This window comes from Hyla sarda, chromosome 12, assembly GCF_029499605.1.
Source record: "Hyla sarda isolate aHylSar1 chromosome 12, aHylSar1.hap1, whole genome shotgun sequence".
Lineage (NCBI taxonomy): Eukaryota > Metazoa > Chordata > Amphibia > Anura > Hylidae > Hyla > Hyla sarda.
In genome coordinates this window covers 4,268,529-4,340,617 of record NC_079200.1, presented here as the reverse complement: position 1 = coordinate 4,340,617, position 72,089 = coordinate 4,268,529, and the positions used below count along the sequence as shown (strand labels likewise).

The window sequence follows — 72,089 nt, the reverse complement described above, 5'->3', positions numbered from 1 at the left end:
GTTACAATCACATGACAACTGGTCTTAACGGCATAACACATTTCAGGTATAATACATTATATAACATGCATATAAATAAATAGACAATCTAATAAGTGCAGGGGGGGGGGGGGGGCCCAGGGGATACTGTATGGAGGCTGCCTGAGGGGTAAAGGGTTGCATCCCCTGTACTGGGCCACCACATTGTGGTTGTTGTTGTTGTGGTTCTGGAGGTTGTTGTTGTGGTTGTGGAGGTTGTTGTTGTGGTTGTTGTTATTGTGGAGGTTGTTGTTGTGGTTGTTGTTGTTGTGGAGGTTGTTGTTGTGTTTGTTGTTGTTGTGTTTGTTGTTGTTGTGGTTGTTGTGGAGGTTGTTGTTGTGGTTGTTGTTGTTGTGGAGGTTGTTGTTGTTGTGGTTGTGGAGGTTGTTGTTGTGGTTGTTGTTGTTGTGGAGGTTGTTGTTGTGGTTGTTGTTGTTGTGGAGGTTGTTGTTGTTGTTGTTGTTGTGGAGGTTGTTGTTGTGGTTGTGGAGGTTGTTGTTGTTGTTGTGGTTGTGGAGGTTGTTGTTGTGGTTGTTGTTGTTGTGGTTGTGGAGGTTGTTGTTGTGGTTGTTGTTGTTGTGGAGGTTGTTGTTGCTGTGGAGGTTGTTGTTGTGGTTGTTGTTGTTGTGGAGGTTGTTGTTGTGGTTGTGGAGGTTGTTGTTGTGGTTGTTGTTGTTGTGGAGGTTGTTGTTGTGGTTGTTGTTGTTGTGGAGGTTGTTGTTGTTGTTGTGGAGGTTGTTGTTGTTGTGGTTGTGGAGGTTGTTGTTGTGGTTGTTGTTGTTGTGGTTGTGGAGGTTGTTGTTGTTGTGGTTGTGGAGGTTGTTGTTGTGGTTGTTGTTGTTGTGGAGGTTGTTGTTGTTGTGGTTGTTGTGGAGGTTGTTGTTGTGGAGGTTGTTGTTGTGGTTGTTGTGGAGGTTGTTGTTGTGGTTGTTGTTGTTGTGGAGGTTGTTGTTGTGGAGGTTGTTGTTGTGGTTGTTGTTGTGGAGGTTGTTGTTGTTGTGGTTGTTGTGGTGGTTGTTGTTGTTGCTGTTTTTTGCTCCACCAATTGTACTTTGTAATGACATCACTCATTTTACCGTGACATTTACAGTGAAACAAAAAATAATTATTATTTGTGGGGCAAAATAAATAAGACACCATTTTTTTAATTTTGGAGGCTTCAGCTTCTACACATTACGAGGTAAAAATGACACCTTATCTTTTTCTGTAGGTCTATACGGTTACAACGATACCCAATATTTGTAGGTTTTATTTTATTTTACTACTTAAAATCAGCTTAAAATCCTTCTCTTCTAGAAAAATGACACCTTATCTTTATTCTGTAGGTCCATACGGTTACAAGGATACCCAATTTTATTTTACTACTACTAAAAAATTATAAAACAAATTATTTTACTATGGTACTTTAAAAAATGTAACTACTTTTAATTATAACTACATGCACCAAAATTAGTATGTTTAAAATTGTCATCTTCTGATCTGTAGTTTTTATTGGTACCATGTTTTGATGGGACTTTTTGAATGCATTTTTATTAATATTTTTATGGTATATGAAGTGACCGAAAATGCACAATTTTAGACTTTGGTATTTTTTTACGTTTACGCCATCGACCATGCGGTTTAGCTAACCTAATATTTTAATAGTTTGGACATTTACGCATGCAGCGGTACCACATATGATTATTTTTATTTTTTATTACATTAATTATATTAATTTATTTAAAAATGGGAAAAGGGGGTGATTTAAACTTTTAATACGGAAGGGGTTAATTCACTTTTTTTTTTTTTTTTTTTTTTACACTTAATTTTTTTTTAGGCCCCACAGGGGGCTATACCATATAATCTTCTGATTGCAGACACTGTTCTGTGCCATAGCATAGCATTGATCAGTGTTATCGGCACTCTGCTGCTTCAGCCTACATAGAAGTGTTACGCCGAGCGCTCCGGGTCCCCGCTCCTCCCCGGAGCGCTCGCTTCACCTCCTCCGCTGCAGCGCCCCGGTCACGTCCTCTGACCCGGGGCGCTGCGATCCTGCTGCTAGCCGGGATGCGATTCGCGATGCGGGTAGCGCCCGCTCGCGATGCGCACCCCGGCTCTCCTACCTGACTCGCTCCCCGTCTGTTCTGTCCCGGCGCGCGCGGCCCCGCTCCCTAGGGCGCGCGCGCGCCGGGTCTCTGCGATTTAAAGGGCCACTGCGCCGCTGATTGGCGCAGTGGTTCCAATTAGAGTTATCACCTGTGCACTCCCTATATTACCTCACTTCCCTTGCACTCCCTTGCCGGATCTTGTTGCCTTAGTGCCAGTGAAAGCGTTCCTTGTGTGTCCCTTGCCAGTGTTTCCAGACCTTCTGCCGTTGCCCCTGACTACGATCCTTGCTGCCTGCCCCGACCTTCTGCTACGTCCGACCTTGCTTCTGCCTACTCCCTTGTACCGCGCCTATCTTCAGCAGCCAGAGAGGTGAGCCGTTGCTAGTGGATACGACCTGGTCACTACCGCCGCAGCAAGACCATCCCGCTTTGCGGCGGGCTCTGGTGAAAACCAGTAGTGGCTTAGAACCGGTCCACTAGCACGGTCCACGCCAATCCCTCTCTGGCACAGAGGGTCCACTACCTGCCAGCCGGCATCGTGACAGTAGATCCGGCCATGGATCCCGCTGAAGTTCCTCTGCCAGTTGTCGCTGACCTCACCACGGTGGTCGCCCAGCAGTCACAACAGATAGCGCAACAAGGCCAACAGCTGTCTCAACTGACCGTTATGCTTCAACAGTTGCTACCACAGCTTCAGCAGTCATCTCCTCCGCCAGCTCCTGCACCTCCTCCGCAGCGAGTGGCCGCTCCTGGGATACGCTTATCCTTGCCGGATAAGTTTGATGGGGACTCTAAGTTTTGCCGTGGCTTCCTTTCCCAATGTTCCCTGCATCTGGAGATGATGTCGGACCTGTTTCCCACTGAAAGGTCTAAGGTGGCTTTCGTAGTCAGTCTTCTGTCCGGAAAAGCCCTGTCATGGGCCACACCGCTCTGGGACCGCAATGACCTCGTCACTGCCTCAGTACACTCCTTCTTCTCGGAAATCCGAAGTGTCTTTGAGGAACCTGCCCGAGCCTCTTCTGCTGAGACTGCCCTGTTGAACCTGGTCCAGGGTAATTCTTCCGTTGGCGAGTATGCCGTACAATTCCGTACACTTGCTTCAGAATTGTCCTGGAATAATGAGGCCCTCTGCGCGACCTTCAAAAAAGGCCTATCCAGCAACATTAAAGATGTTCTGGCCGCACGAGAAATTCCTGCTAATCTACATGAACTTATTCACCTAGCCACTCGCATTGACATGCGTTTTTCTGAAAGGCGTCAGGAACTCCGCCAAGATATGGACTCTGTTCGCACGAGGTGTTTCGTCTCCTCGGCTCCTCTCTCCTCTGGTCCCCTGCAATCTGTTCCTGTGCCTCCCGCCGTGGAGGCTATGCAGGTCGACCGGTCTCGCCTGACACCTCAAGAGAGGACACGACGCCGTATGGAGAACCTCTGCCTGTACTGTGCTAGTACCGAACACTTCCTGAGGGATTGTCCTATCCGTCCTCCCCGCCTGGAAACACGTACGCCGACTCCGCACAAAGGTGAGACAGTCCTTGATGTCTACTCCGCTTCTCCACGTCTTACTGTGCCTGTGCGGATGTCTGCTTCTGCCTTCTCCTTCTCTACAGTGGCCTTCTTGGACTCTGGTTCTGCAGGAAATTTTATTTTGGCCTCTCTCGTCAACAGGTTCAACATCCCAGTGACCAGTCTCGCCAGACCCCTCTACATCAATTGTGTAAATAATGAAAGATTGGACTGTACCATACGTTTCCGCACGGAGCCCCTTCTTATGAGCATCGGATCTCATCATGAGAGGATTGAACTTTTGGTCCTCCCCAATTGCACCTCGGAGATTCTCCTTGGACTTCCCTGGCTTCAACTTCATTCCCCAACCCTGGATTGGTCCACTGGGGAGATCAAGAGTTGGGGGTCCTCTTGTTCCAAGAACTGTCTAAAACCGGTTCCCAGTAACCCTTGCCGTAACTCTGTGGTTCCTCCAGTAACCGGTCTCCCCAAGGCCTATATGGACTTCGCGGATGTTTTCTGCAAAAAACAAGCTGAGACTCTACCTCCTCACAGGCCTTATGATTGCCCTATCGACCTCCTCCCGGGTACTACTCCACCCCGGGGCAGAATTTATCCTCTCTCTGCCCCAGAGACTCTTGCCATGTCCGAATACGTCCAGGAGAATCTAAAAAGGGGCTTTATCCGTAAATCCTCCTCTCCTGCCGGAGCCGGATTCTTCTTTGTCTCCAAAAAAGATGGCTCCCTACGTCCTTGCATTGACTACCGCGGTCTTAATAAAATCACGGTTAAGAACCGCTACCCCTTACCCCTCATCTCTGAACTCTTTGATCGCCTCCAAGGTGCCCACATCTTCACTAAATTGGACTTAAGAGGCGCCTATAACCTCATCCGCATCAGAGAGGGGGACGAGTGGAAAACGGCATTTAACACCAGAGATGGACACTTTGAGTATCTGGTCATGCCCTTTGGACTGTGCAATGCCCCTGCCGTCTTCCAAGACTTTGTCAATGAAATTTTTCGTGATCTATTATACTCCTGTGTTGTGGTATATCTGGACGATATCCTAATTTTTTCTGCCAATCTAGAGGAACACCGCCGGCATGTCCGTATGGTTCTTCAGAGACTTCGTGACAACCAACTCTATGCCAAAATTGAGAAATGTCTGTTTGAATGCCAATCTCTTCCTTTTCTAGGATATTTGGTCTCTGGCCAGGGACTACAGATGGATCCAGACAAACTCTCTGCCGTCTTAAATTGGCCACGCCCCTCCGGACTCCGTGCTATCCAACGCTTTTTGGGGTTCGCCAATTATTACAGGCAATTTATTCCACATTTTTCTACCATTGTGGCTCCTATCGTGGCTTTAACCAAGAAAAATGCTGATCCCAAGTCCTGGCCTCCTCAAGCAGAAGACTCCTTTAAACAACTCAAGTCTGCCTTTTCTTCGGCTCCCGTGCTCTCCAGACCTGACCCTTCCAAACCCTTCCTATTGGAGGTTGATGCCTCCTCAGTAGGAGCGGGAGCTGTTCTTCTACAAAAAAATCCTTCCGGGCATGCTGTCACTTGTGGTTTTTTCTCTAGGACCTTCTCTCCAGCGGAGAGGAACTACTCCATCGGGGATCGAGAACTTCTAGCCATTAATTTAGCACTTGAGGAATGGAGGCATCTGCTGGAGGGATCAAGATTTCCTGTTATTATCTACACCGACCACAAGAACCTCTCCTACCTCCAGTCGGCCCAACGGCTGAATCCTCGCCAGGCCCGGTGGTCTCTGTTCTTTGCCCGATTTAATTTTGAGATTCACTTTCGTCCTGCCGATAAGAACATTAGAGCCGATGCTCTCTCTCGTTCCTCGGATGCCTCAGAAGTTGATCTCCCTCCGCAACACATCATTCCACCTGACTGCCTGATCTCCACTTCTCCTGCATCCATCAGACAGACTCCTCCAGGAAAGACCTTTGTTTCTCCACGCCAACGCCTCGGAATCCTCAAATGGGGTCACTCCTCCCATCTCGCAGGTCATGCGGGCATCAAGAAATCTGTGCAACTCATCTCCCGCTTCTATTGGTGGCCAACTCTGGAGACGGATGTTGGGGACTTTGTGCGAGCCTGCACTATCTGTGCCCGGGATAAGACTCCTCGCCAGAAGCCCGCTGGTTTTCTTCATCCTCTGCCTGTCCCCGAACAGCCTTGGTCTCTGATTGGTATGGATTTTATTACTGATTTACCCCCTTCCCGTGGCAACACCGTTATTTGGGTGGTCGTTGATCGATTCTCCAAAATGGCACATTTCATTCCTCTTCCTGGTCTTCCTTCTGCGCCTCAGTTGGCTAAACAATTTTTTGTACACATTTTTCGTCTTCACGGGTTGCCTACGCAGATTGTATCGGATAGAGGGGTCCAATTCGTGTCTAAATTCTGGAGAGCTCTCTGTAAACAACTCAAGATTAAATTAAATTTTTCCTCTGCATATCATCCCCAGTCCAATGGACAAGTAGAAAGAATTAACCAGATCCTGGGTGATTATTTGCGACATTTTGTTTCCTCCCGCCAGGATGACTGGGCAGATCTCCTTCCATGGGCCGAATTCTCGTATAACTTCAGGGTCTCTGAATCTTCCTCCAAATCCCCATTTTTCGTGGTGTACGGCCGTCACCCTCTTCCCCCCCTCCCTACCCCCTTGCCCTCTGGTCTGCCCGCTGTGGATGAAATTTCTCGTGACCTTTCCATTATATGGAGAGAGACCCAAAATTCTCTCTTACAGGCTTCTTCACGCATGAAGAGGTTCGCGGATAAGAAAAGAAGAGCTCCCCCCGTTTTTTCCCCTGGAGACAAGGTATGGCTCTCCGCTAAATATGTCCGCTTCCGTGTCCCTAGCTACAAGTTGGGACCACGCTATCTTGGTCCTTTCAAAATTCTGTGTCAAATTAATCCTGTCTCTTATAAACTTCTTCTTCCTCCTTCTCTTCGTATCCCTAATGCCTTTCACGTCTCTCTTCTCAAACCACTCATCCTCAACCGTTTTTCTCCCAAATCTGTTCCTCCCACTCCTGTTTCCGGCTCCTCGGACGTCTTCTCGGTCAAGGAGATTTTGGCTGCAAAAAAGGTCAGAGGAAAAAATTTTTTTTTAGTAGACTGGGAGGGTTGTGGTCCTGAAGAGAGATCCTGGGAACCTGAGGACAACATCCTTGACAAAAGTCTGCTCCTCAGGTTCTCAGGCTCCAAGAAGAGGGGGAGACCCAAGGGGGGGGGTACTGTTACGCCGAGCGCTCCGGGTCCCCGCTCCTCCCCGGAGCGCTCGCTTCACCTCCTCCGCTGCAGCGCCCCGGTCACGTCCTCTGACCCGGGGCGCTGCGATCCTGCTGCTAGCCGGGATGCGATTCGCGATGCGGGTAGCGCCCGCTCGCGATGCGCACCCCGGCTCTCCTACCTGACTCGCTCCCCGTCTGTTCTGTCCCGGCGCGCGCGGCCCCGCTCCCTAGGGCGCGCGCGCGCCGGGTCTCTGCGATTTAAAGGGCCACTGCGCCGCTGATTGGCGCAGTGGTTCCAATTAGAGTTATCACCTGTGCACTCCCTATATTACCTCACTTCCCTTGCACTCCCTTGCCGGATCTTGTTGCCTTAGTGCCAGTGAAAGCGTTCCTTGTGTGTCCCTTGCCAGTGTTTCCAGACCTTCTGCCGTTGCCCCTGACTACGATCCTTGCTGCCTGCCCCGACCTTCTGCTACGTCCGACCTTGCTTCTGCCTACTCCCTTGTACCGCGCCTATCTTCAGCAGCCAGAGAGGTGAGCCGTTGCTAGTGGATACGACCTGGTCACTACCGCCGCAGCAAGACCATCCCGCTTTGCGGCGGGCTCTGGTGAAAACCAGTAGTGGCTTAGAACCGGTCCACTAGCACGGTCCACGCCAATCCCTCTCTGGCACAGAGGGTCCACTACCTGCCAGCCGGCATCGTGACAAGAAGGTTTGGAGCAGGTGATCACCGATCCGACAGCGAGGAGCCAGGTAAGGACCCTCCTACTGTTCACTCAGCCGATTGGGACCCGCGATGTCCCTGCGGATGTTCTGATCAGCTCCACTGAGCTGCCGACACCTTTAACCCTGCAATTTACACAATGCAATCAACTTTGATAGCGTTGTCTAAAGGGTTAATGCCAGGCATTGGCCCGATCGGCGGTGCCCGGCATTAGCCATGGGTCCTGGCTGCCTGCAGCAACTGGGACCCACTGGGTTTAACCTGTTCTCTGTTCGTGAGAACAGTATAAACCCCGTTAACGGGACCAGGGCGTACAGGCATGCCATTGGTCCATAAGTCCCAAGACGCTAGGGCGTACATGTATGCCCTTGGTCCTCGTGGGGTTGAATATTTATGGAGTACAACTGCATATATGTGTATATATATATATATATATATATATATATATGCAAAAGAATTACAGCAGCACACTGCTAGCAAAAAGCTATATATGAAATACTGCTATGGTGAAAAATAGAGGTTTTTAGCTTTCCATTTGGCCAAATAGCATATACAGTGACCCCCTGACCTACGATGGCCCCAACATACGATAATTTCAACATGCGATGGCCTCTCAGAGGCAGAATTAAAATACAATGCTTTTGTATGTCGGGGCCATCGCATAAATGGCTATCCTCCAGCGCAGACTGCTTCAGCTGCCCCCGGATAGCCGTTTACAGTGCCCCGTGTGGTCGGCTGATGATCACTTACCTGTCCTCGGGGCTCCGGCGCATCCTCTTCGGGATCCCCTGCATCGTTGGCGCTCTCCATCATCGTCATCACGTCGCTGCGCACGCCGTCCCGTCATCCAATAGGAGCGGCATGCGTAGTGACGTGATGGCGGCAACGGAGAGCGAGGATGCCGGGGAAGCAGAGGCCTTGCTGAAGCGTCGGGGACACCTCGGGGACGCGGCGACAGCGATGGACGGCAACATCCACGGCAGTGGTGACGAGCGGTGACGGTCCGGAGCGGCGGGGACAGGTGAGTACAACTTCCTCTAACAGTGGTCTAACACTGGCTGTCCGGGCATGCTGGGTGTTGTAGTTTTGCAACATCTGGAGGTCCGCAGGTTGTAGACCACTGTCCTGTACTTTACATTGCACGGATCCCTCAACATACGATGGTTTCAACAAACGATGGTCCATTTGGAACGGATTCCCATCGTATGTTGAGGGACCACTGTACCATCCCACCGCGATAAGGTGACCTCATTGGACGGACCCTAGGACCCTACACTATGAACATGCCTCTCCTAGGCTGCACTGTGCCTCAATATTTGCACTGTGCCTCCACTGGCCAGCATTTGGAACATTTAGTTCTGAACGCTATGTGCGCGTCACACCCCCTCGTCACGTCACATCACGCCCCCTCCCATAGACTCGCATTGAGGGGGTGCGGTGTGGCATAACAAGGGGGCGTGAGTGACCCCCGCAGCACGCACACAGTGTTCGTACCTAAATGTTCCGAACGCTGGCCAGTGGAGTACCCCTTTAAGCAGTGCACTTAAAGGGGTACTCCACAGGAAAACATTTAATTTTAAATCAACTGGTGACAGAAAGTGAAACAGATTTGTAAATGACTTCTTTTTAAAAATCTTAACCTTTCCAGTACTTATCAGCTGCTGTATACTACAGAGGAAGTGCTTTTCTTTTTGAATTTCCTTTCTGTCTCACCACAGTGCTCTCTGCTGACACCTCTGTCCATTTTAGGAACTGTCCAGAGCAGGAGCACATCCCCATTGCAAACCTCTCCTGTTCCGGACAGTTCCTAAAATGGACAGAGGTGTCAGCAGAGAGCACTGTGGTCAGACAGAAAGGAAATTCAAAAAGAAAAGAACTTCCTCTGTAGTATACAGCAGCTGATAAGTACTGGAAGGATTAAGATTTTTAAATAGAAGTAATTTACAAATCTGTTTAATTTTCTGGCACCAGTTGATTTAAAAACATAAAAATAAAAAAGTTTTCCAGTGGAGTACCCCTTTAACAGTAAAAATGACGTGTTCTATATATATTCTGTGGGTCAATACGACTAAAATTATACTTACCTTTACACCATTTTCTATTACTGTCCCAATTTAAAAATATCTAAGTTTTTTAACAAAATATTGTTCTATTAAAATTGCCCAATTCTGACCACCTATCACGTTCTCTTTTTTCCCATATATGGGGGCTGTATCAAGGTCATTTTTTGCGCCATGATCTGATGTTTTTATCTGTATCATTTTTGCGTATACATGGCTTTTTGAACACTTTTTTTTTCTGGCATGTGATGTGACCAAATATCATCAATTTTGGACTTATTGGTATTTTTTTTTTACATTTACGCCGTTCTCCATACGGGATCTTTAAAATATTTAAATAGCTTGGACATTTCTGCACACAGTGATACCAAATATGTTTATTGTATTTTATTTTTTTACATATATATTTGTGTCAAATCTGTAAAGAGGGAATTTTAATTTTTTATTGGGGGAGGGGCTTATTCCTTTTTAATGGAAAAATTTTTCCTTTTTTTTCTTTCTTACACTTTCTCAATCTTTTAATTGCTTTTACTGTTCAGTGCTAGGCATAGGCGGAGCACTGATCAGTGTTATCAGTGATCTTCTTCCCTGGTGTGCTAGAAGGCAAATCAGAGGAGAAGATCGCAGCAGATGGCTGGGAGCAGGTAAGAGAAGCTCCGGCGGCCATCTTCATTAATCAGACCCCCACTATTGCACCGCTAGTGGTCTGATGAATTCCCCCCCCCCCCCCGAGCCCCACAGATACTTCCGATGCTGTGATTGGGATTGATCAGGGCATCTAAAGGGTTAATGGCAGGAATCAGTGTGATACCATCCGGAGCTTACCTTCTATGTAGCGGGCACTGTAGATATTATTGTTAATTGTAGATTATTTAAAAAAAAAAAAGAAAAGAAAATAGGTCCTGTACAGTATGTATGGGTGCAGCATATTCCTACCGATGCCGGTCAGATGGGGATTTCAGGGGATTTCCATGTCCGTTCAACACATGTATTGTCTGTTATTAATAACCTTATCTATAGTACGTACCGTGCAGAAAAGGTGTTGGGGAAGTTTCTTTGCCCCTTAAGTATTTGAGGTTGAGGCCGGGGTACAGCTACTGTAGAGTAAAAGGTGCTAATCCCTCTTTGGAACTTTAATTTTTACTTTAACCCCTTAAAGACACAGTCCATTTTGACCATGAGAACACATCTCATTGCTTTATAATAACACCTTCATTTTACCATAAAATCCACATGTCACGTAGGGACAGGGAAGGAGTGCACACTATTCTCGCCCACTTCTCTATCCCTGCCTACTTACGCACCTGCCCTAGGAACGGGTCCATAACCACGGTGATAGTCCCTCCCTAGACAAGTGAGGGACGTAATTGTCAAAATAATAAAATACAATAATACAGTCTCAGGTCAAGGAACAGTAGGAAACAGACGGACTAACAAAGCAAAACTAACACAGTCACACAAAGTCAATGTCCACTATCTGCGTCAAAAGCCAGGAGTTGTCAGAGTGCAAAATCGCTAATACCAGAGAGAAGTCGAGAAGACAAGCCAAAAGTCAAAGATGCCAGATTAACAAGAATAAACAGGGTAAATCGCTAGCTACTGGAGTTGGATTCTTTCACATTGAAAATGAGAGCAAACTGCCAGGTTAAATAGGCAACCCCGCAGGTGCTCTCATCAAAATGTCAGCTGACCAGCCAGACAGCTAAGCGTAACCCGGCAACCAATATAAACAAAGGACCTGTCAGAACCTTTCAACTCTAGGTTCTGACACCACAATTTTGCAACTTTTGGGGGCTTCCGTTTCTTCGCAGTGCACTTAAAGTAGTACTCCGGTGGAAAACATTTTTTTTTATCAATTGGTGCCAGAAAATTGAACAGATTTGTAAATGACTTCTATTTAAAATCTTAACCCTTTCAGGACTTATCAGCTGCTGAATGCTCCACAGGAAGTTGTGTAGTTCTTTCCAGTCTGAACACAGTGCTCTCTGCTGACACCTCTGTCCATTTTAGAAACTGTCCAGAGCAGGAGAGGTTTGCTATGGGGATTTGTGTGTATGCAATTATCTATATTTAATAATTCTACATTCTTTGATAAAGATATGACCATCTTTTTCATATGTTCCTTGTATACCAATAGAGGGCTCTGTGCTATACTTACCATTATGGTACACCTTATGCATGTCCAATAGATGGCGCTGTCCGCACCTGTAGGGAACTCTTGTATGCGCACGCTCCGGGCTCCAGGTCACGTGTCCCCCGCTGCTAGGCAACGGCTGGTCACAAGATCGTGGCTCCGTGCGTGACGCTCGGCGGAAGCTTACTCTGAGGACGCGCTGTGTTCTTTTGCCGACTGGTTCCGGGTATCGCAGTCAGGTGATCCAAACGTCATATGCCCGGGGGGTCACGCGCCTGCGCTCCCCCACCCAGTCTAGTGACGGACACACCGCGTTGCCCAGCCTCCATGTTACACCAGGTATACAGCTGTCATGTATCTGTAATCTTGAATTGTAGTACATGATTGGGCACTTATCAGTATAAATAGTGACCACCCTCATGATCAAACCACTCCCTGAAGAAGGACGCAAGTCCGAAACGGACGTAGGGGTGGATGTCTCTCAATTGTACTCTTCATATACGTGTCTGCCACAGTTCTTAGTTATATAGGTTGTTCACCTCCGTCCATGTCAGGAACTGTCCAGAGCAGGAGAGGTTTGCTATGGGGATTTGCTCCTGCTCTGCACAGTTCCTGACATGGACAGAGGTGTCAGCAGAGAGCACTGTGGTCAGACTGGAAAGTACTACACAACTTCCTGTGGAGGATATAGCAGCCCATAAGTACTGGAAATATTAAGATTTTTATATAGACGTCATTTACAAATCTGTTTAATTTTCTGGCACCAGTTGATTTAAAAAAAAAAAGACTCAGGGTTTTTCAGTTTTTGCATTTTCGTTTTTTCCTCCTTACTTTTTAAAAATCATAACTCTTTCTATTTTCCACCTAAAAATCCATATTATGGCTTATTTTTTGCGTCACCAATTCTACTTTGCAGTAACATTAGTCATTTTACCCAAAAATCCACAGCGAAATGGAAAAAAAAAATAATTGTGCGACAAAATCGAAGAAAAGACGCCATTTTGTATCTTTTGGGGGCTTCCGTTTCTACGCAGTGCATATTTCGGTAAAAATTACACCTTATCATTATTCTGTAGGTCCATACGGTTAAAATGATCCCCTACTTATACAGGTATAATTTTGTCGTACTTCTGGAAAAAATCATAACTACATGCAGGAAAATGTATACGTTTAAAAATGTCATCTTCTGACCCCTATAACTTTTTTATTTTTCCACGTAAAGGGCGGTATGAGGACTCATCTGCACCGTGATCTGAAGTTTTTATCAGTACCATTTTTGTTTTGATCTGACTTTTTGATCACTTTTTATTCATTTTTTAATGAATATGCTTTTTTGGATTTTTTTGCGCGTATGCCATTGACCGTGCGGTTTAATTAACAATATATTTTTATAGTTCAGACATTAGACTATAACACTGCACACACTGATCATTGTTATCCCATAGGAGACTATAACACTGCACACACTGATCATTGTTATCCCATAGGGGGCTATAACACTGCACACACTGATCATTGTTATCCCATAGGAGACTATAACACTGCACACACTGATCATTGTTATCCCATAGGGGGCTATAACACTGCACACACTGATCATTGTTATCCCATAGGAGACTATAACACTGCACACACTGATCATTGTTATCCCATAGGAGACTATAACACTGCACACACTGATCATTGTTATCCCATAGGAGACTATAACACTGCACACACTCATCATTGTTATCCCATAGGGGGCTATAACACTGCACACACTGATCTCTTATACTGATCATTGTTATCCCATAGGAGACTATAACGCTGCACACACTGATCATTGTTATCCCATAGGGACCTATAACACTGCACACACTGATCTCCTATACTGATCATTGTTATCCCATAGGGACCAATAACACTGCACACACTGATCTCTTATGCTGATCACTGGCATGTATTAACACGCCTGTGATCAGTGTTATCGGCGCTTGACTGCTCCTGCCTAGATCTCAGGCAAGGAGCAGTCATTCGCCGATCAGACACTGAGGAGGCAGGTAAGGTCCCTCCCGGTGTCCTGTAAGCTGTCCGGGACGCCATGATTTCACCGCGGCGGTCCCGAACAGCCTGACTGAGCAGCCGGGATACTTTCTGTCTGCGCCAGTATTTGCGCCAGAATTGAAAAAAAACCCGACTATTTCTCCATTTTGCTAAGAAACCCTGAAAACAGGGCGTGGCCACTGGGAAAAGGGGGAGTGGTTTCAAAAAAAAGGGGCTAAGGTTTACTAAGGTTTCCACATAAAATGTGGTGGATTTGAGCTGAGGAAAACCCCACAGGTCAGAGCGGGTGTAAAAAAAAGCGAATTGTAGGGAAAGTGGAAAATGTAGGAAACCTTAATAAATACCGGGGAAAATAGGGAATTAAAACCCACAAAGAAACCTCCACAACACTCTAAATCAGGGCCATTGTCTTTATTCTGTAGGTCCGTACAATTACAACGATCTCCAACTTTGGTTTAATTTACTACTTTTGAAAAATTATACATTTTTGTATGAAAATGAGTATGTTTAAAATCCTTCTCTTCTGACCCCATTTTTCCGTATCCAGGGATGGGTGAGGGTCATTTTGTTGTGTCTTCATCTATGGTTTTTATCAGGACCATTTTTTTTTATTTTGATTGGATTTTTTGATCACTTTTTATTTATTGTTTTCTGGAATGTGAAGAGACAAACAATCTGCAGTTCTGGAGTATTATTTTATGTTTACATTATTTACCATGTGATTTTGTTAACTTTATATTTTAATAGTTCGGACATTTCTGCACGTGGTGACCCCATATGGTTATGTTTATTTTTGTTTACCTTAGTTTATTGGAAAAATAAAAAAGGGTGATATAAACTTTTATTAGGGGAGTTGCATATTCTCAATTTTTTTTTACTTTTTTATACATTTTATTCACAATTTTTAAGTCACCGTAAGAGACTTTTACATGGAATCTTTAGATTACGTACACTGAACAATGCTTTGCTATAGAACAGAATGTCATAGAACAGCATTGATCAGTGTTATTAGCGCTCCATTACTACAGCCTGCCATAGAACAGCATTGATCAGTGTTATTAGCGCTCCATTACTACAGCCTGCCATAGAACAGCATTGATCAGTGTTATTAGCGCTCCATTACTACAGCCTGCCATAGAACAGCATTGATCAGTGTTATTATCTCTCCATTACTACAGCCTGCCATAGAACAGCATTGATCAGTGTTATCTGTTCTCCATTACTACAGCCTGTCATAGAACAGCATTGATCAGTGTTATCAGTGCTCCATTACTACAGCCTGCCATAGAACAGCATTGATCAGTGTTATTAGCGCTCCATTACTACAGCCTGCCATAGAACAGCATTGATCAGTGTTATCAGCGCTCCATTACTACAGGCTGCCATAGAACAGCATTGATCAGTGTTATCAGTGCTCCATTACTACAGCCTGCCATAGAACAGCATTGATCAGTGTTATTAGCGCTCCATTACTACAGCCTGCCATAGAACAGCATTGATCAGTGTCTTATCGGCGCTCCATTACTACAGCCTGCCATAGAACAGCATTGATCAGGGTTATTAGCTCTCCATTACTACAGCCTGCCATAGAACAGCATTGATCTGTATTATCAGTGCTCCATTACTACAGCCTGCCATAGAACAGCATTGACCAGTGTTATCAGTGCTCCATTACTACAGCCTGCCATAGAACAACATTGATCAGTGTTATCGCCACTCCATTACTACAGGCTGCCATAGAACAGCATTGGTCAGTGTTATCGGCGCTCCATTACTACAGGCTGCCATAGAACAGCATTGATCAGTGTTATCGCCGCTCCATTACTACAGCCTGCCATAGAACAGCATTGATCAGTGTTATCGCCGCTCCATTACTACAGGCTGCCATAGAACAGCATTGGTCAGTGTTATCGGCGCTCCATTACTACAGGCTGCCATAGAACAGCATTGATCAGTGTTATCGCCGCTCCATTACTACAGGCTGTTGACGCTGCTTGCACTATTGAAGCACCGATCACTGAGGATAAGTGACCTCCTTCTGTGCTCTCAGCTGATCAGGACCCCGCAATCTAGTCTCGGTGGTCCCGATCAGCTCCCTGAGTTTTAGCACTAGAACTAGTTTTAGCATTTTTAGGTGCTGTGATTAACTTTGATGTTGCATCTAAAGGATTAATTCTGCACATCGACCCAATCGGGGATGTCTGGCATTATCCTTGGGTCCTTTCTGCTGATAGCAACAGGGACCTACCGGGTATGAAGTGCACTCAGCTCCTCAGCGGGAGCAGGTGCAGGGCATACATTTACACCCTGCATCCTCTAGGGCAGTGGTCTCCAACTGTGGCCCTCCAGATGTTGCAACACTTCAACTCCCTACATGCCCGGAAATGCTGGGTGTTGAAGTTTTGCAACATCTGGAGGACTGCAGTTTGAAGACCAATGCACAAAGAAATGAAATGAGAGGGAAGCCTTGATTTACCTTTCAGGGACAGTGTGGAATTTCTGGAGAAGGCAGACAGGCTTTTGGCTGTCCAGGCATGTTGGGAGTTGTAGTTTTACAACATCTGGAAGGCCACAATTTCAGACCATTACTCTAGGGTAATCCCTGTGTGTGTGTGTTTTGGATAACCCTTTAATGTGAAATTGGCTTAATATGATTATATTTGTTAAAGTTCTAAAAAAATAAAATAAAAAAAAATAAAAAAATAAGTATGTGTTTAAAAAAAAAAAAAGAAGAAGAAACGTAAGACAATCTTCTAACTTTTCGTTAAGTCAGAGTCCCCTCGGGGGAGCCGTGTAATGATACGTAATAAGCCAAAGGTATGGAACTTGTGTGAGGATCAATAATGAATCAATAAGGAGACTTTTTTATTAACTTTGGCCTGGAGAGTTATGGAAGTGATAGCGACTCGTGTAATAAAAGTAAATATTTAATATAATGTCCATTATTAGCATTTATCTATTGATAGAGCAGAGAGAAGGCGAGCGGGCGAAGACATTTATGTAAAGATAATCTCAGAATGAAAACCTGTCCAGAGGAAACGTTGCTGAGTGGCCCATAGCAACCAATCAGATCGTCTCTTTCATTTTTGAAAAGGCCTGTGAAAAATGAAAGAAGCGATCTGATTGGTTGCTATGGGCAACTGGGCAACTTTTCCTCTGAACAGGTTTTCATAAATCTCCCGCATGGTCGTCGTTTCTCCAAAATACATATAAGAAGCCGGAGACTCTGGGATTTTTAGGCCGGTTTCATGCGGTGTCCGTATTACAGACAGATCTTCCGCCATCAGCGGTGACCGGTAGATCTTCCACCATCAGCGGTGACCGGTAGATCTTCCACCATCAGCGGTGACCGGTAGATCTTCCACCATCAGCGGTGACCGGTAGATCTTCCACCATCAGCGGTGACCGGCAGATCTTCCGCCATCAGCGGTGACCGGTAGATCTTCCACCATCAGCGGTGACCGGTAGATCTTTCACCATCAGCGGTGACCGGTAGATCTTCCGCCATCAGCGGTGACCGTTAGATCTTCCACCATCAGCGGTGACCGGTAGATCTTCCGCCATCAGCGGTGACCGGTAGATCTTCCGCCATCAGCGGTGACCGGTAGATCTTCCACCATCAGCGGTGACCGGTAGATCTTCCACCATCAGCGGTGACCGGTAGATCTTCCTCCATCAGCGGTGACCGGTAGATCTTCCGCCATCAGCGGTGACCCTGGTAGATCTTCCACCATCAGCGGTGACCGGTAGATCTTCTATTCGGCTACTTTCCTTTATGACGCAGTGTGACGGCCTTCAGGGGAGCCAAGAAGAAATGACTGCAGGAGCCGTCTTTTTCTCCTACTACTCCCGTCTAAAAACAACCGGCCCCAGCGGCCCCCATAGTAGTAAATGTGAGCCTCTGGGACCCGTTGTTGCCCATTGCTCCCCGTCACGAGAATGGGGAGCAATGAGAGAAAAGGGCCATACGGAGAAGTTTAGGTGGACACTACCTAACGTTATGGAGCAGGGTCACATAGTGCTGGGGCTCATAGTGCAAAAAGTCGCCGTAACTCGCTGGACTCCAGGGCTTAAGTCCTGCAGGAACGCGTGGGAACTGAGTTCCTGCACTTTCTCCACAGTAGGACCTTGTTACTATCAGCTGGAGTGCTGCAGGAACAATCCTTGAGTGGAAATCTTGGATAAGTTACCACACTTTTTTTTTCCAGGACTTGACCCCTGCTGGACTCCATAACTGCAGAGACCAAACCCTTACCTGGCATTAAATGGGTACTCCGCCCCTAGACATCTTATCCCCTATCTAAAGGGACCCCCACAATCTCTCCTGGAACCCCCCGTTCATGAGCTGCACGGAGCAGAGATCACTCCGTGGCTGATGAAGGGCGATACAGGGGCCGGGGTATTGTGATGTCACGGCTCCGCCCCCTCAATGCAAGCCTATGGGAGGGGGCGTGACGGCTGCCATGGGCTGCTGCAGGAGAGATTGCAGGGGTCCCCAGCGGCAGGACCCCCATGATCAGACACCTTATCCCCTATCCTTTGGATTACCAGCGACCGCAGGGCGGGCGGCGTGTGACATCACGCCTCCGCCCCCATGTAACGTCACGCTCCGCCCCTCAATGCAAGCCTACGGGAGGGGGCGTGATAGCTATCACGCCCCCTACCGTAAGCTTGCCTTGATGGGCGGAGCGTGACGTCACACGGGGGCGGAGGCGTGACGTCAAACGCCGCCCGCCCTGCGGTCGACCGTAATCAGACCTGGACGGAACATGCTCCAGGGACTGATTAAAATCGGGGTGCCCCATGCATGATCACGGGCGTCCCCAGCTGCGGGACTCCCGCGATCAGGCATCTTATCCCCTATCTTTTGGATAGGGGATAAGATGTGTAAGCACCGGAGTACCCCTTTAAAGAAGTAGTGCAGTGAAACATAACTTATCCCCTATCCAAAGGACCCCCGGCAGTCTGCTGGAAGCGGCCGTGCCGACCCCCACAGGAAGCTGTGGCCTACATGCCCCCTCCATGCCACTCCGTGCGGGGGTCCGCACGCCCCCTTCCAGCAGATTGCCGAGACCTCGTTCAGGTCATCGTAAGGGGTCCCAGCGGTCGGACCCCCACAATCTATCCATCCTTTGGATATAAGTTATGTTTCACTACTTAACTCCTTTAAAGGGGTACTCCGGTGGAAAACTTTTTTTTTTTTTTAAATCAACTGGTGGTGGCTTTACCCTGCTCCATCCTGGCATTGTGCTTAGTGATGTACGGCTGGCATGCAGCTGCTTGGCAATGAAGCTCCTGGAGGGCACAGTTTTTGTGCTGATTTTAAAGGGGTACTCCGGTGGAAAACCTTTATTTTTTTTAATCAACTGGTGCCAGAAAGTTAAACAGATTTGTAAATTACTTCTTTTAAAAAATCTAAATCCTTCCAGCACTTATTAGCTGCTGAATACTACAGAGGAAATTATTTTCTTTTTGGAACACAGAGCTCTCTGCTGACATCACGAGCACAGTGCTCTCTGCTGACATCTCTGTCCATTTTAGAAACTGTCCAGAGCAGCATATGTTTGCTATGGGGATTTTCTCCTACTCTGGACAGTTCCTAAAATGGACAGAGATGTCAGCAGAGAGCACTGTGCTCGTGATGTCAGCAGAGAGCTCTGTGTTCCAAAAAGAAAATAATTTCCTCTGTAGTATTCAGCAGCTAATAAGTACTGGAAGGATTAGGATTTTTTAATAGAAGTAATTTACAAATCTGTTTAACTTTCTGGCACCAGTTGATTAAAAAAAATAAAGTTTTCCACCGGAGTACCCCTTTAAAATCAGCACAAAAACTGTGCCCTCCAGGAGCTTCATTGCCAAGCAGCTGCATGCCAGCCGTACATCACTAAGCACAATGCCAGGATGGAGCAGGGTAAAGCCACCACCAATGGAGCAGGGGAAACGTGTTCAGTGGAGGATTGGATCAGACTTCTCTGTCTTGACTAGTCTTGGTTTGGTAAATGCCAGAAGAACCTGCCTGACTGCATTGTGCTGGCTGTAAGGTTGGGTGGAGGAGGGGTAATGGGATGGGGTTGTTCCTCAGGGGTCGGCCTTAAGGGGGGATTATTAATAGTTCAATATACCAAGACAGTTTGGGTCCGGTCCTTTTCGATAAAAAAGAGGATTAATGCCCCTCTGCTTCCCCTACCTCCCCATACGTTGGCCCAGTAGTTAGACCCTGTGATCCCTCCCCACCCCCATTATTCCCACGCCCCTCTCTGATCACAGACTGTAAGATGTTGTTGTTTTTCTACTTTGTTTCTTTCGATATCAAGTGATGGAGCGGAGTGTTAGTGTAGCATGTGGTACGGTGTAAAGCTTAGGGAACCTGTGCTGTATATTGTCATGCTTTGTGCGATTGTCATTTATTGTACGATTTGTAATGATGACTGAATAACGAATAAAGCTCTTTCAATACCTTTGGGATCAGTCCTTTTCTGGTTCCGCTGCAGTGCTGCAAAGGTCCTTAAAGACAGAGTTTGAAGCATGGACATGCACACACAGACACAAAAAGGGACTTGAGCCCCTGCCCTTTTTCTACACCTGTCCTTTGCTGCTCTACTGACATATTATTAAAAATATCAGGAAAGCATTACAGGGGTGCCAGAAAGTTAAACAGATGTGTAAATTACTTCTATATAAAAATTTTAATCCTTCCAGTACTTATCAGCTGCTGTATGCTCCATAGGAAGTTGTGTAGTTCTTTCCAGTCTGACCACAGTGCTCTCTGCTGACACCTCTGTCCGTGTCAAGAACTGTCCAGAGTAGGAGCAAATCCCCATAGCAAACCTCCCCTGCTCTGGACAGTTCCTGACATGGACAGAGGTGTCAGCAGAGAGCACTGTGGTCAGACTGAGAAGAACTACACAACATCCTGTGGAGCATACAGCAGCTAAGTACTGGAAGCGTTAAGATTTTTAAATAGAAGTAATTTACAAATCTGTTAAACTTTCTGGCACCAGTTGATTAAAAAAAATAATAATATTTTTTTTTCCACTGGAGTACCCCTTTAATAAATGCCCTAAAAAGCTCCTGGAGGTGGAATGTGAAGGGGCCAATATTTTTTGTCTAGATTTTGTATACAGCAAAAAAATATCAGGCCATTTCTTCGCACAACAGTTGTCTCAAACTGTGGCCCTCCAGATGTTGCAAAACTTCAACTCCCAGCATGCCCGTACAGCCATTGGCTGTCCGGGCATGCTGGGAGTTGAAGTTTTGCAACATCTGGAGGGCCACAGATTGAGGCCACTTTTGTACAATGATAAATAATAATAATAAGCATGTTTATCCTTAAAAGGGTATTCCAGGAAAAAAAAACTTTTTTTATATCAACTGGCTCCAGAAAGATAAACAGATTTGTAAACTACTTCTATTAAAAAATCTTAATCCTTCCAGTACTTATCAGCTGCTGAAGTTGAGTTCTTTTCTGTCTGGCAACAGTGCTCTCTGCTGACACCTCTGCTTGTCTCGGGAACTGCACAGAGTAGAAGAGGTTTGCCATGGGGATTTGCTTCTACTCTGGACAGTTCCCAAGACAGGTGGCATCAGAGAGCACTTAGAAAAGAACAACTCAAATTCAGCAGCTCATAGGTACTGAAAGGATTAAGATTTTTTAATAGAAGTAATTTACAAATCTGTTTAACTTTCTGGAGCCAGTTGATATATGAAAAAAAGTTTTTCCCTGGATAACCCCTTTAATTTTTGCCCTTAAAGGGTCCTTTTAATCCCTTAAAGGGGCATTCCATAATTAAAGGGGTATTTCAGGATATTTTTTTTCGTCACCCATTGAGCCCTTTAGTCAAGTTGTAATACAGTGTCATTCGCTTCTATTACCTCCGTGCACCGCTTCGTCCCGTTTTCATGCACAGGACCCAGAAGTGCTGTAGTGCAGGTTTTTTTTACTTTACTGTTGTCTCGGACCTTTCCCAGCATTCCCTGAGCCAAAGACAATATGTCATAGGTCACATGGTCTCCAGGGGGACGTGACATAATTGTATTAGGGCTTTTTTTTATTTCTTTTTTTTTTTTATTTCTTTTTTAAAAGCCAGAAAAAAAATTCTTTGTACGACAAAATTGAAAGAAAAATTGAATTGCGAGATTTTGTGGGGCAAATCCTTTTTTCGGACGTCACAATATGGTAAAAACTGACGTGATAAATTTATTCTATGAGTCAGTACGATTCCAGCGATACCGAACTTGGATTAATGTTTCCTTTTATGGTCAAAAGTTGTTGTTTTTTTATTAAAAAAATCTTTTCATTACCGTGTTAGAGTTTATTTTTTGCGCCATAAGCTGTCGTTTTTAAACGGTACCATTTTTGTGTATTTCAATTTTTTTGATCAATTTTTTATTACATTTTTCTCTGGGATGTGATGTGACCAAAAAATCAACAAGTTTGGCCTTTGGAATCTTTTTTTTTGTTGGCGCCATTGACCGTGCAAGATCAGTAGTTCGGACAATTACACACGCGGTGATATCATATACGTTTTTCTTATTTATTTTTATTTTTTTTACAATGTTTTATTTGGAAAATGGGAAAAGGGGGTAATTTTTATTTATTAGGGAGCAGATTAAAATATTTTTTTTCTACATTTTTTTTAAACTTTTTTTCACATTTTGGGCCCCACATTTTGGGCCAAATTGCGCTACATTGTTCTATGTTATCGCTGCTCTATTGCTAATGCTTGACTTAGGCAGGCTTTAAAGGGGTACTCCACTGGAAAACTTTTTTTTTTTTTAAACTGGTGCCAGAAAGTTAAACAGTTTTGTAAATTACTTCTATTAAAAAATCTTAATCCTTACAGTACTTATCAGCTACTGTATACTACAGAAGTTCTTCTCTTTATGAATTTCGTTTCTGTCTGACCTCAGTGCTCTCTGCTGACACCTCTGTCCATTTTAGGAACTGTCCAGAGCAGAAGCAAATCCCCATAGCAAACCTATCCTGCTATGTACAGTTCCTGACATGGACAGAGGTGTCAGCAGAGAGCACTGTGGTCAAACAGAAAGGAACTTCAAAAACAAAAGAACTTCCTGTGGATCATACAGCAGCTGATAAGTACTGGAAGGATTAAGATTTTTTAATACAAGTAATTTACATATCTGTTTAACTTTCTGGCACCAGTTGATTTAAAAAAAAAAAATGTGTAGCGGAGTACCCCTATAACAATTGCAGATCCATGGAAGACTTGGACCAATCAACCCATTGGCACCCTGCAAATACAATGTCATTTAAATTACGCATCAGAGCGATCATATTTTCTGAGTCTAAGGCAGTGTCTTCCAATCTGTGTGAATCTAGCTGTAACAGAACTACAACTCCCAATATGCCCAAACAACCAAAGGCTGCTGAGATGAGAGAGAAGCCTTGATTTACCTTTCAGGGACAGTGTGGATCCTCTGGAGGAGGCAGACAGTCTTTTTGCTGTTCGGGAATGCTGGGAGTTGTAGTTTTACAAGAGCTGGAGGACCCCTGGTTGGGAAATACTGAACTAAGGACTCTGTTTGTTTCTATAAGAGATGTGTCACAGATAATTCTGCAGCTTTCCTTTCATCTGAATAAGGCTTACAGAAATTCCCAATGCCATTAAAGGGGTTATCCAGGAAAAAACTTTTTTTTGCATATCAACTGGCTCCAGAAAGATAAACAGGTTTGTAAATTACTTCTATAAAAAAAATTCTTAATCCTTTCAGTACTTATGAGCTGCTGAAGTTGAGTCGTTCCTTTTCTGTCTATGTGCTCTCTGATGACACCTGTCTCGGGAACCGCCCAGTTTAGAAGCAAATCCCCATAGCAAACCTTTTCTACTCTGTGCAGTTCCCTAGACAGACAGAGGTGTCACCAGAGAGCACTGTTGCCAGACGGAAAAGAACAACTCAACTTCAGCAGCTGATAATTATTGGAAGGATTAAGATTTTTTTAATAGAAGTAATTTACAAATCTGTTTATCTTTCTGGAGCCAGTTAATATAATTTTTCTGGAATACCCCTTTAAGGTGAATGAGACTGATTTTGAGTTGCAGTGAATTTTCACAACAAAATTGTTACTATCCCTTAATGTTAATTATTGCTTAATTAGAGATCATTTCATTAGTCGTCGTCCTCTGTAGTTTTACAATAGAATCTTCACACTTCCAGACTTGATTTCAAAGCTGAGAGATTTCCAGGAATAAAGACGGATAATGAGGCTTAAGGATAATTCGTTTTGCAGAGAATTTTCCGTGATGTTGCCGTCTTCACGTCTTCTGATCCTTAATTATACTAACGGAATATGCAAATAAAGAAAGGTTATTATATTAGATAAATGGGATAATATTCTTAGTTTAAGTAATGACATAAAATACACTATTTTACTATCATTCATGTATTCATTAAAGGGATTGTCCATATGGCATGTTAAAGGGGTACTCCGTCCCTAGACATCTTATCCCCTATCCAAAGGATGTCTGATCGCGGGGGTCCTGCTGCTGGGGACACTCGTGATCTCTGGGCAGTACCTGACATTCGTTTAGAACGCTTGGAGTGGACAACGGGTCGGGAAGTTACTGTCACGCCCCTCGTGATGTCACGCCACACCCCCTCAATGCAAGTCTATGGGAGGAGGCGTGGCGGCCAACACGCCCCCATCCATAGACTTGCATTGAGGAAGCGTGACATGATGTCACGAGGGGCGTGGCAGTGACGTCACGACCCCTGCTGCCTGCTCCAAGCGTTCGGAACAAACTGTTCCTAACGCTGGGGCAGCAGAGTACCCCTTTAAGGGGCCCATACACCTCGAATATTCATTCGTCCAACAGCTGTCCCTCCTGATCTCCCCCATACACAGGAATCTTTGTTCAGCCAACAGCTGTCTCTATTGATTGTTTTTAAGCCATGAGGGGGAAAGAACTTCCTGTAGAGCTCAGAGACAGGATTGTGTGGAGCCACAGATCTGGAGAAGGCGACAAAAACATTTCTGCTGCACTAATAGTTCCCAAGAGTTCAGTGGCCTCCATAATACTTATACAATACAATACCATCCAACCTTTCACACCATCGGTTGAGTCAGGTGGTCTCCATACATATGGGAGAATCAGCTGTTTCCTCCGAAGTTGGTGCGTTCAGTCAACATTTGTACAGTGGACCCTCAACATATGATATTAATAGGTTCCAGGAGAACCATCATATGTTGAAACCATCATATGTCGAGTACATATGTCTATGTAAAAATGGTAATTGGTTCTGGGATGACCATTGTATGTGGAGTGTATGGGGAGTGTTTAACAAACCAGGGTGCCTCCAGCTGTTGCACAACTACAACTCCCAGAATGCATGTACAGCCATTGACTGTCTGGGCATGCTGGGAGTTATAGTTTTGCAACAGCTGGAGGCACACTGATAGGGAAACATTGATGTATGGGGTGTATAGTGTGTATATGTATTGTATGTGATGTGTGACATTGTATACAGTACTGTACAGTTCTTTATATACCTTCAGGGGGGACAGAATGTCCTCCATTACCATCCTGCCGACTACAGCTCTATAGGAAAGGAAGGGGAGGGCAGCCAGCAGCTCATTGGATGCCTGCAGCAAGATGCTGCAGGCTATTGGCTATGGCTGCACTGGGGGCGGGGCTTACATGGAGCTCACAGTGGAAGCCTGTATGAGTTATCAGGACAGCATGTGAGTAACAGGAGGCAGAACGGGGCACACGGGGACATTATACAACTATCTCTCAGATGCTGAAGTTGTCAGCGCTGTCAGATAGCTGTTTGTATGATGGCCCCGACACACAGCAGCATCATATGTCGAGGCTGCCTTCAACATACAATGGTCTCTGAGAGGCCATCATATGTTGAAATGATCATATGTCGGGGCCATCATAAGTCGGGGGGTCACTGTATATGTATAGGGAACTTTTTAGGTATTTGAATGTCATAGAGGAGAATACCTGATCGGGGAACCAATTACCAGCGATGTTTATTGGTATTGACATTCTGTAAATTCATAAATGACATGGTTGGTCATCTAAGACTACTTACCTACTGCAGGAAAAATCCTTACCTAAGAGAAAATTCCCCTGGAAAAACCATCTCGGGACCTCGCCCCTTGGTTGATCCCAGTCTGTGCTGTGACTATCCCTGTAACATTAAGGATATATGCTGTGGTTGGATAAAGATGTTGCCTATAAGAAGTCGTAGAACCGTACGTCACTACATGTTGGCTCTTGCCTACTTACATTCTTCTGATTTTTCCTTACAAGCAGTGATGGTAGCTCAGGTGTAGAAAAGCCAAAATGCTGAGAGTTGGAGATAATTTACTTCAAGTAATAAAATGGAGGCGAAGTCACTTAAACAATTCTTTAGACTGGTGGTAGTGAAAGGGTTACTTTTTAGTCTTGTAATGTCCCAGTACAGGACATGGTCCTGCACTACACTTACAGGAACAAACAGAAAGGGGGCACTCAAGTCCCTTGGTGGTGCACGTGGAAATAAATAGCAATAGTGGAAAAGAAATCCCGGCACTCACTATATCTTCTGCCAAGTGTTATGCGTTTATTAAAACACAGTGCAAGTACAAGTTGACGCGTTTCGGCCAAAGCCTTTATCAGTCTGATAAAGGCTTTGTCCGAAACGCGTCAACTTGTACTTGCACTGTGTTTTAACCCCTTAAGGACCCAGCCATTTTACACCTTAGGACCCAACCATTTTTTGCACATCTGACCACTGTCACTTTAAACATTAATAACTCTGATGCTTTTAGTTATCATTCTGATTCTGAGATTGTTTTTTCGTGACATATTCTACTTTATTTTGGGGGTAAATTTTCGGCGTTACTTGCATCCTTTTTTGGTGAAAAATCCCAAAATTTCATGAAAATTTTGAAAATTTAGCATTTTTCTAACTTTGAAGCTCTCTGCTTGTAAGGAAAATGGATATTCCAAATAAATGTTATTTTTCTTCACAAATACAATATGTCTACTTTATGTTGGAATCATAAAATGGACATATTTTTACTTTTTGAAAAAATTAGAGGGCTTCAAAGTAGAGCAGCAATTTTCAAAAATGTCATGAAAATTGCAAAATCTGAAGGGACAGATGTTACAGAACTACAACTCCCAGCATGCCTGGGCAGTCTGGGCATGCTGAGAGTTGTAGTTTGGCAACATCTGGAGGGCCACCGTTTGGGCCACCGTTCTGGGCATGCTGGGAGTTGCAGTTTGGTCTTCCTAGTGGTTGCCACAGTAAAGATAACTTTACTTTCACTTTACTTTCAGCCCCCCCCCCCGTCATGGGTCCTTAAGACCCAGGGTGTCGGGACGTAACGTTACGTCATGGGTCCTGAATGGGTTAATAAACACATAACACTTGGCAGAAGATATAGTGAGTGCCGGGATTTCTTTTAAACTACTGAACTACACTTAGGCCCTGTCAGGTTGAGTCCCTCTTTGACTCGGGGGCCCTTCTGCAGTGTCTCCCCTGCTGTTACTTTAATGTTATTTATTGTACTATATGTATAGTCAGTATACTAATGTATAGCCAGGATAAAGGACCTTTGGAGGACTAATGTAATTGTCTAAAGGACCTTTGAGATGTTACATGTTTATGTTACCCAGAGAGCACCAGCTTAACACATGACCCTCAGCTTGACGTATGGGCTTCTAGTACAGCCCCCCTTTATAAGGAAGGGAGGTGCTGCAATCTGCCTCGTTTGCTTCTTCTACCATCATTGCTTCTGAGGAACAGTGGAGACCAGAGATCTCGGTGCTATTGTCCAGCTACCTGGAAGGCCTCAAATCTACCGTCACTTCCAGTAAGTCAAGTCTATGTCTACTGTCACTACCTACAGTCCAGTCAAGCCTAAAGTCAATGATCTAAAGTCTATTACAAGTATAATTGGTCCCAGCAAGCTGCGAGGTTCTTCTGTGTTCCTGGACACCTCTCTGGGATTTTGGCCGAGCTGTAGAGACTATAACAACTGTCTGACCTCAGTAAAGCCTCCGTTAAACCATAACCTGGTCGTGAACTCTCATTTCACTGCCTAGCCATTGGGATAGTGGAGATATCGTTTGGGTGGTTCCCGATACCCGAAAACCACTCTGGCATCACGAACATTAGGGGTTAATAACACCTTGCCCCTGGGGTTAATACCACCTGCCCCATCCATCTACACCACTACTCCATGTTTTCCTGCTGTAACTTGCCGTCTCTCTTTTCCTTCAGTTGGCAGTGATCACATTGGTCGGTTCCCATTGGCGTCCCCTAAGATATGTACTCACAAGGTACCGTAGTTCTCTCTGTGGTATTCAGGTCCTGATGGTAATTTGGCTGCCGCCCCCCCAGTGAGCTCACGCCACGCCCCTTCCCTTCAACAGAGGAATGCGGGTGCTGCACAGAGATCATGGGGGGTCCGAGCGGCAGGCCCCCCACCATCATACATCTTATTCCCTATCCTTTGTTCAGAATACCCCTTTAAGGTCTACCCCCCCAAGTGGTCCTGGGATATGCCTTGCTAGGCCATTTCAGCTCAAACTAGCAGGCATCCTCCCTATGTGGTGGCTGAATTCAGACTCCTCCAGTACCGGTCTCTGCAGGGTGAATGGGGGGTCCGAACCGCGTCCTCCCTGATGTATAACTAATGCTTAGTTGAGCATAAACCTTGGTGTTGTGTGTTAAAATGTGTGTGTTAACCCTTTGCTACCTTCCAGAAACTGGTAGAAATACAACAACCTAAAAATATGTAATAAGATGCTAAAAGTTAAAGGGTTACTCCGCCCCTAGACATCTCATCCCCTATCCAAAGGATAGGGGATAAGATGTCTGATCACAGAGGTCCCCCGCTGGGGACCCCCGCAATCTCGGCTGCGCCCCCCCCCCAGACATCCGGTACATGGAGCGAACTTCACGTGACATCACAGTCACGCCCCGCTCGTGACATTACGGCCACGCCCCCTCAATGCAGGTCTATGGAGGGGGATAAGATGTCTTGGGGCGGAGTATACCTTTATGGTGAGCTAAAAAAAAAAGGGTCTCCCGCCAAAAAGGTGGTGGTGATGGTGGTTGTTGTTGCTGCTGAATGTGGGCGGCTGTTTGCCTTCCTCTGGATCAACACAGTAGAGTCGATGGACTCATAGGACTATGTTACTATGTTGTAGGGATGGCGCGTTATCCAGGGATGGACCCGCCTTCTACGTTAAGGTAAGTCAGCCACTGAACAGTAATTAAAGACCACAGCTGGACCTGGTGGAGAAGACCCAATAATCTTGGTTTCTGGTTGAGGCAGGACCGTTTCTGCCTATAGGCAAAATAGGCAGCCGCCTAGAGCGCCCTCTTGAATGGGGAGGCCTGAAAGAAAGTTAGACAACCAGCATCCGAACCATTCGCTCAGCCAACAGCTGAGGTTTGTTACAGTGTATCACCCCAATAGTAAAGTGGGGCATATTAAAGGGCGGGCCAAGGGCCAAATTAGCTTTTGCCTAGTGTGGCACAAATCCTTGCACCAGCCCTGGGTTGTGGGCCCCGTCATGGAAGATATCAATAGAGACATGTTGCTTTGTTATCCCATACCCGCTAATATTGTGGCCCTTGTACACCACTTTTTAGAGTATTTCCCAACCTACACATGTATGTTCACTAGTGATCCTATACTTTACAGTCCCCTTAAAGGGGTACTCCGCTGCTCAGCGTTTGGAACAAACTCTTCCGAACGATGGAGCCCGCGCCGGGAGCTTATGACGTCATAGCCCCGCCCTCTCATGTCTTTACACCCCGTCCCCTCAATGCAAGTCTTGCATTGAGGGGGCGGGGTGTAAAGACATGAGGGGGTGGGGCTATGACGTCATGAGCTCGCGGTGCTGACTCCAGCGTTTGGAACAGTTTGAGGGGGCAGGGTGTAAAGACATGAGGGGGCGGGGCTATGACGTCACGAGCTCCCGGTGATGCCTCCAGTGTTCGGAACAGTTTATTCCAAACGCTGAGCAGCGGAGTACCCCTTTAATGACTGATACCTGCGATTGACTCAATGTTGGCTCCTAATTTTGACGCTACAAGCGACCAGGCAGAATTGATCTCTCTGCAGTAGGAATTTTCAGTAATGACCAGATGAAGAGCTCGGTGTAAATTCCCAGCACAGAGACAGATGTGGATCTGGCACGTATCCTGAGTGTGAGCTGGCAATGCCGAGAATCCCCGGATGAAAACAGACGAGGACACATGAAAGACAACAGGAAGCGAACCCAGGCGGAATGGAGAATAAGGAGCATTTTATCTGCAGGGTTCAGATCGGATACGGTACGCCGGACCCCAGGCCGGTCCAGGACACATACAGGATGTTCCAACACTATTTCTTTTTTGCCATAATTATAATATTTCTTGGATTGTTGGAGCAAGAATCCCACAGTAGACCAATTCCATAGTCCTTACCGCCTGTTCAGACATGAACGCGCCAAAATACTTCTCCATTAGAAAATCCCAGAGATGTAGAAGAACCCAATACTTCCCAAACCTAGTAGAGAGAAAGAAAACCATAAAAAAACATTTTACCAAAATTTCTCATTTGGATTACTCGTTGGGTGTTTCTGAATTGTCCCGTACGGCTTTATGACACGTCAAAGAAAGAGATATAAGAGTAGTTAGCAAGCGAGACCGAACTGTCCGGGTTTCCCCCAGTAAGGGTGCGTTCACACCATCTTTGGGGCATATGGCAGCCAGACCCAGCAGGGGAAGATCAAAACCACCTCCTGCCGTATCTCTGCCTGACCCATGCCGCACCCCAGTCATTTCAATAAGGTAAATTATACACTACTCAAAATAATAAAGGGAACATAAACAACACAATGTAACTCCAAATCACTGACACTTGTGTGAAATCCCACTGTCCACTCAGGAAGAACACTGATTGACAATCAATTTCACATGGAACAGACAACAGGTGGAAATTATAGGCAATTAGCAAGACACCCCCAATAAAGGAGTGGTTCTGCAGGTGGTGACCACAGACCACTTCTCAGTTCCTATTCTCCCTGGCTGTTGTTTTGGTCACTTTTAAATGCTGGCGGTGCTTTCACTCTAGTGGTAGCATGAGACGGGGTCTACAACCCACACAAGTGGCTCAGGTAGTGCAGCTCATCCAGGATGGCACATCAATGCGAGCTGTGGCAAGGAGGTTTGCTGTGTCTGTCAGTGTAGTGTCCAGAGCATGGAGGCGCTACCAGGAGACAGGCCAGTACATCAGGAGACGTGGAGGAGGACGTAGGAGGCAACAACCCAGCAGCAGGACCGCAACCTCCACCTTTGTACAAGGAGGAAACAGCCAGAGCCCTGCAAAATGACCTCCAGCAGGCCACAAATGTGCATGTGTCTACTCAAACGGTCAGAAACAGACTCCATGAGGGCGGTATGAGGGCCCGACGTCCACAGGATGGGGGTGTGCTTACAGCCCAACACTGTGCAGGACGTTTGGCATTTTCCAGAGAACACCAAGATTGGCAAATTCGCTACTGGCGCCCTGTGCTCTTCACAGATGAAAGCAGGTTCACACTGAGCACATGTGACAGACGTGACAGAGTTTGGAGACACCGTGGAGAACGTTCTGCTGCCTGCAACATCCTCCAGCATGACCGGTTTGGCGGTGGGTCAGTAATGGTGTGGGTGGCATTTCTTTGGGGGGCCGCACAGCCCTCCATGTGCTTGCCAGAGGTAGCCTGACTGCCATTAGGTACCGAGATGAGATCCACAGACCCCTTGTGAGACCATTTGCTGGTGCGGTTGGCCCTGGGTTCCTCCTAATACAAGACAATGCTAGACCTCATGTGGCTGGAGTGTGTCAGCAGTTCCTACAAGAGGAAGGCATTGATGCTATGGACTGGCCGCCCGTTCCCCTGAATCCGATTGAGCACTGTCACGATGCCGGCTGGCAGGTAGTGGACCCTCTGTGCCAGAGAGGGATTGGCGTGGACCGTGCTAGTGGACCGGTTCTAAGCCACTACTGGTTTTCACCAGAGCCCGCCGCAAAGCGGGATGGTCTTGCTGCGGCGGTAGTGACCAGGTCGTATCCACTAGCAACGGCTCACCTCTCTGGCTGCTGAAGATAGGCGCGGTACAAGGGAGTAGGCAGAAGCAAGGTCGGACGTAGCAGAAGGTCGGGGCAGGCAGCAAGGATCGTAGTCAGGGGCAACGGCAGAAGGTCTGGAAACACTGGCAAGGGACACACAAGGAACGCTTTCACTGGCACTAAGGCAACAAGATCCGGCAAGGGAGTGCAAGGGAAGTGAGGTAATAAAGGGAAGTGCACAGGTGATAACCCTAATTGGAACCACTGCGCCAATCAGCGGCGCAGTGGCCCTTTAAATCGCAGAGACCCGGCGCGCGCGCGCCCTAGGGAGCGGGGCCGCGCGCGCCGGGACAGAACAGACGGGGAGCGAGTTAGGTAGGGGAGCCGGGGTGCGCATCGCGAGCGGGCGCTACCCGCATCGCGAATCGCATCCCGGCTGACAGCAGGATCGCAGCGCCCCGGGTCAGAGGACGTGACCGGAGCGCTGCAGCGGAGGGGGAGAAGCGAGCGCTCCGGGGAGGAGCGGGAACCCGGAGCGCTCGGCGTAACAGTACCCCCCCCCTTGGGTCTCCCCCTCTTCTTGGAGCCTGAGAACCTGAGGAGCAGACTTTTGTCAAGGATGTTGTCCTCAGGTTCCCAGGATCTCTCTTCAGGACCACAACCCTCCCAGTCTACTAAAAAAAAATTTTTTCCTCTGACCTTTTTGGCAGCCAAAATCTCCTTGACCGAGAAGACGTCCGAGGAGCCGGAAACAGGAGTGGGAGGAACAGATTTGGGAGAAAAACGGTTGAGGATGAGTGGTTTGAGAAGAGAGACGTGAAAGGCATTAGGGATACGAAGAGAAGGAGGAAGAAGAAGTTTATAAGAGACAGGATTAATTTGAGACAAAATTTTGAAAGGACCAAGATAGCGTGGTCCCAACTTGTAGCTAGGGACACGGAAGCGGACATATTTAGCGGAGAGCCATACCTTGTCTCCAGGGGAAAAAACGGGGGGAGCTCTTCTTTTCTTATCCGCGAATCTCTTCATGCGTGAAGAAGCCTGTAAGAGAGAATTTTGGGTCTCTCTCCATATAATGGAAAGGTCACGAGAAATTTCATCCACAGCGGGCAGACCAGAGGGCAAGGGGGTAGGGAGGGGGGGAAGAGGGTGACGGCCGTACACCACGAAAAATGGGGATTTGGAGGAAGATTCAGAGACCCTGAAGTTATACGAGAATTCGGCCCATGGAAGGAGATCTGCCCAGTCATCCTGGCGGGAGGAAACAAAATGTCGCAAATAATCACCCAGGATCTGGTTAATTCTTTCTACTTGTCCATTGGACTGGGGATGATATGCAGAGGAAAAATTTAATTTAATCTTGAGTTGTTTACAGAGAGCTCTCCAGAATTTAGACACGAATTGGACCCCTCTATCCGAGACAATCTGCGTAGGCAACCCGTGAAGACGAAAAATGTGTACAAAAAATTGTTTAGCCAACTGAGGCGCAGAAGGAAGACCAGGAAGAGGGATGAAATGTGCCATTTTGGAGAATCGATCAACGACCACCCAAATAACGGTGTTGCCACGGGAAGGGGGTAAATCAGTAATAAAATCCATACCAATCAGAGACCAAGGCTGTTCGGGGACAGGCAGAGGATGAAGAAAACCAGCGGGCTTCTGGCGAGGAGTCTTATCCCGGGCACAGATAGTGCAGGCTCGCACAAAGTCCCCAACATCCGTCTCCAGAGTCGGCCACCAATAGAAGCGGGAGATGAGTTGCACAGATTTCTTGATGCCCGCATGACCTGCGAGATGGGAGGAGTGACCCCATTTGAGGATTCCGAGGCGTTGGCGTGGAGAAACAAAGGTCTTTCCTGGAGGAGTCTGCCTGATGGAGGCAGGAGAAGTGGAGATCAGGCAGTCAGGTGGAATGATGTGTTGCGGAGGGAGATCAACTTCTGAGGCATCCGAGGAACGAGAGAGAGCATCGGCCCTAATGTTCTTATCGGCAGGACGAAAGTGAATCTCAAAATTAAATCGGGCAAAGAACAGAGACCACCGGGCCTGGCGAGGATTCAGCCGTTGGGCCGACTGGAGGTAGGAGAGGTTCTTGTGGTCGGTGTAGATAATAACAGGAAATCTTGATCCCTCCAGCAGATGCCTCCATTCCTCAAGTGCTAATTTAATGGCTAGAAGCTCTCGATCCCCGATGGAGTAGTTCCTCTCCGCTGGAGAGAAGGTCCTAGAGAAAAAACCACAAGTGACAGCATGCCCGGAAGAATTTTTTTGTAGAAGAACAGCTCCAGCTCCTACTGAGGAGGCATCAACCTCCAATAGGAAGGGTTTGGAAGGGTCAGGTCTGGAGAGCACGGGAGCCGAAGAAAAGGCAGACTTGAGTCGTTTAAAGGAGTCCTCTGCTTGGGGAGGCCAAGACTTGGGATCAGCATTTTTCTTGGTTAAAGCCACGATAGGAGCCACAATGGTAGAAAAATGTGGAATAAATTGCCTGTAATAATTGGCGAACCCCAAAAAGCGTTGGATAGCACGGAGTCCGGAGGGGCGTGGCCAATTTAAGACGGCAGAGAGTTTGTCTGGATCCATCTGTAGTCCCTGGCCAGAGACCAAATATCCTAGAAAAGGAAGAGATTGGCATTCAAACAGACATTTCTCAATTTTGGCATAGAGTTGGTTGTCACGAAGTCTCTGAAGAACCATACGGACATGCTGGCGGTGTTCTTCTAGATTGGCAGAAAAAATTAGGATATCGTCCAGATATACCACAACACAGGAGTATAACAGATCACGAAAAATTTCATTGACAAAGTCTTGGAAGACGGCAGGGGCATTGCACAGTCCAAAGGGCATGACCAGATACTCAAAGTGTCCATCTCTGGTGTTAAATGCCGTTTTCCACTCGTCCCCCTCTCTGATGCGGATGAGGTTATAGGCGCCTCTTAAGTCCAATTTAGTGAAGATGTGGGCACCTTGGAGGCGATCAAAGAGTTCAGAGATGAGGGGTAAGGGGTAGCGGTTCTTAACCGTGATTTTATTAAGACCGCGGTAGTCAATGCAAGGACGTAGGGAGCCATCTTTTTTGGACACAAAGAAAAATCCGGCTCCGGCAGGAGAGGAGGATTTACGGATAAAGCCCTTTTTTAGATTCTCCTGGACGTATTCGGACATGGCAAGAGTCTCTGGGGCAGAGAGAGGATAAATTCTGCCCCGGGGTGGAGTAGTACCCGGGAGGAGGTCGATAGGGCAATCATAAGGCCTGTGAGGAGGTAGAGTCTCAGCTTGTTTTTTGCAGAAAACATCCGCGAAGTCCATATAGGCCTTAGGGAGACCGGTTACTGGAGGAACCACAGAGTTACGGCAAGGGTTACTGGGAACCGGTTTTAGACAGTTCTTGGAACAAGAGGACCCCCAACTCTTGATCTCCCCAGTGGACCAATCCAGGGTTGGGGAATGAAGTTGAAGCCAGGGAAGTCCAAGGAGAACCTCCGAGGTGCAATTGGGGAGGACCAAAAGTTCAATCCTCTCATGATGAGATCCGATACTCATAAGAAGGGGCTCCGTGCGGAAACGTATGGCACAGTCCAATCTTTCATTATTTACACAATTGATGTAGAGGGGTCTGGCGAGACTGGTCACTGGGATGTTGAACCTGTTGACGAGAGAGGCCAAAATAAAATTTCCTGCAGATCCAGAGTCCAAGAAGGCCACTGTAGAGAAGGAGAAGGCAGAGGCAGACATCCGCACAGGCACAGTAAGACGTGGAGAAGCAGAGTAGACGTCAAGGACTGTCTCACCTTTGTGCGGAGTCAGCGTACGTCTTTCCAGGCGGGGAGGACGGATAGGACAATCCCTCAGGAAGTGTTCGGTACTGGCACAGTACAGGCAGAGGTTCTCCATACGGCGTCGTGTCCTCTCTTGAGGTGTCAGGCGAGACCGGTCGACCTGCATAGCCTCCACGGCGGGAGACACAGGAACAGATTGCAGGGTACCAGAGGAGAGAGGAGCCGAGGAGACGAAACGCCTCGTGCGAACAGAGTCCATATCTTGACGGAGTTCCTGACGCCTTTCAGAAAAACGCATGTCAATGCGAGTGGCTAGGTGAATAAGTTCATGTAGGTTAGCAGGAATTTCTCGTGCGGCCAGAACATCTTTAATGTTGCTGGATAGGCCTTTTTTGAAGGTCGCGCAGAGGGCCTCATTATTCCAGGACAATTCTGAAGCAAGTGTACGGAATTGTACGGCATACTCGCCAACGGAAGAATTACCCTGGACCAGGTTCAACAGGGCAGTCTCAGCAGAAGAGGCTCGGGCAGGTTCCTCAAAGACACTTCGGATTTCCGAGAAGAAGGAGTGTACAGAGGCAGTGACGGGGTCATTGCGGTCCCAGAGCGGTGTGGCCCATGACAGGGCTTTTCCGGACAGAAGACTGACTACGAAAGCCACCTTAGACCTTTCAGTGGGAAACAGGTCCGACATCATCTCCAGATGCAGGGAACATTGGGAAAGGAAGCCACGGCAAAACTTAGAGTCCCCATCAAATTTATCCGGCAAGGATAAGCGTATCCCAGGAGCGGCCACTCGCTGCGGAGGAGGTGCAGGAGCTGGCGGAGGAGATGACTGCTGAAGCTGTGGTAGCAACTGTTGTAGCATAACGGTCAGTTGAGACAGCTGTTGGCCTTGTTGCGCAATCTGTTGTGACTGCTGGGCGACCACCGTGGTGAGGTCAGCGACAACTGGCAGAGGAACTTCAGCGGGATCCATGGCCGGATCTACTGTCACGATGCCGGCTGGCAGGTAGTGGACCCTCTGTGCCAGAGAGGGATTGGCGTGGACCGTGCTAGTGGACCGGTTCTAAGCCACTACTGGTTTTCACCAGAGCCCGCCGCAAAGCGGGATGGTCTTGCTGCGGCGGTAGTGACCAGGTCGTATCCACTAGCAACGGCTCACCTCTCTGGCTGCTGAAGATAGGCGCGGTACAAGGGAGTAGGCAGAAGCAAGGTCGGACGTAGCAGAAGGTCGGGGCAGGCAGCAAGGATCGTAGTCAGGGGCAACGGCAGAAGGTCTGGAAACACTGGCAAGGGACACACAAGGAACGCTTTCACTGGCACTAAGGCAACAAGATCCGGCAAGGGAGTGCAAGGGAAGTGAGGTAATAAAGGGAAGTGCACAGGTGATAACCCTAATTGGAACCACTGCGCCAATCAGCGGCGCAGTGGCCCTTTAAATCGCAGAGACCCGGCGCGCGCGCGCCCTAGGGAGCGGGGCCGCGCGCGCCGGGACAGAACAGACGGGGAGCGAGTTAGGTAGGGGAGCCGGGGTGCGCATCGCGAGCGGGCGCTACCCGCATCGCGAATCGCATCCCGGCTGACAGCAGGATCGCAGCGCCCCGGGTCAGAGGACGTGACCGGAGCGCTGCAGCGGAGGGGGAGAAGCGAGCGCTCCGGGGAGGAGCGGGAACCCGGAGCGCTCGGCGTAACAAGCACATCTGCAACGTCTCGCTCCATCCACCATAGACTGTTCAGGAGTTGGCGGATGCTTTAGTCCCGGTCTGGGAGGACATCCCTCAGGAGATCATCCGCCTTCTCATCAGGGGCATGCCTAGGCGTTGTAGGGAGGTCATACGGGCACGTGGAGGCCACACACACTACTGAGCCTCATTTAGACTTGAGCCTCATTTTGACTTGAGCCTCATTTTGACTTTGACTACTGAGCCTCATTGAAAGCTGCAAAGAGCCTCACTGAAACATGCACAGAGTCTCAATGAAAGCTGCATAGAGCCTCATTGAAAGCTGCACATAGCCTCACTGAAAGCTGCACAAAGCCTCACTGAAACATGCGCAGAGCCTCACTGAAAGATGCATAGAGCCTCACTGAAAGATGCACAGAGCCTCACTGAAAGCTGCACAGAGCCTCACTGAAAGCTGCACAGAGCCTCAATGAAAGCTGCACAAAGCCTCACTGAAAGCTGCACAAAGCCTCACTGAAAGATGCACAGAGACTCACTGAAAGATGTACAGAGCCTCAAAGAAACATGCACAGAGCCTCACTGAAACATGCACAGAGCCTCAATGACAGCTGCACAGAGCCTCACTGAAAGCTGCACAGAGCCTCACTGAAAGCTGCACAGAGCCTCACTGAAAGCTGCACAAAGCCTTGCTGAAACATGCACAGAGCCTCACTGAAACATGCATAGAGCCTCACTGAAACATGCATAGAACCTCACTGAAAGCTGCATAGAGCCTCACTGAAAGCTGCATAGAGGCTCACTGAAACATGCACAGAGCCTCACTGAAACATGCACAGAGCCTCACTGAAAGCTGCACAGAGCCTCACTGAAAGCTGCATAGAGCCTCACTGAAAGCTGCATAGAGCCTCACTGAAACATGCACAGAGCCTCACTGAAACATGCACAGAGCCTCACTGAAAGCTGCACAGAGCCTCACTGAAAGCTGCATAGAGCCTCACTGAAAGCTGCATAGAGCCTCACTGAAACATGCACAGAGCCTCACTGAAACATGCACAGAGCCTCACTGAAAGCTGAAAGCTGGAAGCTGGCCCGATCCCTTGCAGCTGCCCCTCCAATGGCTCCCGGTCCCTACTGTTCTCCACTTTTGTTTTATTGTATTGTATTATATTGTATTGTATGTTGAGTGTTGTAGGGGCACGCTACTCCCTTAATGAAACTTCTCCCCATAAATGAACATAAACTAGAAGCAGGAGATGCAGATAAAATGTAACTTTTATTTTATCTTTATTTACTTGCCATCATTTGCTCAGTGAGGTTTCTGTCCATGCAGAGGCGGGGGCGTGTCCATCTCTTCTCCTCACTGTGATGACTCCTCCCCCTCCCTCCCTCTGCTCTGACTCACAGAGGGTCCTGGACCTGCCTGCAGCCCTGTCACTCATGGTGTCCGTGACGTGTTGATGACCACTGGACTCTGCAGGACTGGTATGTGTCCCAGGAGGCAGGGGGACCCCTAGTGGCCAGTTTTTTGACTGGCTTTTTCAGTATGAAATACAGAACATTTTCTGATGAAAGCAATTCATAAACATATTATCTTTGCATGCTTTATAACATATTAAAAGTTATTGTATCTGACAGTGCCCATTCAAGTGATTCTTATATCACGTGACTCCCGGGTTTGTAAAGAATAATTGGGGTAAAAAAAAAATGCCCACATCTATGTACACCTGCGTTTTTTCTTGTGTTATTTTTTTTTTTTTAACCCTATAGAAGTGTATGGGAGGAAACCCCTCACAATTTTGTAAAAAAAAAAAAAAAAACTGCCACTGAACCAAAAAACCCAACTAAAGGGTGAAAAAAAAAATGCCAAAAATTACATTTCTCTATTGCGTGCCAGCATAATTTTTGGCTCGGAAAAAAAAAACCGCTGTATCTGTTTTCGGCCTTAGATCATCTGCATTGATAAATACTTTAGGATATCGACCTTTCGAGGAGAGTTTAGGCATCGGAGACAAATCTTTGTCATTGATGGGTTAGAACAATCGTCAGATCTCAGATTATGGAGTCCCCCCGGAGCCATCGGAGTGTCCCCTGAATATCTGCCAAGATGTAATTGCTGCAAATTGATGATTCTTTGATGAATATAAAGTTTTATGAATAAAATAAAGTTACAGTCATTGGTGACAACTTTATACTCAGTATTCATCCTATCCTACTGGGAGCATCACAGCGACTCTCATCTTACCCAGTATTGGTGGCCATACAGATTGGATGAAATTCTTGACTGGTTTGGCAAACCATTAGACCAGTGTTTCCCAACCAGGGTGCCTCCAGCTGTGGCCAAACTACAACTCCCAGCATGCCTGGACAGCCCTTGGCTGTCCAGGCATGCTGGGAGTTGTAGTTTGGCCACAGCTGGAGGCACCCTGGTTGGGAAACACTGCATTAGACATTGGGATTGGTGTTTCACATCCTTAATCCCATTAATGTTTCACATCCTATATCCCAATAATGTTTCACATACTTAATCCCAATAATGTTTCACATAATCAATCACACTGTAGTTTTACATTCTCAATCCCAATAATGTTTCACATCCTAAATCCCACATTGTAGTTTCACATCCTTAATCCAAATAATGCTTCACATCCTAAATCCCAATAATGTTTCACACCCTTAATCCCAATAATGCTTCACATCCTAAATCCCAATAATGTTTCACATCCTTAATCCCATTAATGTTTCACATCCTTAATCCCAATAATGTTTCACATCCTTAATCCCAATAATGTTTCACATCCTTAATCCTTAATCCCAATAATGTTTCACATCCTTAATCCCAATAATGTTTCACATCCTTAATCCCAATAATGTTTCATATCCTTAATCCCAATAATGTTTCACATCCTTAATCCCAATAATGTTTCATATCCTTAATCCCAATAATGTTTCACATCCTTAATCCCAATAATGTCTCACATCCTAAATCCCAATAATGTTTCACATCCTCAGTCACACTGTAGTTTCACATCCTTAATCCCAATAATGTTTCACATACTCAATCCCATTGTAGTTTCACATCCTTAATCCCAATAATGTTTCACATTCTAAATCCCAATAATGTTTCAAATCCTAAATCCCAATAATGTTTCACATCCTTAATCTCAAAAATGTTTCACATCCTTAATCCCAAAAATGTTTCACATCCTAAATCCCAATAATGTTTCACATCCTTAATCTCAATAATGTTTCACATCCTAAATCCCAATAGTGTTTCACATCCTTAATCCCAAAAATGTTTCACATCCTTAATCCCAATAATGTTTCACATCCTAAATCCCAATAATGTTTCACATCCTAAATCCCAATAATGTTTCACATCCTTAATCTCAATAATGTTTCACATCCTAAATCCCAATAATGTTTCACATCCTCAATCACACTGTAGTTTCACATCCTTGATCCCAATAATGTTTCACATACTCAATCCCATTGTAGTTTCACATCCTTAATCCCAATTAATCCCAATAATGTTTCACATTCTAAATCCCAATAATGTTTCACATCCTAAATCCCAATAATGTTTCACATCCTTAATCCCAATAATGTTTCACATCCCCAATCCTCATGTTTCACATCCATTGTAGTTTCACATCCTTAACTGGAGAGGACCCAGCGGTCATGGTACATATTGGCACCAATGACAAAGTAAGAGGTAGGTGGAGTGTCCTTAAAAATGATTTCAGGGACTTAGGCTGCAAGCTTAAGGCAAGGACCTCCAAGGTAGTCTTTTCTGAAATATTCCCTGTACCACGAGCCGCACCAGAGAGGCAGCGGGAGATCAGGGACCTGTACCACGAGCCGCACCAGAGAGGCAGCGGGAGATCAGGGAGGTAAACAAGTGGCTCAGAAGCTGGTGTAGGAAGGAAGGGTTTGGGTTCATGGAGAACTGGGCTGACTTCGCTGTCGGTTACCGGCTCTACCGTAGGGACGGGCTGCACCTCAATGGGGAGGGGGCACTGTGCTTGGGGAGAAGATGGCTAGAAGGGTGGAGGAGTGTTTAAACTAGGGACTTGGGGGGAGGGAACCTACAGCAAAGAGGGGGAAGATAGTGTAGATAGAGAGGTGGGAATTATAAATGTACCTGGGGGTGGAGCGGAGGGAGGGGTTAGAATAGTTAATAGGAATAAGCTTCATAGGAAAATAAAACTTACACCCTTGAATCCCATTAACCCCAATAACATAAAGGATGGAAATGTAAAGTGTATGTTCACAAATGCCAGAAGCCTAGCAAATAAAATGGGGGAGCTTCAGGCCTTGATACTGGAGGAACATATTGATATAGTTGGGGTCACTGAGACATGGCTGGTGATATAGTTGGGGTCACTGAGACATGGCTGGTGATATAGTTGGGGTCACTGAGACATGGCTGGACTCCTCGCATGACTGGGCTGTTAATCTGCAGGGGTTTACATTGTTTCGCAAGGATAGAATGAACAGAAAAGGTGGTGGAGTCTGTCTGTATGTAAGAAGTGGTATGAAAGTCAGTGTGAACGATGCCATAGTGTGTGATGATTCTGAGGATGTGGAATCATTGTGGGTAGAATTACAAAAGGAGGGAAATACTGAAAAAATAGTATTTGGTGTAATCTACAGACCCCCTAATATCACTGAAGAGATAGAAGGTCGGCTGTATAAACAAATAGAGAGGGCCGCCCGGGCAGGTACAGTGGTAATAATGGGAGATTTTAACTATCCAGATATAGATTGGGGTCCGGGGTTGGCTAAAACTACAAAGGGGAGAAAATTCCTAAATTTATTGCAGGATAATTTTATGGGCCAGTTTGTGGAGGACCCAACAAGTAGTGATGCCTTGTGGGATCTGATCATTTCCAACAACGCAGAGCTGATTGGTAATGTAACTGTGCGGGAAAACCTTGGTAATAGCGACCACAATATAGTTACTTTTCACTTAAAATGTAGAAAACAAAGACAGGCGGGGAAAGCAAAAACATATAACTTTAAAAAGGCAAATTTCCCTGGGCTGAGATCTGCACTACAGGACATAGACTGGGGGGAGGTGTTCTCAAATACTGATACAGAAGGTAAATGGGACATCTTTAAATCAACTCTAAATAACTATACAGCTAAATATATACCAAAGGGGAACAAATATAAACCATTAAAACTAAATCCTACATGGCTGACACATGATGTTAAAAGAGCAATAAACAACAAAAAAATAGCCTTCAAAAAATACAAATCTGATGGGTCAGCGATAACATTTAAACAGTACAAGGAGCTTAATAAAATCTGTAAAAATGTAATAAAAACAGCAAAAATTCAAAACGAGAGACAGGTGGCCAAAGAAAGCAAAACTAATCCTAAATATTTTTGGGGATATATAAATACAAAAAAAACAAGGACAGAGCATGTAGGACCCCTTAATAATGATAATGGGGAGGTTGTCACGGGCGATCAAGAGAAGGCGGAGCTACTGAATTGGTTCTTTAGTTCTGTATACACTATGGAAGAAGGAGCTGACATTGGCCAGGTCTGTGCTGGTAACACATCATGTACAGGTCAGTGCTGGTAACACATCATGTACAGGTCAGTGCTGGTAACACATCATGTACAGGTCAGTGCTGGTAACACATCATGTAATGTACTGAACTGGCTTAATGTAGAGATGGTACAAGGTAAGTTAAGTGATATAAATGTAAGCAAATCCCCAGGACCGGATGGACTACACCCAAGAGTTCTTAGAGAGGTAAGTTCAGTAATATCTGTACCCCTGTTCATGATATTTAGAGATTCTCTGGTGTCTGGTATTGTGCCAAGGGACTGGCGCAAGGCGAATGTGGTGCCAATCTTCAAAAAGGGCTCTAGGTCTTCCCCAGGAAACTATAGACCGGTAAGTTTAACGTGCATTGTGGGTAAATAGTTTGAAGGACTTATAAGGGATTACATACAGGAATACATAGGGGATAATAGTATTATAAGTGATAGCCAGCATGGGTTTACTAAGGACAGAAGTTGTCACCAATCTAATTTGCTTTTATGAAGAGGTGAGTAGAAGCCTTGACAGAGGAATGGCTGTGGATATAGAGGGGGGCTGTGTATATAGAGGGGGGGCTGTGTATATAGAGGGGGGTGCTGTGTATATAGGGGGGGCTGTGTATATAGAGGGGGGGGCTGTGTATATAGAGGGGGGCTGTGTATACTAATAACCTGCAGCATCGTATGTCTTAGGGGGGATTAAACTGGCAGAGTCACTGGTAGAGAAGGATCTGGGTGACTTGTAGATCACAGACTACAGAATAGCACAATGTCAGGCTGCTGCTTCCAAAGCCGGCAGGATATTGTCATGTATCAAAAGAGGCATGGACTCAAGGGACAGGGACATAATACTCCCCCTTTATAAAGCATTGGTACGGCCTCACCTGGAATATGCTGTTCAGTTTTGGTCACCTGTCCATAAAAGGGACACTGCGGAGTTGGAAAGGGTGCAGAGAAGCGCGACTAAACTAATATGGGGCATGGAACATCTTAGCTATGAGGAGCGATTAAAGGAGTTACAATTGTTTAGTCTTGAGAAGAGACGTTTAAGGGGGGATATGATAAACGTATATAAGTATATTAATGGCCCATACAAAAAATATGGAGAAAAACTGTTCCAGGTTAAACCCCCCCAAAGGACGAGGGGGCACTCCCTCCGTCTGGAGAAGAAAAAGTTTAGTCTCAAGGGGCGACACGCCTTCTTTACCGTGAGGACTGTGAATTTATGGAACGGTCTACCTCAGGAACTGGTCACAGCTGGAACAATTTACAGCTTTAAAACAGGATTAGATACATTCCTGGAACAAAATAAGATTAATGCTTATGAAGAAATATAAAATCCCATCCCTTCCCCAATATCGCGCCGCACCCCTACCCCTTAATTCCCTGGTTGAACTTGATGGACATATGTCTTTTTTCGACCGTACTAACTATGTAATGTTTCACATCCTCAATCACATTAATGTTTTACATCCACAATCCTATTGTTCTTGGAAGGTAAAAAGATGCCACCACAGGACAGAGGATAAGTAGCTGATTGCGACCTACTCTGTAAGGGACCCTGGCCTTCAGTGAGGAGCATGTGATGTAGACGGCTCATGCTCCATTCATTTCTATGATAGCGATGAAGAGACCCGAGTACAGCACTCGGGTCCTGTTTTCCGGAAATCGTGCTGCAACCTTCTTTTAGTATGTTAGAGAGGGCTACCCTATAATGGACTGTGGATAGAAGATAAGTAGCTAAGTACCAGGGGTCCAATTGATGGGACCCTCCACGATTTCCGCGAGTGGTGAGTGGAATGAGTGTGTTAGGGTCCCATATGAAGTGAGGCCACCTCCGCGTGGTGGATCGGGGGTACATTTTGATCAAAAAGTGAGCTAAGCATACAGAAAAGTGATGGGAGTTAAATCCTTAGATAGCCTGGGGCATTGTCAGGGGAAGAAATACTTTGATGCGCACTGGAAATTAGAGAATCCCGGTGGGACCACAGGTTGGCTTACTGAGGTGCAAATAATTTTACTCACATTTGCTGCACTTTATGCCCCATATGCAGGGCATACGCTGAAGAACTTCTGCGATATGTTAGGCCACACAGCACCAACCCCAACTGTAGATCACAAGAGATTACTGTAGGCAGAGGAGTCCTTGCTCAGCCTTCTCCTCCTCTGGCTCCTACATATTCCTTCTTGGAGCTGGAACATGAAGCACCGTACCATCACAGGGTAATTTGGTGGCTACTTTTTTGGGGTGAAATCCTACAAACTTCATAGCATTCACAGTGCTGTGAACATTGCACACGCCACCCAGATCCTCCTACTGGTGTAATATCATACAGCTCCTCCTCCTGGTGTAATATCATAAAGCTCCTCCTCCTTGTGTAATATCATTCAGCACCTCCTCCAACTGGTGTAATTTTATACAGCTCCTCCTACTGGTGTCATATCATACAGCTCCTCCTACTGCTGTAATATCATACAGCTCCTCCTACTGGTGTGATATCATACAGCTCCTCCTACTGGTGTGATATCATACAGCTCCTCCTCCTGGTGTAAAATCATACAGCTCCTCCTCCTGGTGTAATATCATACAGCTCCTCCTACTGGTGTAATATCATACAGCTCCTCCTCCTGGTGTAAAATCATACAGCTCCTCCTCCTGGTGTATTATCATACAGCTCCTCCTACTAGTGTAATATCATAAAGCTCCTCCTCCTTGTGTAATATCATTCAGCACCTCCTCCAACTGGTGTAATTTTATACAGCTCCTCCTACTGGTGTCATATCATACAGCTCCTCCTACTGGTGTAATATCATACAGCTCCTCCTACTGGTGTCATATCATACAGCTCCTCCTACTGGTGTGATATCATACAGCTCCTCCTACTGGTGTAATATCACACAGCACCTCCTGCTGGTGTAATATCATACAGATCCTGTTCCTGGTGTAATATCATACAGCTCCTCCTCCTGGTTTAATATCATACAGCTCCTCCTACTGGTGTAATATCATGCAGCTCCTCCTACTGGTTTAATATCATACAGCTCCTCCTACTGGTGTAATATCATACAGCTCCTCCTACTTGTGTAATATCATACAGCTCCTCCTACTGGTTTAATATCATACAGCTCCTCCTCCTTGTGTAATATCATACAACTCCTCCTCCTGGTGTAATATCATACAGATCCTGTTCCTGGTGTAATATCATACAGCTCCTCCTACTGGTGTAATATCATACAGCTCCTCCTACTGGTTTAATATCATACAGCTCCTCCTACTGGTGTAATATCATACAGCTCCTCCTACTTGAGTAATATCATACAGCTCCTCCTACTGGTGTGATATCATACAGCTCCTCCTACTGGTGTCATATCATACAGCTCCTCCTACTGGTGTGATATCATACAGCTCCTCCTACTGGTGTAATATCACACAGCACCTCCTGCTGGTGTAATATCATACAGATCCTGTTCCTGGTGTAATATAATACAGCTCCTCCTCCTGGTTTAATATCATACAGCTCCTCCTCCTGGTGTAATATCATAAAGCTCCTCCTCCTTGTGTAATATCATTCAGCACCTCCTCCAACTGGTGTAATTTTATACAGCTCCTCCTACTGGTGTCATATCATACAGCTCCTCCTACTGCTGTAATATCATACAGCTCCTCCTACTGGTGTGATATCATACAGCTCCTCCTACTGGTGTAATATCATACAGCTCCTCCTCCTGGTGTAAAATCATACAGCTCCTCCTCCTGGTGTATTATCATACAGCTCCTCCTACTAGTGTAATATCATAAAGCTCCTCCTCCTTGTGTAATATCATTCAGCACCTCCTCCAACTGGTGTAATTTTATACAGCTCCTCCTACTGGTGTCATATCATACAGCTCCTCCTACTGGTGTAATATCATACAGCTCCTCCTACTGGTGTCATATCATACAGCTCCTCCTACTGGTGTCATATCATACAGCACCTCCTGCTGGTGTAATATCATACAGATCCTGTTCCTGGTGTAATATCATACAGCTCCTCCTCCTGGTTTAATATCATACAGCTCCTCCTACTGGTGTAATATCATGCAGCTCCTCCTACTGGTTTAATATCATTCAGCTCCTCCTACTGGTGTAATATCATACAGCTCCTCCTACTTGTGTAATATCATACAGCTCCTCCTACTGGTTTAATATCATACAGCTCCTCCTACTGGTGTAATATCATACAGCTCCTCCTACTGGTTTAATATCATACAGCTCCTCCTACTTGTGTAATATCATACAGCTCCTCCTACTGGTTTAATATCATACAGCTCCTCCTACTTGTGTAATATCATACAGCTCCTCCTACTGGTGTGATATCATACAGCTCCCCCTACTGGTGTAATATCACACAGCACCTCCTGCTGGTGTAATATCATACAGATCCTGTTCCTGGTGTAATATCATACAGCTCCTCCTCCTGGTTTAATATCATACAGCTCCTCCTACTGGTGTAATATCATACAGCTCCTCCTACTGGTTTAATATCATACAGCTCCTCCTACTGGTGTCATATCATACAGCTCCTCCTCCTGGTGTAATAGCATACAGCTCCTCCTACTGGTGTAATATCATACAGCTCCTCCTACTGGTGTAATATCATACAGCTCCTCCTACTGGTGTAATATCATACAGCTCCTCCTACTGGTGTAATATCATACAGCTCCTCCTACTGGTTTAATATCATACAGCTCCTCCTACTGGTGTCATATCATACAGCTCCTCCTACTGGTGTAATATCATACAGCTCCTCCTACTGGTTTAATATCATACAGCTCCTCCTACTGGTGTAATATCATACAGCTCCTCCTACTGGTGTAATATCATACAGCTCCTCCTACTTGAGTAATATCATACAGCTCCTCCTACTGGTGTAATATCATACAGCTCCTCCTACTGGTGTCATATCATACAGCTCCTCCTACTGGTGTGATATCATACAGCTCCTCCTACTGGTGTAATATCACACAGCACCTCCTGCTGGTGTAATATCATACAGATCCTGTTCCTGGTGTAATTTCATACAGCTCCTCCTCCTGGTGTAATATCATTCAGCACCTCCTCCAACTGGTGTAATTTTATACAGCTCCTCCTACTGGTGTCATATCATACAGCTCCTCCTACTGCTGTAATATCATACAGCTCCTCCTACTGGTGTGATATCATACAGCTCCTCCTACTGGTGTAATATCATACAGCTCCTCCTCCTGGTGTAAAATCATACAGCTCCTCCTCCTGGTGTATTATCATACAGCTCCTCCTACTAGTGTAATATCATAAAGCTCCTCCTCCTTGTGTAATATCATTCAGCACCTCCTCCAACTGGTGTAATTTTATACAGCTCCTCCTACTGGTGTCATATCATACAGCTCCTCCTACTGGTGTAATATCATACAGCTCCTCCTACTGGTGTCATATCATACAGCTCCTCCTACTGGTGTGATATCATACAGCTCCTCCTACTGGTGTAATATCACACAGCACCTCCTGCTGGTGTAATATCATACAGATCCTGTTCCTGGTGTAATATCATACAGCTCCTCCTCCTGGTTTAATATCATACAGCTCCTCCTACTGGTGTAATATCATGCAGCTCCTCCTACTGGTTTAATATCATACAGCTCCTCCTACTGGTGTAATATCATACAGCTCCTCCTACTTGTGTAATATCATACAGCTCCTCCTACTGGTTTAATATCATACAGCTCCTCCTACTGGTGTAATATCATACAGCTCCTCCTACTGGTTTAATATCATACAGCTCCTCCTACTGGTGTAATATCATACAGCTCCTCCTACTTGTGTAATATCATACAGCTCCTCCTACTGGAGTGATATCATACAGCTCCTCCTACTGGTGTAATATCACACAGCACCTCCTGCTGGTGTAATATCATACAGATCCTGTTCCTGGTGTAATATCATACAGCTCCTCCTATTGGTTTAATATCATACAGCTCCTCCTACTGGTGTAATATCATACAGCTCCTCCTACTGGTTTAATATCATACAGCTCCTCCTACTGGTGTCATATCATACAGCTCCTCCTACTGGTGTAATATCATACAGCTCCTCCTACTGGTTTAATATCATACAGCTCCTCCTACTGGTGTCATATCATACAGCTCCTCCTACTGGTGTAATTTCATACAGCTCCTCCTACTGGTGTAAAATCATACAGCTCCTCCTACTGGTGTATTATCATACAGCTCCTCCTACTAGTGTAATATCATAAAGCTCCTCCTCGTGGTGTAATATCATTCAGCACCTCCTCCAACTGGTGTAATTTTATACAGCTCCTCCTACTGGTGTCATATCATACAGCTCCTCCTACTGGTGTAATATCATACAGCTCCTCCTACTGGTGTAATATCATACAGCTCCTCCTACTGGTGTCATATCATACAGCTCCTCCTACTGATGTAATATCACACAGCACCTCCAACTGGTGTAATATCATACAGATCCTGTTCCTGGTGTAATATCATACAGCTCCTCCTCCTGGTTTAATATCATACAGCTCCTCCTACTGGTGTAATATCATACAGCTCCTCCTACTGGTGTAATATCATACAGCTCCTCCTACTGGTGTAATATCACACAGCACCTCCTGCTGGTGTAATATCATACAGATCCTGTTCCTGGTGTAATATCATACAGCTCCTCCTATTGGTTTAATATCATACAGCTCCTCCTACTGGTGTAATATCATACAGCTTCTCCTACTGGTTTAATATCATACAGCTCCTCCTACTGGTGTCATATCATACAGCTCCTCCTCCTGGTGTAATAGCATACAGCTCCTCCTACTGGTGTAATATCATACAGCTCCTCCTACTGGTGTAATATCATACAGCTCCTCCTACTGGTTTAATATCATACAGCTCCTCCTACTGGTGTCATATCATACAGCTCCTCCTACTGGTGTAATATCATACAGCTCCTCCTACTGGTGTGATATCATACAGCTCCTCCTACTGGTGTAATATCACACAGCACCTCCTGCTGGTGTAATATCATACAGATCCTGTTCCTTGTGTAATATCATACAGCTCCTCCTACTGGTGAAATATCATACAGCTCCTCCTACTGGTGTAATATCATACAGCTCCTCCTCCTGTTTTAATATCATACAGCTCCTCCTACTGGTGTAATATCATACAGCTCCTCCTACTGGTTTAATATCATACAGCTCCTCCTACTGGTGTAATATCATACAGCTCCTCCTACTGGTTTAATATCATACAGCTCCTCCTACTGGTTTAATATCATACAGCTCCTCCTACTGGTGTAATATCATACAGCTCCTCCTACTTGTGTAATATCATACAGCTCCTCCTACTGGTTTAATATCATACAGCTCCTCTTACTGGTGTAATATCATACAGCTCCTCCTACTGGTGTAAAATCATACAGCTCCTCCTCCTGGTGTATTATCATACAGCTCCTCCTACTAGTGTAATATCATAAAGCTCCTCCTCCTTGTGTAATATCATTCAGCACCTCCTCCAACTGGTGTAATTTTATACAGCTCCTCCTACTGGTGTCATATCATACAGCTCCTCCTACTGGTGTAATATCATACAGCTCCTCCTACTGGTGTCATATCATACAGCTCCTCCTACTGGTGTGATATCATACAGCTCCTCCTACTGGTGTAATATCACACAGCACCTCCTGCTGGTGTAATATCATACAGATCCTGTTCCTGGTGTAATATCATACAGCTCCTCCTCCTGGTTTAATATCATACAGCTCCTCCTACTGGTGTAATATCATGCAGCTCCTCCTACTGGTTTAATATCATACAGCTCCTCCTACTGGTGTAATATCATACAGCTCCTCCTACTTGTGTAATATCATACAGCTCCTCCTACTGGTTTAATATCATACAGCTCCTCCTACTGGTGTAATATCATACAGCTCCTCCTACTGGTTTAATATCATACAGCTCCTCCTACTGGTGTAATATCATACAGCTCCTCCTACTGGTGTAATATCATACAGCTCCTCCTACTGGTGTCATATCATACAGCTCCTCCTACTGGTGTGATATCATACAGCTCCTCCTACTGATGTAATATCACACAGCACCTCCAACTGGTGTAATATCATACAGATCCTGTTCCTGGTGTAATATCATACAGCTCCTCCTCCTGGTTTAATATCATACAGCTCCTCCTACTGGTGTAATATCATACAGCTCCTCCTACTTGTGTAATATCATACAGCTCCTCCTACTGGTGTGATATCATACAGCTCCTCCTACTGGTGTAATATCACACAGCACCTCCTGCTGGTGTAATATCATACAGATCCTGTTCCTGGTGTAATATCATACAGCTCCTCCTATTGGTTTAATATCATACAGCTCCTCCTACTGGTGTAATATCATACAGCTTCTCCTACTGGTTTAATATCATACAGCTCCTCCTACTGGTGTCATATCATACAGCTCCTCCTCCTGGTGTAATAGCATACAGCTCCTCCTACTGGTGTAATATCATACAGCTCCTCCTACTGGTGTAATATCATACAGCTCCTCCTACTGGTTTAATATCATACAGCTCCTCCTACTGGTGTCATATCATACAGCTCCTTCTACTGGTGTAATATCATACAGCTCCTCCTACTGGTGTGATATCATACAGCTCCTCCTACTGGTGTAATATCACACAGCACCTCCTGCTGGTGTAATATCATACAGATCCTGTTCCTTGTGTAATATCATACAGCTCCTCCTACTGGTGTAATATCATACAGCTCCTCCTACTGGTGTAATATCATACAGCTCCTCCTCCTGTTTTAATATCATACAGCTCCTCCTACTGGTGTAATATCATACAGCTCCTCCTACTGGTTTAATATCATACAGCTCCTCCTACTGGTGTAATATCATACAGCTCCTCCTACTTGTGTAATATCATACAGCTCCTCCTACTGGTTTAATATCATACAGCTCCTCCTACTGGTGTAATATCATACAGCTCCTCCTACTGGTTTAATATCATACAGCTCCTCCTACTGGTGTAATATCATACAGCTCCTGCTACTTGTGTAATATCATACAGCTCCTCCTACTGGTTTAATATCATACAGCTCCTCCTACTGGTGTAATATCATACAGCTCCTCCTACTGGTGTAATATCATACAGCTCCTCCTACTGGTGTAATATTATACAGATCCTCCTACTGGTGTAATATCATGCAGATCCTCCTACTGGTGTAATATCATACAGCTCCTCCCACTGGTGTAATATCATACAGCTCCCCCTCCTGGTGTAATATCATACAGATCCTCCTCCTGGTGTAATATCATACAGCTCCTCCTCCTGGTGTAATATCATACAGCTCCTCCTACTGGTGTAATATCATACAGCTCCTCCTACTAGTGTAATATCATACAGCTCCTCCTACTAGTGTAATATCATACAGCTCCTCCTCCTTGTGTAATATCATACAGCTCCTCCTCCTTGTGTAATATCATACAGCTCCTCCTCCTGGTGTAATATCTTACAGCTTCACCTAGGGGTGTAATATCATACAGCTCCTCCTCCTTGTGTAATATCTTACAGCTCCTCCTACTGATGTAATATCATACAGCTCCTCCTCCTGGTGTAATATCATACAGCTCCTCCTCCTGGTGTAATAGCATACAGCTCCTCCTACTGGTGTAATATCATACAGCTCCTCCTTCTGGTGTAATATCATACAGCTCCTCCTCCTGGTGTAATATCTTACAGCTCCTCCTACTGGTTTAATATCATACAGCTCCTCCTACTGGTTTAATATCATACAGCTCCTCCTACTGGTGTAATATCATACAGCTCCTCCTACTGGTGTATTATCACACAGCTCCTCCTACTGGTGTCATATCATACAGCTCCTCCTCCTGGTGTAATATCATACAGATCCTCCTCCTGGTGTAATATCATACAGCTCCTCCCCCTGGTGTAATATCATACAGCTCCTCCTACTGGTGTAATATGACACAGCTCCTCCTCCTGGTGTGATATCATACAGCTCCTCTTCCTGGTGTAATGTCATACAGCTCCTCCTCCTGGTGTAATATGACACAGCTCCTCCTACTGGTGTAATATCATACAGCTCCTCCTCCTGGTGTAATATCATACAGCTCCTCCTACTGGTGTAATGTCATACAGCTCCTCCTCCTGGTGTAATATCATACAGCTCCTCCTACTGGTGTATTATCTCACAGCTCCTCCTACTGGTGTAATATCATACAGCTCCTCCCCCTGGTGTAATATCATACAGTTACTCCTACTGGTGTAATATGATACAGCTCCTCCTACTGGCGTAATATCATACAGCTCCTCCTCCTGGTGTAATATCATACAGCTCCTCCTCCTGGTGTAATATCATATAGCTCCTCCCCCTGGTGTAATATCATACAGCTCCTCCTACTGGTGTAATATTATGCAGCTCCTCCTCCTGGTGTAATATGATACAGCTCCTCCTCCTGGTGTAATATCATACAGCTCCTCCTACTGGTGTAATGTCATACAGCTCCTCCTCCTGGTGTAATATGACACAGCTCCTCCTCCTGGTATAATATCATACAGCTCCTCCTACTGGTGTATTATCACACAGCTCCTCCTACTGGTGTAATATCATACAGCTCGTCCTCCTGGTGTAATATCATACAGCTCCTCCTCCTGGTGTAATATCATACAGCTCCTCCTACTGGTGTAATGTCATACAGCTCCTCCTCCTGGTGTAATATGACACAGCTCCTCCTCCTGGTGTAATATCATACAGCTCCTCCTACTGGTGTAATATCATACAGCTCGTCCTCCTGGTGTAATATCATACAGCTCCTCCTACTGGTGTAATATCATACAGCTCGTCCTCCTGGTGTAATATCATACAGCTCCTCCTCCTGGTGTAATATCATACAGCTCCTCCTCCTGGTGTAATATGACACAGCTCCTCCTCCTGGTGTAATATCATACAGCTCCTCCTACTGGTGTAATATCATACAGCTCGTCCTCCTGGTGTAATATCATACAGCTCCTCCTACTGGTGTAATATCATACAGCTCGTCCTCCTGGTGTAATATCATACAGCTCCTCCTCCTGGTGTAATATCATACAGCTCCTCCCCCTGGTGTAATATCATACAGCTCCTCCTACTGGTGTAATATCATACAGCTCCTCCTCCTGGTGTAATAGCATACAGCTCCTCCTACTTGTGTAATATCATACAGCTCCTCCTTCTGGTGTAATATCATACAGCTCCTCCTCCTGGTGTAATATCTTACAGCTCCTCCTACTGGTTTAATATCATACAGCTCCTCCTACTGGTTTAATATCATACAGCTCCTCCTACTGGTGTAATATCACACAGCTCCTCCTACTGGTGTATTATCACACAGCTCCTCCTACTGGTGTCATATCATACAGCTCCTCCTCCTGGTGTAATATCATACAGATCCTCCTCCTGGTGTAATATCATACAGCTCCTCCCCCTGGTGTAATATCATACAGCTCCTCCTACTGGTGTAATATGACACAGCTCCTCCTCCTGGTGTGATATCATACAGCTCCTCTTCCTGGTGTAATGTCATACAGCTCCTCCTCCTGGTGTAATATGACACAGCTCCTCCTCCTGGTGTAATATCATACAGCTCCTCCTCCTGGTGTAATATCATACAGCTCCTCCTACTGGTGTAATGTCATACAGCTCCTCCTCCTGGTGTAATATCATACAGCTCCTCCTACTGGTGTATTATCTCACAGCTCCTCCTACTGGTGTAATATCATACAGCTCCTCCCCCTGGTGTAATATCATACAGTTACTCCTACTGGTGTAATATGATACAGCTCCTCCTACTGGCGTAATATCATACAGCTCCTCCTCCTGGTGTAATATCATACAGCTCCTCCCCCTGGTGTAATATTATACAGCTCCTCCTACTGGTGTAATATTATGCAGCTCCTCCTCCTGGTGTAACATGATGCAGCTCCTCCTACTTGTGTAATATCATACAGCTCCTCCCCCTCGTGTAATATAATACAGCTCCTCCTCCTGGTGTAATATCATACAGCTCCTCCTCCTGGTGTAATATCATACAGCTCCTCCCCCTGGTGTAATATCATACAGCTCCTCCTACTGGTGTAATATCATACAGCTCCCCCTACTGGTGTAATATCATACAGCTTCATTTCCACTAGGCCAGTATATTCCCATCCTGCTTCCCGATCCTCACTGTTAATTTGGGGAACGTCTTCTGGACGCACTTTTTATAGTGAAGTGTCGCATCTTGTTCACAATAAGTGGACTGGAGTTCTTCAGTGTTACTTTGGTTCAGCTCCAATTCAGCTTAAGAAATTAGAAATTATGATCTTGTGCATCATAAAATCACCTTCATCTACACACGACACACAGACACACTACACACAGACACACGACACACAGACACACAGACACGTACTAAAACACCAAAGAAACGTATCCGCTAAAAAGTCTGCAAACTATGCACAATATTAAAGGAGCAGTGACCAAATTCTGCTCAAAGTCAATGTACAGAATCCCATTTATGTTGATTAAAAAATAATATTGAATGTCTGCACTGCATAAGATAGAATAACAATTCCGGTTTAACACTATGTTGGTCCTCAAAGAGAGATGTTGCGCGGTGGGGAAACACAAGATGTCGCGCGCATGCGCACAAAGGTGGCGGCAAATGTCACAAATCCATATTGTGATACAGTCTTAAAGGGGTTCTCCGGTCCAATTTGTACTGAATGCTTGGTGTTGCAGGCCGTGATCGTGGCACTACAGCCACGCCCCCTCGTTACATCATGCCACGACCCCTCCATTCATGTCTATGGGAGGGGGCGTGTCGGACAAGACGCCCCCTCCAATAGACATGTATGGAGGGGGCGTGGCCATTACATCACGACCACTGTCGTAGGACAAACGCCAGGTGCTGCGGGAGATCGTGGGGGGCCCCAGCAGCAGGACCCCTGAGATCAGACATCTTATCCCCTATCCTTTGGATAGAGGATAAGATGTCTAGCAGCGGAGTACCCATTTACGCTGTTTTACACATACTCGCAACATAGTATCCAGAACTTATCAGTTTGGTGATCATCCGTTTCTACTGGACAAATTTCAGACAAAGTTTATGGGGCTCTGAGTCATTGGGGGTATTTTTGTGTCGGATGTGATGTGACAAAAAACAAAAAACACAATTCTGTTGTTTTTTTTTCTCTCCGTTTACGCCCTTCACCATACAGAATATTATATTTTAATAGTCCAGACAATTCCACACGCGGTGATACCAAATATGAACAAATTTTAGGTCTGAAGACAGATCCAGTCGTAAAATTAAGCAATCTGGAAGTCTTCTCAGATAAGGGGCTTGAATAGACAACGCCTGAAGTTCTGATACTCTTTTTGCCGATGTAATGGCTACCTGAATAGGCACCTTCCAAGAGAGAAACTTAATGTCTGCCTGGTCGATGGGTTCAAATGGATGACATGAAAGAACTTTAAGAACTGATGGTAGATCCCACAACGGAACAGGTGGATTCACAGCAGGTCTGAGAATGGAGACTGCTTTAAAAAACATGTTGACTAACGGATTGTTGGAGAAAGCTCCTTGAAGAAAGTTGTTGATGGTAGAGAATTGAAATCGAAGAGTGTGAGACCCTTATCAAATCCCTCCTTCAGGAATTGCAGAATATAACATATGGCAGAGTCACTGACATGATGATCAGTGCACCAAGACTGGAAAATCTTAGAGATTCTTGAGTAGACTTTAAGAGTTGAAGGTTTTTCTTGACGCAGCCAACAGATCAATAAGCTCCTCTGAAAACCCTTGAGAACTGAGGGTTGTCCTCTCAGGAGCCAGGCTGTTAGTCTCAACTTGTGCACTGCTGGATGGCAGGTTTGGTTGAACTGGAAGTTCCCAATGAAAGCCTTTCGAAAGTCTTAACGCAAGTTGGAACCAATCGCTAGCACCTTCCCTTTGTCCTCCTTGATCTTGAGCAGCATCGGTGGAATCAATGGCCAGGGAGGAAAAGCATAGAGGAACCTGTTGCTCCAGGAGAAGGATAGGCCATCTAGATGATCTGGGTGGTCCCTGCAATAGATGGAGCAAAATAGAGACAGTTTCCTATTGGCCCTGGTTGCCATCACATCCATCTCCGGTAATCTGAACTCTACGATTTGACGATTTGTTGGAAAATCGAGTCGTTCAGACTCCACACTGTTGGATTCACTTCTTTCCTGCTGAGGAAATCCTCTCTGCAATTCAGGGACCCCAGAGTGTCGATTGCATGGAGATTGGTCAAATGGTCTTCCGCCCAGGCTATCAGCAGCCTGCATTCCTCCATCATCTGTGACGATCTCGTCCCACCCTGCTTGTTCAAATAGAACGCCGTAGGGAGGTTGTCTGACTGAATGAGAACCTTGTGATCCTGCAACAGAGAAGAAAAGTGAGACAAGGCAAGACGGACTGCTCTTAACTCCCTTCGATTGGATGACATGGAAGCCTCACGCTTGGACCATCTGCGTTGGACCAAATTGTTACCCAAATGCACTCCCCAACCGCTAGCAGAGGCATCCGTGGTTAGGAGAACCTGAGGGGAAGCAAAGATCTTCCTGAACAAACCTTGTCCGGACGCAATTACCAGGTAAAATCTTGTCTGGAGGCATCGTAAATAGACATTAGCTTGTCTAATCCCCAAGGTCTCCTGTTCCAATGGGCAAGGAGGTCCAGTTTTAGAGGTCTCATGTGCGCTCTTCTCCAGGGGACCGCATCCAGAGCAGACGTCATTGTTGAATGTACCTTCAATTCAGAGACACTGATCAGCCTCGTCACCTCCGAAGTGAACTTCTGGATCCTCTCCTCTGACAGGAACAATCTCATGGAGGTGGAGTTGATTCTGAACCGTAGGAATCTGCTGAATGAGTTAGGTGATAGCTGGGACTTCTGATAATTCACAAGAAATCCGTGATTCACCAGAACTGAGATGGTAATCTGGATGTGATGAAGGAGTAGCTCCCTGGAGTGGGGCAGTAACAGCCAATCGTCCAGGTAAGGAATCAGATTCACTCCTTTAAAGGAGTAGTCCAGTGGTGACCCAGTGGTGAACAACTTATCCCCTATCCTAAGGATAGGGGATAAGTTGCAGATCGCGGGGGGTCAGACCGATGGGGCCCCCTGCGATCTCCTGTACGGAGCCCCGAAAGCCCGCGGGAAGGGGGCGTGTCGACCTCCGCACGAAGCGGCGGCCGACACCCCCCTCAACACAACTCTATGGCAGAGCCGAAGCGCTGTCTTCGGCAATCTCCGGCTCTGCCATTGAGATGTAATGAGGGGGCGTGTCGGCCGCCGCTGTGTGCGGGGGTCGACACCCGCTATCTGGCCGGAGAGCCTGTCCCCAGTACAGAGAGATCGCAGGGGGCCCCAGCGGTCGGACCCCCCCGCGATCTCAAACTTATCCCCTATGCTTAGGATAGGGGATAAGTTTTTCACCACTGGACTACCCCTTTAAGCCTGAGATATGCAGCCAGGACCACTGCCCCTTTGGTGAACACCCGTGAGGCTGAAGACAAGCGGAATGGGAGACAAGTGAACTGAAGATGCACAATCTGATGGTCCACTAGAAGAGCCACTCCGGTGAGATTTGAGGATCGGGATGTGCAGGTAAACATCTCTCAAATCGATTGTAGCCAAAAGATCTCGCTGGATTCCATTTTAAATATCTTCTTAATGATAAAAGAGTTCAGGGTTAGGTCCATGACCAGTCTCCAAGTGCCCTCTGGAATAAACTCCTTAACCCTTCTAATGTGATGGAACATATCCTAGAGCGCCTTTTTGAAGGAATTCTGAAATGAGAGTGTTGACCTGAGCATTTCCTCTGTTGAGCAAAAAAACTGTTTGGAGGGAGAACTCTGAATTCCAAGGCATAGCCTCTCGAAATCACAGAAGTTACCCTGAGTCTGAAGATGTTAGAGACCAGACTGAGGCAAACTGAGAAAGGCTGATGTCAAAAGCCCTTATGCTTGTCCCCTCCCGAGGGAGACTTCTTCTTAAAGGGGTACTCCTGTGGAAAACTTTTTTTTTTAAATGAACTGGTGCCAGAAAGTTAAACAGATTTGTAAATTACTTCTATTAACATTTTTTAATCCTTCCAGTACTTTTTAGGGGCTTTATACTACAGAGGAAATGTATTACTTTTTAGATTTCTCTGATGTCATGACCACAGTGCTCTCTGCTGACCTCTGCTGTCCATTTTAGGAACTGTCCAGAGCAGGAGAAAATCCCCAGAGCAAACATATGATGCTCTGGACAGTTCCTAAAATGAACAGCATCTCTCCTCCGTACAGAAACACGGGGAGCCGACACGGAAGTCGCTACATAGTAGCGTGAGCACTAAGAGGTCCCGATACTAGACCCCCCGCACTGTATACTTACCGTACTCCTTTGGAACAATCATAGCCCCGCCCCCTCATGATGTCATGCCCCGCCCCTCAATGCAAGTCTACGGGAGGGGCGTGGCAGGTGCCACGCCCCCTCACATAGACTTGCATTGAGGGGGTGTGACGTGATGTCATCAGGGGCGGGGCTATGACATCACGAGCTCCCGACGCCGGCTCCAGAGTTGGGAACCGTTTGTTCCAAACGCTGAGCAGCGGAGTACCCCTTTCACTGCCTGCATGCGCTTCTAGAGGCCTCTCAGAAGTAACATGCGCTGGAACAAGTGACCGGGTGCCTGCTAATCCCAGAGGTATAGACAGTACTGTGGTATATATATAGTTAAAGGGGTACTACCGTGAAAAACTTTTTTTTTTTAAATCAACTGGTGCCAGAAAGTTAAACAGATTTGTAAATCACTTCTATTTAAAAATCTTAATCCTTCCAGTACTTTTTAGGGGCTGTATACTAAAGAGAAATCCAAAAAAAGAAATGCCTTTAATGTGATGTCCTGACCACAGTGCTCTCTGCTGTCCATTTTAGGAACTGGGGACAATCCCCATAGCAAACATATGCTTCTCTGGACAGTTCCTAAAATGGACAGCAGAGGTCAGACGAGAGCACTGTGGTCAGGACACCACAGGAAAGGCATTTCTTTTTCTGGATTTCTCTTTAGTATACAGCCCCTAAAAAGTACTGGAAGGATTAAGATTTTTTAATAGAAGTCATTTACAAATCTGTTTAACTTTCTGGCACCAGTTGATAAAAAAAAAAAAAAAAAAAGTTTTCCACCGGAGTACCCCTTTAACCCCTTAAGGACGCAGGATGTAAATGTACGTCCTGGTGAGGTGGTAATTAACGCACCAGGACGTACATTTACGTCCTAAGCATAACCGCGGGCATCGGAGCGATGCCCGTGTCATGCGCGGCTGATCCCGGCTGCTGATCGCAGCCAGGGACCCGCCATTAACCCCTCAGGTGCCGGGATCAATACAGATCCTGGCATCTGCGGCAGTGCGCGATTTAAATGAACGATCGGATCGCCCGCAGCGCTGCTGCGGGGATCCGATCATTCATAACGCCGCACGGAGGTCCCCTCACCTTCCTCCGTGCGGCTCCCGGCGTCTCCTGCTCTGGTCTGTGATCGAGCAGACCAGAGCAGGAGATGACCGATAATACTGATCTGTTCTATGTCCTATACATAGAACAGATCAGTATTAGCAATCATGGTATTGCTATGAATAGTCCCCTATGGGGACTATTCAAGTGTAAAAAAAAATGTAAAAAAATGTAAAAGTAAAAGTAAAAAAAAAGTGAAAAATCCCCTCCCCCAATAAAAAAGTAAAACGTCCGTTTTTTCCTATTTTACCCCCAAAAAGCGTAAAAAACATTTTTTATAGACATATTTGGTATCGCCGCGTGCGTAAATGTCCAGACTATTAAAATAAAATGTTAATGATCCCGTACGGTGAACGGCGTGAACGAAAAAAAATTAAAAAAGTCCAAAATTCCTACTTTTTTAATACATTTTATTTAAAAAAAAATTATAAAAAATATATTAAAAGTTTTTTATATGCAAATGTGGTATCAAAAAAAAGTACAGATCATGGCGCAAAAAATGAGCCCCCATACCGCCACTTATACGGAAAAATAAAAAAGTTAGAGGTCATCAAAATAAAGGGATTATAAACGTACTAATTTGGTTAAAAAGTCCCCTGTATGGCCGGCGCTCTCCTTCCTCGTCATCACGTCATCGCGTACGCGCATCGGCGTGCATAACGACGTGATGGCGGCGACGGAGAGCGAGGATACCCGGCCGGCAGCAGAGACGTTCCATAACGACGGGGACACGGGGACAGCGATGGAGCGACATCCAGGACAGCGGTGACGGGTCCGGAGCGGCGGGGACACGTGAGTATTACCTCCTATGCAGTGGTCTTCAATCTGCGGACCTCCAGATGTTGCAAAACTACAACTCCCAGCATGTTGGCTGTCCGGGCATGCTGGGAGTTGTAGTTTTGCAACATCTGGAGGTCCGCAGGTTGAAGACCACTATTGGGCTCAAAATCTTAATTTTTTTAGATTTTGCACCTATAAATGTCTTATACGCCGGTGCGTCCTATAGGGCGAAAAATACGATAGTTATGTGAGTCAAAATGCTTTCGACTTGTTTGTTTAAAAATGTTTTCATGAATCAAAAGTATTAATGTGTTATAATTCTTCAAACATTACAACAATTATTATTTTAAATTAACTGGTGCCAGAAAGTTAAACAGATTTGTAAATCACTTCTATTAAAAAAAATCTTAAGCCTTCCAGTACTTTTTAGGGGCTGTATACTACAGAGGAAATCCTTTTCTTTTTGGATTTCTCTTCTCTCACAAGCACAGTGCTCTCTGCTGACCTCTCTGTTCATTTTAGGAACTGTCCAGAGCAGCATATGTTTGCTATGGGGATTTTCTCCTGCTCTGGACAGTTCCTAAAATGAACAGAGATGTCAGCAGAGAGCACTGTGGTCGTGACAGAAGAGAAGTCCAAAAAGACAAGCATTTCCTCTGTAGTATACAACCGCTAATAAATACTGGAAGGATTAAGATTCAAAATGTTATTCATGTTTATTTCAGGTTAGAAAACAAGTTACTTTAAAGGGGTACTCCCACCAAAGGATAGGGGATAAGATGTCTGATCGCGGGGGTCCCGCCGCTGGGGACCCCCGCATTATTGCATGCGGCACCCACCTGTTTTTTCACCGGAACCGCTGGAGGGTCTGAGTCGCGACTCTGGGAACGGAAGTCCGTGACGTCAGGACTCCGCCCCCCGGCCGTCACGCCCGTCCCCTTAATGCAAGTCTATGGGAGGGGGCGTGACAGTCCCTTGTTACAAATCACTCCATTTTTTTATTTTCATTCGTCCTCTTGGCGGTTATTGTGTGAGGCAAACTCGCACTTTTTCAGGAGTGATTTTGGAAGTAATTTTTGCTTTTTTTCGGGAACATGCCCATTTTTTGGTTAGCCACGCCCATTTTCTCGTAAAAAAAATAAAAAAAAAATACTCCGAGTGTTTTCAAAAGTGTAGGTTGTGCGGTGTAAAATTTTGGCGCATAAACCAAGAAAAAAAGTCGATCGGACTTTAGTAAATCAGGGCCATTGGGGGGAGATTTATCAAAACCTGTCCAGAGGAATAGTGGCCCAGTTGCCCATAGCAACCAATCAGATTGCTGCTTTCATTTTGCAGAGGCCTTGTTAAAAATGAAAGCAGCGATCTGATTGGTTGCTATGGGCAACTCAGCAACTTTTCCTCTGGACAGGTTTTGATAAATCTCTTTCTCTGCTCTTTTATGCCCTAGGGGTCGGGGACCAGTGTTCGGGATGTGCTTAATTGTTTAATTACTTAATTTTTTAATTTATTAGTCACATTGTTCTGTCCAGTAGGAAGAGAAAATATATTAACCATTTGTGTGCTGCCGAGGGCCGACATGTCCCTGATGCTACAGCCCAAAAACAGAGGCTAAAAATATGTCTAAAAATACTAAACAAAAAGTCCCCTAAAAGCAAAAAAAATAAAAAAATAAAAAAAGGGCTGAAAATCTGTAATTTCCGTTTTTTCCCCCAAAAACAAAACATAATTATTTTGCGCGGTGCCGTGAGGCTCCATCTTTATATATCATTGTCTGTATCCCGTAGATCTGGGTTCGCCAGCGTTTCCATAGCTCGCACACAGTGCAGTACATTGTGCAGCCATACACATGTGTGAGGGGAGTCACAGCGTGGACGGTCGTCGCCTGGTTGCTAGGTTACCAGATCCGTGTATTCCTCACACGTGGTGCCGGTTGCTATGGTAACACCTCCCCTGGTATCCTGATACTCAGCAGGTCTATGGCGCTTTGCCTCCGGCTTCTGGAGGAAAGAAAGAAAAAAGAGCAGGAAGGAGGGAGAAGGCGAGGGCGACCCCGAGAAAGAGACGAAAAACCAGACCGCGTGCGACCGCGCCGCCCCAGGCGTCCTGTACCATGTCTGATAGACGCCAGTATAACTGGCAGGGAGGGGGTTAATTCACTTTTACTTGGAAAAGTTTAATTTTCAACGCAATGAAAAAGTATTCAACCCCCGGTAAATGTCTCCGGAACGAGGGAATGAACGTATTGAGGGAATAAACGTATCCGCCGCCGCATCCTTAATTAATGATTATGTCGTCTTATGTCGGGTTTATACGGCGACACGTGTCACGCGATAACAAAGCCGCGCAGCTAAAATATTTGTGCAGTTTACTCGTGACGCTGTTGCACAATTTTTTTAAGGCTGGGATCACACATAAGTTTTGTCTGGTGCGTTTTTTTTTTTCTTTACCTGAAAGAATAAAAAAATAAATAAAAAATTTTACAAATAAAAACCTACGTCCTTATTTTGCAATCTCAAGGGGCCTTTTTACAAAAGTAATGTGGGACGTATTTAAAAACCTGCCCCATTAATGTTATTTATTTATTGATTATTAAAAAAAAATTTTGTCATTATATTACTCGCCCCTTTTTGTTTTCCTGCACATTTTGGAGGGAATTTTTTTTTCAGATCAACTGGTGACAGAAAGTTAAACAGATTTGTAAATAACCTTTATTTAACATTTTTTATCCTTCCAGCACTTATCAGCTGCTGTATGCTCCACAGGAAGTTGTGTAGATCTTTCCAGTCTGACCACAGTGCTCTCTGCTGACACCTCTGTCCATGTCAGGAACTGTCCAGAGTAGGAGGAAATGCCCCATAGCAAACCTATCCTGCTCTGGACAGTTCCTGACATGGACAGAGGTGTCAGCAGAGAGCACTGTGGTCAGATTGGAAAGAACTACACAACTTCCTCTGAAGCGCATACTGCTATTACTATAGTGTGGTGTTGTCTCTTCTGCTCACAGGCTCCTCCCTCTCTCCTAAGACATGAAGTTGTGTAGTCCTCTCATTGTCAGTGTGGTGTTTCAGCATATCCTTCATTTTTCCCTTACTCCTGACAGGAAGTTGTGTAGTCTTCTCATTGTCAGTGTGGTATTGTCTCAGCAAATACCTCTCACTCCTTACAGGAAGTTGTGTAGTCCTCATTGTCAGTGTGGTGTGGTTTCAGCTCCCCAGTTCCTCCCTCTGTCCTGACACATCACCCCCTTTTGTCTCAGAAGACGTGGCTGGATCATTTCCCTGAGCTCTAGTCCCGCCCACAGAGTGATGTCATCACCTCTGACCGCTTCCTACAGTCTATATCACCATCTCCCTCTCATATACATATATATCTTTTGTGGGATATTTTAGAGAAGAATGAGGTGTGGTTACAGCACTGCTGGTGTCCGGCTATTTCAGTCTGTACGGTGGCATTAATAAGCAATGAATGACGGAATATGACAATAATTCAACACTGAATGATGACATAAACTTTTTGGTATCTATAACTATATATGGGGGCAGTATAAGGGCCTATAACTATATATGGGGGCAGTATAAGGGATTATAACTATATATGGGGGCAGTATAAGGACCTATAACTATATATGGGGGCAGTATAAGGACCTATAACTATATATGGGGCAGTATAAGGGCCTATAACTATATATGGGGGCAGTATAAGGGCCTATAACTATATATGGGGCAGTATAAGGGCCTATAACTATATATGGGGGCAATATAAGGGCCTATAACTATATATGGGAGCAGTATAAGGACCTATAACTATATATGGGGGCAGTATAAGGGTCTATAACTATATATGGGGGCAGTATAAGGACCTATAACTATATATGGGGCAGTATAAGGACCTATAACTATATATGGGGCAGTATAAGGGCCTATAATTATATATGGGGGCAGTATAAGGACCTATAACTATATATGGGGGCAGTATAAGGGCCTATAACTATATATGGGGGCAGTATAAGGGATTATAACTATATATGGGGCAGTATAAGGGCCTATAACTATATATGGGGGCAGTATAAGGACCTATAACTATATATGGGGCAGTATAAGGACCTATAACTATATATGGGGGCAGTATAAGGGATTATAACTATATATGGGGGCAGTATAAGGACCTATAACTATATATGGGTTCAGTATAAGGGCCTATAACTATATATGGGGCAGTATAAGGACCTATAACTATATATGGGGCAGTATAAGGGCCTATAATTATATATGGGGGCAGTATAAGGACCTATAACTATATATGGGGACAGTATAGGGGCCTATAACTATATATGGGGGCAGTAGAAGGGCCTATAACTATATATGGGGGCAGTATAAGGACCTATAACTATATATGGGGGCAGTATAAGGGCCTATAACTATATATGGGGGCAGTATAAGGGCCTATAACTATATATGGGGACATTATAAGGACCTATAACTATATATGGGTTCAGTATAAGGGCCTATAACTATATATGGGGACAGTATAAGGACCTATAACTATATATGGGGGCAGTATAAGGGCCTATAACTATATGTGGGGCAGTATAAGGGCCTATAATTATATATGGGGGCAGTATAAGGACCTATAACTATATATGGGGGCAGTATAAGGGCCTATAACTATATATGGGGCAGTATAAGGACCTATAACTATATATGGGGGCAGTATAAGGACCTATAACTATATATGGGGGCAGTATAAGGACCTATAACTATATATGGGGGCAGTATAAGGACCTATAACTATATATGGGGGCAGTATAAGGGATTATAACTATATATGGGGGCGGTATAAGGGATTATAACTATATATGGGGGCAGTATAAGGGTCTATAACTATATATGGGGGCAATATAAGGGCCTATAACTATATATGGGAGCAGTATAAGGACCTATAACTATATATGGGGGCAGTATAAGGGATTATAACTATATATGGGGGCAGTATAAGGGTCTATAACTATATATGGGGGCAGTATAAGGGCCTATAACTATATATGGGAGCAGTATAAGGACCTATAACTATATATGGGGGCAGTATAAGGGATTATAACTATATATGGGGGCAGTATAAGGGTCTATAACTATATATGGGGGCAATATAAGGGCCTATAACTATATATGGGAGCAGTATAAGGACCTATAACTATATATGGGGGCAGTATAAGGGATTATAACTATATATGGGGGCAGTATAAGGACCTATAACTATATATGGAGGCAGTATAAGGACCTATAACTATATATGGGGGCAGTATAAGGACCTATAACTATATATGGGGCAGTATAAGGACCTATAACTATATATGGGGGCAGTATAAGGACCTATAACTATATATGGGGACAGTATAAGGACCTATAACTATATATGGGTTCAGTATAAGGGCCTATAACTATATATGGGGGCAGTATAAGGGCCTATAACTATATATGGGGGCAATATAAGGGCCTATAACTATATATGGGAGCAGTATAAGGACCTATAACTATATATGGGGGCAGTATAAGGGATTATAACTATATATGGGGGCAGTATAAGGGTCTATAACTATATATGGGGGCAGTATAAGGGATTATAACTATATATGGGGGCAGTATAAGGGCCTATAACTATATATGGGGGCAGTATAAGGGCCTATAACTATATATGGGGGCAGTATAAGGACCTATAACTATATATGGGTTCAGTATAAGGGCCTATAACTATATATGGGGACAGTATAAGGACCTATAACTATATATGGGGGCAGTATTAGGGCCTATAACTATATATGGGGGCAGTATAAGGACCTATAACTATATATGGGGGCAGTATAAGGGCCTATAACTATATATGGGGGCAGTATAAGGGCCTATAACTATATATGGGTTCAGTATAAGGGCCTATAACTATATATGGGGGCAGTATAAGGACCTATAACTATATATGGGGGCATTATAAGGGCCTATAACTATATATGGGGCAGTATAAGGACCTATAACTATATATGGGGCAATATAAGGACCTATAACTATATATGGGGGCAGTATAAGGGCCTATAACTATATATGGGGCAGTATAAGGACCTATAACTATATATGGGGGCAGTATAAGGACCTATAACTATATATGGAGGCAGTATAAGGGCCTATAACTATATATGGGGACAGTATAAGGACCTATAACTATATATGGAGGCAGTATAAGGGCCTATAACTATATATGGGGACAGTATAAGGACCTATAACTATATATGGGGGCAGTATAAGGACCTATAACTATATATGGGGACAGTATAAGGGCCTATAACTATATATGGGGACAGTATAAGGGCCTATAACTATATATGGGGCAGTATAAGGACCTATAACTATATATGGGGGCAGTATAAGGACCTATAACTATATATGGGGGCAGTATAAGGGCCTATAACTATATATGGAGGCAGTATAAGGGCCTATAACTATATATGGGGGCAGTATAAGGGCCTATAACTATATATGGGGGCAGTATAAGGGCCTATAACTATATATGGGGGCAGTATAAGGACCTATAACTATATATGGGGGCAGTATAAGGGCCTATAACTATATATGGGGCAGTATAAGGACCTATAACTATATATGGGGGCAGTATAAGGACCTATAACTATATATGGGGGCAGTATAAGGGCCTATAACTATATATGGAGGCAGTATAAGGGCCTATAACTATATATGGGGGCAGTATAAGGGCCTATAACTATATATGGGGGCAGTATAAGGACCTATAACTATATATGGGGGCAGTATAAGGGCCTATAACTATATATGGGGGCAGTATAAGGGCCTACAACTATATATGGGGGCAGTATAAGGGCCTACAACTATATATGGGGCAGTATAAGGACCTATAACTATATATGGGTTCAGTATAAGGGCCTATAACTATATATGGGGGCAGTATAAGGGCCTATAACTATATATGGGGGCAGTATAAGGGCCTATAACTATATATGGGGCAGTATAAGGGCCTATAACTATATATGGGGCAGTATAAGGGCCTATAACTATATATGGGGCAGTATAAGGGCCTATAACTATATATGGGGGCAGTATAAGGACCTATAACTATATATGGAGGCAGTATAAGGGCCTATAACTATATATGGGGCAGTATAAGGGCCTATAACTATATATGGAGGCAGTATTGTTACGCCGAGCGCTCCGGGTCCCCGCTCTTTCCCGGAGCGCTCACAGCGTTCTCCTATTCGCAGCGCCCCGGTCAGACCTGCTGACCGGGTGCGCTGCGATAATGTCCCCAGCCGGGATGCGATTCGCAATGCGGGACACGCCCGCTCGCGATGTGCATCCCGACCCGCTTACCAGACTCGTTCCCCGTCTGTGCTGTCCCGGCGCGAGCGGCCCCGCTCCCTAGGGCGCGCGCGAACCAGGTCTTTGAGATTTAAAGGGCCGGTGCGCCACTGATTGGCGCATGGGTTTTAATCAGTACCTTCACCTGTGCACTTCCCTATTAATACCTCACTTCCCCTGCACTTCCTTGTGCCAGTGAAAGCGTTCCTTGTGTGTTCCTAGCCTGTGTTCCAGACCTCCTGCCGTTGCCCCTGACTACGATCCTTGCTGCCTGCCCTGACCTTCTGCTACGTCCGACCTTGCTCTTGTCTACTCCCTTGTACCGCGCTTATCTCAGCAGTCAGAGAGGTTGAGCCGTTGCCGGTGGATATGACCTGGTTGCTACCGCCGCTGCAAGACCATCCCGCTTTGCGGCGGGCTCTGGTGAAAACCAGTAGCAACTTAGAACCGGTCCACCGACACGGTCCACGCCAATCCCTCTCTGGCACAGAGGATCCACCTCCAGCCAGCCGAATCGTGACAGTAGATCCGGCCATGGATCCCGCTGCCAGTTGTCGCCGACCTCACCACGGTGGTTGCCCAGCAGTCGCAACAGATAGCGCAACAAGGCCACCAGCTGTCTCAACTGACCGTGATGCTACAGCAGCTTCTACCACAGCTTCAACAATCATCTCCTCCGCCAGCTCCTGCACCTCCTCCGCAGCGAGTGGCCGCATCCAGCCTCAGCTTATCTTTGCCGGACAAATTTGATGGGGACTCTAAGTTTTGCCGTGGTTTTCTTTCGCATTTGGAGATGATGTCGGACCAATTTCCAACTGAAAGGTCAAAGGTGGCTTTCGTAGTCAGCCTTCTGTCTGGGAAAGCTCTGTCATGGGCCACACTGCTCTGGGACCGCAATGACCCCGTCACTGCCTCTGTACACTCTTTCTTCACGGAGATTCGAAGTGTCTTTGAGGAACCTGCCCGAGCCTCTTCTGCTGAGACTGCACTGCTGAACCTGGTCCAGGGTAATTCGTCTGTTGGCGAGTACGACATCCAATTCCGTACTCTCGCCTCCGAATTGTCCTGGAATAACGAGGCCCTCTGCGCGACCTTCAAAAAAGGCCTATCCAGCAACATTAAAGATGTGCTGGCCGCACGAGAAATCCCTGCTAACCTGCATGAACTTATTCATCTTGCCACCCGCATTGACATACGTTTTTCCGAAAGGCGTCAGGAGCTCCGCCAGGATATGGACTTTGTTCGCACGAGGCGTTTTTTCTCCCCGGCTCCTCTCTCCTCTGGTCCACTGCAATCCGTTCCTGTGCCTTCCGCCGTGGAGGCTATGCAAGTTGACCGGTCTCGCTTGACACCTCAAGAGAGGACACGACGCCGCATGGAGAACCTATGCCTGTACTGTGCCAGTACCGAACACTTCTTGAAGGATTGTCCTATCCGACCTCCACGTCAGGAAAGACGCACTCCGATCCCGCACAAAGGTGAGACAGCTCTAGGTGTGAACTCTGCTTCTCCACGTCTTACTGTGCATGTGCGGATTTCTTCTTCTACCTTCTCCTTCTCAGCTGTGGCCTTCTTGGATTCCGGATCTGCAGGAAATTTTATTTTGGCCTCTTTCGTCAACAGGTTCAACATCCCGGTGACCAGTCTCGCCAGACCCCTTTACATCGCCTCTGTTAATAATGAAAGATTGGACTGTACTGTGCGTTACCGCACGGAACCCCTCTTAATGTGCATTGGACCCCATCATGAAAAGATTGAATTTCTGGTCCTCTCTAACTGCACTTCGGAAATTCTTCTTGGACTACCTTGGCTTCAACGCCATTCCCCAACCCTCGATTGGACCATCGGGGAGATCAAGAACTGGGGTACTACTTGCCACAAGAACTGTCTTATGTCTGCTCCCAGTACTGTCAGTCAAAACCCTATGGCTCCTCCGATACCAGGTCTCCCCAAGGCCTATCTGGACTATGCTGATGTTTTTTGCAAAAAACAAGCAGAAACTTTGCCTCCTCACAGGCCTTATGACTGCCCTATTGACCTCCTCCCTGGTACTACTCCACCTCGGGGCAGAATCTATCCTCTGTCCGCTCCGGAGACACAAGCCATGTCGGAGTACATCCAAGAGAATTTAAAAAGGGGTTTATCCGTAAGTCTTCCTCCCCTGCCGGAGCCGGATTTTTCTTTGTTTCCAAAAAAGACGGCTCCTTACGACCTTGCATTGATTACCGCGGTCTTAATAAAATCACTGTAAAAAAACGCTTTCCCCTACCTCTTATCTCGGAACTCTTTGACCGCCTACGTGGCACCAACATCTTTACCAAATTGGACTTAAGAGGTGCATATAATCTCATCCGCATCAGGGAGGGGGACGAGTGGAAGACCGCATTTAACACCAGAGATGGACACTTTGAATATCTGGTTATGCCCTTTGGGCTTTGCAACGCCCCTGCCGTCTTCCAAGACTTTGTAAATGAAATTTTTCGTGATCTTCTATATACCTGTGTTGTGGTCTACCTGGACGATATTTTGATTTTTTCTTCTAACCTAGAAGAACACCGCCAGCATGTCCGCATGGTTCTTCAGAGACTTCGGGACAATCAATTATATGCCAAAATGGAAAAATGTCTCTTTGAATGTCAATCTCTTGGTATGTCAACTCCAAATGGACCCGGACAAACTATCAGCCGTATTGGATTGGCCACGCCCCTCCGGACTCCGTGCTATCCAACGTTTATGTCTGTATGATATATGGGTTCAGTATAAGGGCCTATAACTATATATGGGGCAGTATAAGGGCCTATAACTATATATGGGGCAGTATAAGGACCTATAACTATATATTGGGGCAGTATAAGGGCCTATAACTATATATGGGTTCAGTATAAGGGCCTATAACTATATATGGGGGCAGTATAAGGGCCTATAACTATATATGGGGCAGTATAAGGGCCTATAACTATATATGGGGGCAGTATAAGGACCTATAACTATATATGGGGACAGTATAAGGGCCTATAACTATATATGGGGGCAGTATAAGGGCCTATAACTATATATGGGTTCAGTATAAGGACCTATAACTATATATGGGGGCAGTATAAGGGCCTATAACTATATATGGGTTCAGTATAAGGGCCTATAACTATATATGGGTTCAGTATAAGGGCCTATAACTATATATGGGGGCAGTATAAGGGCCTATAACTATATATGGGTTAAGTATAAGGGCCTATAACTATATATGGGGGCAGTATAAGGACCTATAACTATATATTGGGGGCAGTATAAGGGCCTATAACTATATATGGGGGCAGTATAGGGGTTACAAAGCGCCCCTTGTTACCCCCTGATGCCGCCGTCTCATATTATTCCTTAGTTATCATGCAGCGTGCATGGCTCTCCGTGCAGGG

General features: G+C 45.6%; 1 long non-coding RNA gene across 1 annotated transcript; it reads right to left on the bottom strand.

Annotated features, from left to right (window-relative positions):
* Positions 1-23,831: 23,831 nt before the first annotated feature.
* LOC130296730 (uncharacterized) lies at positions 23,832-62,584 on the bottom strand. The gene is made up of 3 exons (XR_008849270.1): positions 62,143-62,584; positions 25,910-26,030; positions 23,832-24,126 (listed from the first exon to the last, which is right to left on the bottom strand). It is a non-coding gene; the product is annotated as an uncharacterized LOC130296730 (long non-coding RNA).
* Between the last annotated feature and the right edge of the window lie 9,505 nt (positions 62,585-72,089).